Source organism: Trichosurus vulpecula, chromosome 5 (assembly GCF_011100635.1).
Source record: "Trichosurus vulpecula isolate mTriVul1 chromosome 5, mTriVul1.pri, whole genome shotgun sequence".
NCBI lineage: Eukaryota > Metazoa > Chordata > Mammalia > Diprotodontia > Phalangeridae > Trichosurus > Trichosurus vulpecula.
Genome location: NC_050577.1, coordinates 188,429,494 through 188,501,582, shown reverse-complemented (window position 1 = coordinate 188,501,582; position 72,089 = coordinate 188,429,494). Strand labels below are relative to the sequence as shown.

General features: G+C 37.5%; 1 protein-coding gene across 6 annotated transcripts; it reads left to right on the top strand.

Moving 5' to 3' along the window:
- Positions 1-35,093: 35,093 nt before the first annotated feature.
- MGST1 (microsomal glutathione S-transferase 1) lies at positions 35,094-65,129 on the top strand. 6 transcript variants are annotated; one of them, XM_036758811.1, is made up of 5 exons: positions 35,157-35,172; positions 35,677-35,806; positions 40,694-40,862; positions 47,562-47,656; positions 64,524-65,129. In XM_036758811.1, the coding sequence occupies exons 3-5, from the start codon at positions 40,737-40,739 to the stop codon at positions 64,768-64,770; spliced, it is 468 nt and encodes a 155-aa protein (XP_036614706.1). In that variant the 5' UTR covers positions 35,157-35,172; positions 35,677-35,806; positions 40,694-40,736; the 3' UTR covers positions 64,771-65,129. The 6 variants fall into 6 exon arrangements, with proteins under 6 accessions (XP_036614702.1, XP_036614703.1, XP_036614706.1 ...); XM_036758807.1 differs by lacking the exon at positions 35,677-35,806 and having other exon boundaries at positions 35,094-35,172; positions 40,711-40,862; XM_036758808.1 differs by lacking the exon at positions 35,677-35,806 and having other exon boundaries at positions 35,151-35,243; positions 40,711-40,862.
- Positions 65,130-72,089: the final 6,960 nt, after the last annotated feature.

Sequence of the window (72,089 nt, the reverse complement as noted above, 5' to 3'; positions counted from 1 at the left end):
ACTCTAAGCAGGTCAATGAAAAAAAAAAGTTACATATATACTAAATTATTTATAAAAGCTGTTTTACGATTGCAGAGAACTTGTAACAAAGCAGGTGCCCTTTGATTAGGGAATGGCTAAATAAATGGAGCTACATGAAAGCAATGTAATTTTATTGTGCTATAAGAAAGGATGACTATGATGAATATAGTGAAGCATTGAAAGATTTACATGAACTGATGTAAAGATGAGTAGAGCCAAGAAAACAACATATACAATGATTATAAAGTGTAAATAGAACTACCACCATAAATAATAAAAAAAAGAATGTTGCAGAATTACAGAGAAAAAGAAGAGATATGAGAATGCCCTTCCTCCCCCAACTACTTTGCATAGGTAGGAGGGCCCTGGGTGTCAAATACTACATAGATTTTCAGATTTTAAAAATCACTGTAGATGATTGTCTTTTTCTTTCTCTTTTTCTTTTCTTTCTTTAAAAAATATTATATGGGATGACTTTCTGAGAAGGGGGAAGAAGAGAGAGAGGGGGAAGTTTAGGTAATGTGAAACAAAGATTTCAATAAAATGTATTTAATTTTTTAAGTAAATGCAAAGTATACACAGGATAATTCAGGGAAAAGAATTACTGGGGATATCAAGAAAGCCCTCCTGTAGGAAGTGCCACTTGATTTGAGTTTTGAATAAGACTTAACAATTCTTAGAGGCAGTGATATTGAGGGAATACATACCAGATTTAGAGAATGTCTCTACAAAGACATAGAGATGGGAGATGAAATAATATGTGTAAAGGACAGCAAGGAGGCTTGTTTAGATGCATTGTAGAGTACATGAGAAGGCAAAAAGGGTAATAAGAATTGAACAGTAGGCTAGAGATAAATGATGAAGGATTTTGAGAGAGAGAGAGAGACAGAGAGAGAGAGAGAGACAGAGACAGAGAGAGAGAGAGAGAGAGAGAGAGAGAGAGAGAGAGAGAGAGAGAGAGAGAGATTGAGATTTGTATTTGATCCTAAAGGCAATAGAGAACCACTGGAGCTGGCAGAAGCCTACTTTGGAAAAAATATCTGTGTCATTGAATTAAATTAAATTGAACAACTATGAAATGTGTCCTGTGTATTAAAATTGTGCTAGATATATACTGTGTTCTAGTTTTACATGGAGTGGGCTTAATTTTGGTGGCTTCTCAATAATTGTACTCTTCTTAGCTCATGCTCTCATGCTGTTTTTTTTCTGGGAATGTCAGAATTTTCCTCTTTCTGCTTTCTACATAGGTGTCTTCAGTTTCTTTGTCAGAAGTATGTTAATAAGGCATAGAACATAGACTTTATTATACCCATGAAGAATACCAAATGGACTCAGGCTCAAGTATATAAATAATCAAGGAAATTTTGTCCTGTGCTGACTCACTTCCCCATGTACCTTATACAATCATTTCAGATTTATAGAAGTACCTTGAAGCTTAGACCTGCTTCCCGCCCTTAGGCGAGGAAGAAAGAACTTAAAGTTTTAGGGAACTAAGCAATCTCCATGCTCATCCCAGGGATCCCCACCTTCAATAGGGGGCTGGATGTATTGGTCCCAAAGAAGGAAAAAAGAACTTGGAGTTTCTAAGAAAACCAGCAATGCCCTTCTCTGGTACTTTCCACCTTTCTTCAAGACCTTGGTCTGCATGACTCATAGCACCAGTGAAAGACAAGTTATGACCTTACTCCTTTGTATTATATCACTTCTCCTTGGACCCACCTCCCATCATTCTGTAGAGTAGTATAGAGATTGCCTTGTATCCTGCTCCTGTTGCAACTGTATACAGTTCTTGAACCATTCTATGACTAAAGCTGCTATAGCTGCCCTTCCTATTGCTGTTGTCACCACTTCCATTGCTATCACTGCTGCACCTGCTGTTCCTGCTTCTTAGGCAACAGGGTGCTTGGAACTCGGAAAACTTAGGTTAAATTATGCCTTGACATTTACTAATTGCGTGGCTATAGAAAAGTCACCTAACTTCTCTGATGTACCCTGTACCTTCACATTGTCTGTTTGTATCTACTGGTACTTGGAAGGACAATGCATTTTTCAAAGCACAGAGGAGATATGGATCTTCTGCTTGGGCAGCTTGAAAGCTGACAGAGACTGCCAGCTTTGTACGTCTACTCGCTAGTGTTTCTACTTCCTTCCTAATAAAGATTCTACACAACTGCCATGGGCTGGCCACAAATCAGTGTGGATGAGGCGGAAGCTCTGTCTACAAGAGTTGGAAAGGCAACTTATCTATAAAGTATGTTCCAATGTTCTATATGGACTCGCAAATGAGAATGGATAGAAAACACTGTACGCTTTAAAGTGCTATGTAAATGTCAGTTATTATTCTACAAAATTTCGTTGCTCTTTTAGACTAATGTCCATCATGAAATCATATGATAATAGATCTAAAATTGAAAGAAACCTCAGAGGATGTGTAGTCCAACTTTCACTTTACAGTTGAGGAAACTGAGTCTTAGAAAGTGACTTGCCTATGGTCAAAGAGTATCGACTATGAGATAGAAGCAGGATTTGAACTCCTATTTTCTGACTTCAGATTATCCCATAATATTGTCCAGACCAACATATCTTAGGGAGACTCGATATGTTTCCAGCTTTTTTGCAGTCACCCTTGCATCTTTGCCTGTTGACACAAAACAAAACCACTTGGTTAGCTGTCAAAATCTCCACACTTGCCCTTAGTGAAAATTCTCTGTTCTTTACTGCTGAGTTATGGCAGCTGAAATAAGTTCATGCCTAAAATTGAGGTACTAATTTTAGCCAAGCCTTTCTTAGGCAAAAGATGAAAACTGACATATCTTTATATTTGCCTTTCCATCCCCTACGCCCCTGCCCCACCATGACAATGCCAGACCATCAAAATTGCCTTGAGTCTCTAATAAGGTCTAAAGAGGGTGGAAATATTAAAGGATAGATAAAAACCTGATAATTACAGCATAAGGCCTAAGTCTCTATTGTCCTTTAGTTAAAAAACAAACAAGAAGAACAGCCAAAATTATAGTCCCTACAAATGTCACTGGGTGCAAATATACAATTTATATGTTCAGGGCACATAGTATTTACCATCCATTAGTTATATATGTATAGTTATATCCGCATTATTTTGTTATTCAGTCATTTCAATCATGTCTAACTTTTTGTGACCCTCTTTGGGGTTTTCTTGGCAAAGATTTGAAATTGCCATTTCCTTTTCCAGCTAATTTTATAGATGAGGAAATTGAGGCAATTAGGGTTAAGTGACTTGCCCAGAGTGAAACAGATAGTAAATGTCTGAGGCCGGATTTGAATGCAGGAAGAGGAGTCTTTCTGAATTTGGGCACAATACTCCATCCACTACCTGGTACATAAGCTAACCATAGTCAAGCATTAGATATGCATGCTGTAGACTACAGTACTCATATGCAGATATGTAGTACATAGCTCATTGTAATGTTAATGGAATAGAAGATCTTCCTAGCCCATTAATAGGCCTTACATGGAGCCCATTAAGGGAAGCTTAATTAGGGGAGGTTTGTTTCTAGGAAGGCTCACACCTTTTGCTAATTTATAATTAGGCACTGGGTCAGGAGGGTCCTGATGCCCTGTGGCTCTGAGAAGTGTATATATACTCTGAGGTTAGCATTTTGCTTTGGGGTTCACTCATTGGAAGAGTGTTTGTGTGATCTGGCCAGATGAGACTCTAGGTAGGAACACCCCCAGCTTTGAAAGCCCAGATGTTGGTGCTTCTCTGTCTGGTAACTATGTATGTATTGCCTTCTCAGACAGTTAGAAGCCCTGTCTGTTGATTTGTGCTATTTTCTCCTCTTGTAATTTCTGCTTATAATCTCTGTTTGTATTTTCCCTGAAGTTCAGGGTGTTGACTTTTCCCCCTGAACTAGTGAATGTAATTAAAGATTGTTGACCCCTTTAAAGTTGCTTTCCTTTAGAAAAGCAGATCTAGGAACCTGTTCTAGCAGTCATCCTGAGTATGCCAGTGTGGTTACTGTCACACTCATTTCACTCTTTATCACTTCATACAAGTCTTTCATTGTTTCTTACTGCATAATAGTATTTCATGACATTCATATAGCGTAATTTGTTCAGTTAATCTCAAACTAATGGATACTTATCTAGTTTTTAGTTCTTTGCCACTACCAAGAAGAGCTGCTACAAATATATTTGTGTGTGTGCGTGCATGTGTGTAAAATTTCCTCTTTTCTATTGAATATTGGATATATATGTCATATATGTATGCATATATGACATATATATGACATATATGTATATATTACGTATACACATACATATACATATATATATACATATATATCATTGGATTGGATAGTGACATCATCTATAGGATATTGGCCTAGTAGAGGCATTGTCAGGCCAAAGGACATGCACAGGTCAGTGACTTACAGGCCATAGCTCCAAATTGCTTTTCAAATGCCTAGAGTAATTGACAGATTCCTCAGCCACGTATTAATGTGACTCCCCCCACCCCAACCCATCTGTGATAGGTCTAATATCTTATACCATTTCACTCTATTCCCAACATGCAGTAGGCTTCCTCCTTTGACAAAGATTAGCTTTCCTTAAAAAGAAACAAAGCTGTCCCTGGGGCCTGACTGATCTAGGCTTCCCTGACACAAGTTCCTAGTTATTTAAAGGTATGAAATGCCCTAGCTCTTCCAGGCTTCTCAGACTTAGTGGGTGCTTGAGACCACAAGAATAGCTATAACCTGCTGACCTGCTGACCAGACAAATTTCTATAGGGAAGCAATGGAGGCTATGTCTACTACAGCTGAAGATAGTACCACCGTATCCTTGTTGATACCCTTACTTTATTAGTGCAAAGTAAACTTCCTTTTTTCAGCTATTCAGTGGCTTACCAGTGCCTCATCTCATCCTCAAACTGAATCTGTACTAAGAGTGCATTAGAATGGCTAATGTATGGATTTTTCTCCTAACTGTGCTTATTTGTTATAAGAAATTATTTAAATCAATTTGGGGAGGAAGGGTTATTGGTGATAGTGATGCCAAAAAAAAGAGAAAAAAGTACCAATGAAGCATTTAAAAATTGCATAGAATGAGATTCAGAGGGAAACGGTGATGTGCAAGAAAGCTATCAAATTGATATGCTGAATTTATTATATACTGTAAAAAGGAAACAAGCTGAAAATAGCAGAGATGTGTGGTATCAAATGTAATCCTCTTTTTCTGTACATTATAAAGGAACATACATATTTTTGTTAGTGTTTGTCAAGTTGTAAATAACACCAACAACAAATATATATTATATATATTGTACACACACACATATATACATATATGTGTGTTTAAGTGTATATATATATATATATATATATATGTATATATATATATATATATATATATATATGCTTTTGAAGCTATATGGGGTAGAAAAGGCAAAGAAGGAATATGTTTTTTTGCTTGGGGCAGATAGTATAATAACTGACAACAGAAAAAAGATATAGCTGCTAAATTTCAAGGTTTTTCTGCCCTTCTTTTCTGTGCCAAGGAGAATGATCTTTGCAATAGAAAATCAACAAACAATAAAAGTGATCAATGGAGATTTGATATCCACTCTAAATAAGGAGATAGTAAGAGAGTAACTGATTAACCTTGAGTTAAAGTCACCAGGCCCAGATGAACTTTACCCCCTTGTACTGAAAAACACTGGATGCTATGATTACTGAGCCTCTGTCAGTAGTCTTTGAAAGATCTTAGAGAACAGAACTAAAGAAAGGCAGATGTCCTGACTTTCAAAAAATGGAGGAAAATCTACTCTGTAAAATATAGGCCAGTGAGCTTGACTTTATCCCTGCCTGACAAAAATTGAGGATACATTATTAAGCCAGTATGGCTTCATAAAGAACAATCTATGACAATCTATGACCTTATTTATTTAATAGGTTTACTAAATAACTAAGGCTGGGGAGTTCAAGGGAGTGCAATTTTAGGAGAGTTTTATGGAAGAGATCCTTGAGGGGAAAAAGGGGAGGAGGAATCTCTCCTCTTTCTCCCCCCCACCCCAACTATGACATTTAGCAACAACTTATCCATCCATTCAAAAGTGGAACAATTTGTTCAAGCAACCTTGAGTTGAACGAACTGAGATAAGCTTTCCAGACAGAAAGCCAGCCAGTTAGTGGAAGGAATGAGCTTCAAGGAATGAGACCTACTGTAACAGAAAGAGAATCAGCTATGGACTCAAGGGGGAACTGGTCTTGGCAATAGGGAGTCAAACTGTAGAGAGGCGCAGACCCTGGAAACCTAGCTCAGCATTTCACCTAGGAGAGATTCTTTACCCAAAGGAAATTGTATGAAGATTCTATGAAAAGATATAGGATTGCAATGCTCTGCTGTATCAGGAGTTGTGAATTGCTTTTGCCAAATGTGTATCCCATATGTGTACCTTACTACCAGCGTACTCTAAGTTTGTGCCACTGTTTCCATGGAAACTGTGTGTATTTGTGGGTGTGTGCCCCTAAATTAATTAGAGGAATATTTTCTAGCTTTTAAAAAAGTGCTATTTTACTAAATGCTTTTGCTGAAAGCTAATTGTGTCCACTGGGTCATCATTAATGGGAAACATAATTAATTGGGGTTCATGCCCCTATTAATGTAATTATTTATATTAATTTCTTATTATATATTTATATATTATTATATATTATAATTATATATATAATTAATATAATTAATAATATTAATATAATACTATTAAGTAGTAGACACCCACTTGAAAGTAATAGCTACTCCTGGGGCACCCAAATTGCTAGAGCGAGTACAAGTCTGATGGAGTATCCCAGAAAGGGTATTGAAGAAGCAGGTGAAAGTTTAATTGAGGGAGAGGGTGGCATATTGAAAAATGCCTGTGACGTAAAAGATGTTAATATAAAACAAACATTTTAAAAAAGCATTTCATAGAAATAGAAAATTGGAGACCTAGAACAGACTTTGATGGGTATCTAGTCCCTCTCATACCTGAAAAAGTTTCCTGCGCTTAACAAGAGGCAATTGGACTGGAGTCAAACCTTTGGATAGGTTGTGTAGGTCTGATAATTAGGAAGGTTTTCCTTATATTGTATCTAAACCTCTGCAATATCTAACCACTCCCCCTCATTTTGTCATGTAAAGTCAAAATGAATAATTTTCCTATATAACAGTTTCCTCGATGCTTCCAAGTATCTATTCTGTAGGCTAAACACCCTCTCTTGCCTTCAGGTAATCCTCACATAGCATGAATTCAAGGCCCTTCATTATTAACCTTGCTCTGAATACTGTCCAATGTTTCAATGTCCTTCTTGAGATATGGCACCCAGCATTCAGCACACCACTCCTCCAGATGTAGTCTGATGAAGACAGATCTTATTCTTGGAAGCTGTGCCTCTTCTAAGCAAGTGTAAGACTCTGTTAGGTTTGGGGTTTTATTTTGTTTTGTTTTTCACTACCAGTGATAACCTGTAAAATATAACCTAAAGATATTGAGATGAATTGTTGTCTATCCATGCCTCATCCATGTTGTACTTGTAATACTTATTTTTCAATTCAAGTGTAAAATTTTACATTTATCCTGATTAAATTTCATTTTACTTGACTAAGCCTAATGTTTGAGCCTGTCAAGAGCTTTCTGGATATGATCCAGTATGTTAGATATTCTGTTAGCTTCGTGTCATACACAGATTGGATAAGCATGACATTTATGCCTTTTTCTCCAAGTCACTGATACAAATGTTTAACAGCACAGTGGAAGGCACAGGTCCTAGGCTCTCTCACAGAAAACTCTTTCTTACTTGGCATAGAACTATTAATGAATACTCTTTTGCTCTGGCCATCTAACCAATTGTAATTTTTTGTACAAGAATGGTAGAAAATAATTGAATAAATGATTTGCAAAAACTTAGGCAAACTGTATTTATATTATTCCTCTGGTCTACCAATTTAGTAAACCTATTAAATAAATAAGGTCATAGATTGTCATAGATTGTTCTTTATGAAGCCATACTGGCTTAATAATGTATCCTCAATTTTTGTCAGGCAGGGATAAAGTCAAGCTCACTGGCCTATATTTTACAGAGTAGATTTTCCTCCATTTTTTGAAAGTCAGGACATCTGCCTTTCTTTAGTTCTGTTCTCTAAGATCTTTCAAAGACTACTGACAGAGGCTCAGTAATCATAGCATCCAGTGTTTTTCAGTACAAGGGGGTAAAGTTCATCTGGGCCTGGTGACTTTAACTCAAGGTTAATCAGTTACTCTCTTACTATCTCCTTATTTAGAATGGATATCAAATCCCCATTGATCACGTTTATTGTTTGTTGATTTTCTATTGCAAAGATCATTCTCCTTGGCACAGAAAAGAGGGGCAGAAAAACCTTGAAACTTAGCAGCTATATCTTTTTTCTGTTGTCAGTTATTATACTATCTGCCCCAAGCAAAAAAAAAAATTCCTTCTTTGCCTTTTCTACCCCATATAGCTTAAAAAGCATACACACACACACACGCACACACACACACACACACACATATATATATATACACACATATATGTATATATGTGTGTGTGTACTATATATATATATATAATATATATTTGTTGTTGGTGTTATTTGCAACTTGACAAACACTAACAAAAATATGTATGTTCCTTTATAATGTACAGAATAATAGGATTACATTTGATACCACAAATCTCTGCTATTTTCAGCTTGTTTCCTTTTTACAGTATATAATAAATTCAGCATATTAATTTGATAGCTTTCTTGCACATCACAGTTTCCCTCTGAATTTCATTCTATGCAATTTTTTAAATGCTTCATTGGTACTTCTTTTTCTCTTTTTTTTGGCATCACTATCACCAATAACCCTTCCTCCCCAAATTGATTTAAATAATTTCTTATAACAAATAAGCACAGTTAGGAGAAAAATCCATGCATTAGCCATTCTAAAAATGTACATCTCATTTTTCACCTTGATTAGTCAATAAACATTTATTAAGCTTCCTACTATGTGTCAGGTACTATTCTAAGCACTGAGGATACAAAAAGAGGCAAAAAAAGCAGGCTCTGCCCTCAAGGAACTCACAATCTGAGGGAAACAATAAGCACAAAGCACTTATGGAGAGAGAGAGAGACAGATAGAGACAGACAGAGACAGAGAGACAGAAAGAGATTACTGAGTAAAAACAATTGCAAAAACCTTCCTGCTCCCTACTAATACCATCATCAAAATTCTCTGCCTCTGTCTCTGTTTCTCTCTCTGTTTAATGACTGACTTTCTGTATGTATTTCTGTCTGGAATGTATTTCTCTTGCTTCAGTTAAAAAATTTTGAATAAACCAATGGACTTTGTTTTATTGCTGTGACAAAATTACTGTTTTAAATATTTTGTTATCAAAGGACCTTTATTTTCATATTCGTTCTCCTTGGGGTATTTGCCCAGGGGGATAAGGTTATTGGGTCAAAAGTCATAAATGCTTTTGTGACTTTCTCATAATTCCAAGTTGCTTTTCAGAACAATTGGCTGGTTCATAGAATACAGTTTATTGGTTGCCTGTCTTCCCACAGCCCTCCAACATTTACTATTTACATTTTTTAATTATTTTTTCCAATTGGATGGGTACGAGGCAAAACTTAATAGTTGTTTTGATTTTCATTTCTTATTTACTTCATTTTAATAGGGTTATTGATAATTTGCATTTCTTCAAATGGAAATATTGTTCATGTCTTTTGATCACTTATTTTGTAGGGTAGATTTGTCACATATGCACCTGGTGGTCACAGGTGACCCACAACATTCTGGAATTAAGCCCAAACAGATTAAAATTACAAATAGGAAATATTTAACAAAATAAATAAAATCCACAATAATACACAGATAAAGTGGTTTTTTAAGTCCGTATGCACTGTAATATGCAGTTTAGTGACTCTGCTTATATATTAATTTGATAGCTATATACTAGTATGGCTTTTGGAATTACACATTTGTGCGAGTTCTTTATATATGAGAGGCGTTATTGTACAGTGGGTAGAAAGCTGAAATGTAAGTTAGGAATAGTAGAATCCCAAGTTCTACTTCTGACCTACCCTTGGTGTGTAAACTAGGCCAAGTCACTTAATGTCTCAAGCTGCAGGATACTTTTTAGTATTGCATGGAGATGTCAGTGAATTTTGAGAACTTATGTTGTGTCCCCCTAAGTTACTGAAATTATAACTATTGAGCAAAATCTAATTGCTGAGCTGATTCTCACATAAAAAGTACTGATCTAGGTTAACTCAGTGAAGCTTCTACCTAGATCGAACTGATAATGCTGAGAGCTCCCTAAACAACTGACCCAAAGCATGATGTGAGATCCAAAACTATAGATCCTGTTAGAATTTTAAGCTCCAATTATTTTTAATTTCTGTCACTTTAATAAAGTTCTTGTAACTTCTCTGTTTTAGATTTCATGGCTCAGTATTCTCACAATTCCCAAACTCAGATTCTGTGTGGTTAACACTTGGTATTATGAACAGGATCATGGGGAGCCCCAGGCTGCAACTATGCAGTTGGTCAGAGGAGAAAGACAGGAGGAAGGGAGAGGAAAGTGGCTAAAGATACATACGTGTCCACATATATCTTTAATAACATGAAATTGCAGTAAGACTTTTGAAATAACATGTATTCATATATATATATACACACACATACACATATCTATGTATGTATACATATATGTGTGTATAGAGATATGATAGAGATGGATAGACACATATAGATACATAGATAGTTGATACATAGATGATAGACAGATATGTAGATAGATAGACCTATAGATGGCAAATCCTAATCTATCATTCATCTATATCTTCCTATGGTTGTGAAAACAGCTGGATTAGTTTGGCTTGCTGCATGGTCCCAATTAGAAACAGGAATTGGAGTTGGAACACAGAGGTAGAATGCAACAGGAAGCAGTTGGAATTTGAGGATCATTATTTTTTCAATTATATCCAACTCTCTGTTACCCTATTTGGAATTTTCTTGCAAAGATATTGGAGTAGTTTGCTATTTCCTTCTCCGGCTTGTTTTATAGAGGAGGAAACTGAGTCAAAGAGGGTTAAGTGACTTGCCCAGGGTCACACAGCTAGTAGATGTCTGAGGCTGGTCTCTGGAATTCAGGTCTTCCTGACTCCAGGCCTGGTACTCTATGCACTGTGCCACCTAGTTGCCTCAAGAAGTTGGGGTTAGATACTACTTGCTATAATCCACTATTGTGTTAAGAGTATGCGTCAAGGAGAGAATAAAAACAGGCAACTAAAAGAAGGTGTTGATGCTCTTTGATGCTTTGAGAGATCAACCAAATGATTTTAAAAAGGCTTTTTATTAAGTGTTAACCATGTGCTTGGTACTCTGCTAAGTGTGGGAAGTATTAAGAAAGAGAATTAATACAAAGCAAGGCATCAGAAAGTGCCCGTAAAGAATCTATCTGGGGAGACAAGTGTATAACTTCAACATGAAAAGTAGAGTGCAGGAAATACACCTCTTCTTAGTTCTTTTGTTATAGTGCTTAATCCTTGGGCAACAGAAATAGCAACTGTCCTTCCTGCCTCTCCTAAAAAGCAAAGTATTCAAAGTAACTTTACTGGTTATTTGCATTATTTGTCATGTAAAATGAATGGATGTTGTTAAAAGTGTTTCCTTTTATTCATATTCTGTGTCTTTTGCTTATAAAAGGACCTAGTCTATCTCCCTTCTCATTAAGGAGAAGAGAAATCGTCCTTATGTGATAGAATTCCAGATGAGGGAGTAGGGAGAAGGAGCTTATGAACTCAGAGGGATCAAGGGTCACTAAGGAACAAGTGTGTGTGGCAGCCTTGCCCTTCATTCCCTTGGGCATACATTGGTAGCTCCTTGTACAGGGAGCAGTATACCCCAACTGTGATCTCATTTCTCATGGGTGTCTGCCCTCATATATGATTTCTGTTGCTTAGCAGATACACAAGCAATGAGTGGGAGGGAGACTTTCAGGGCAATAAGTCAGTGATTACTCTGGACTTTGACTCTCCCAACACCTTTTATCCAGCTACAAGGATATTGTGATTAGTAACGTTACATATTTGGATCAAATGAAGTGTGCTAAACTGATAATTTGCTAATCTTGCATTCCTGACCCTAGATTTAGCTGAACAAGCCAGTTGATGGGTAACATAGGAACTGTCTGATATATAGATGGGTTAACCAGTGGTCAAACACGAGTTACTTCTGTCAACTAGGACCAAGTAACAGGCTAATCCTCACACTCTAATTCTGTAGAGTTCCTTTAAGAAAGGTTTTTCTTTCTTTTTTCCAGTAAAGGAACTTCTATCAGCTTATCTGATTGTATTCTTTGAACAGTATTCTCTTTCTCACTTTACTGCGAGGGAAGGGGAGAGAAAGGAAGGCAGGATATGGCTTCTCCCTACTGTTTCCAAGATTTATTCCATTGGAAACTACAAGGGGACTAAAATATTGATATACAATGAGTCAGACATGAACTTTTTGAACATAGATTTGAAATTGTGATTGAGACATTTTTAACTGCTTTATATGCTCAGTTTCCTACTGGAAATCCTCTGGATATAGTCCTCTAGGAATCCTCAAAATGAGTATGGAAATTTTTCTGGAACTCTTATACAAATATACACAGAGACAGTAAGAAAAATCTCTTACCTCTTCCACTCTGTCAGTCCACCTTTCTTTTCCCTTACTTGATCACCTCTTTTTATCCTACCTACTTCCCTAGAAAATAAAGAATATTTATTGATTTACAATATTAGTATATGATTAATGATCAGAAAATTTGTAAGATCTTCCACTGATACAATCCTCATTTACCTAGACTCAGACCACTATGAGTGGTTTGGGAAATTTTCTAGTGATTTTTATGTTTAATTTCACAGATACTCCAATTTGTTAAGAGTTAGCGTGGTTTTTGTTAAAGTAGAAAAGACCTTGAGAAGTCTGCCTGTGATACGTCTATAGGACAGGTTTTATGAGAGAAAAACGGCCTTCATGAATTTTTGGAGCTGGATACAACCATACCAGCTCACTGAGAGGGAAAAGAAAAGGAAACATCAGCTTCTACAGAAGTATACAGGGGGACTTCTGGTAACCAAGATTGAAGAATAAGCAGTAAATCGCCATAACTCTCCCATCTTCATCTCCAAACAACCATAAAATAGCACCCCAAAACAAATCCTGGAACAAGAGAACCAGCAAAAAGACAGGGCAAAACAACTTTTTAGTCCAAGAAACTTGGAAGATTGGCAAAAAAAGTTCTGTTTCACTTGTGTGAAAGGGAGCACAATCCAGGACAGGAAGCATCTTAGCAAGCTCCACCTCAGCAAACCAGCAGGAGATCCTAAGCCCCAGTGTGCTGGAGCAGGCAAATGCCAACACCACAACCCCTCACATGCCTCAGCATACCCAGGGCACTGGGCAGACTCCAGCTCAGAGAACCACCACTTACTTCAGCATAGCCCTGGGCAAACAGGCAGCCTCAAGCAGCCAGATCTCCATGTGCTTCAATGTAGCCCCAGGAAAACACAAAAACACCCCATCCACCTCAGCATGCACCAAACACCAGCACTAGGAACCCACCAAATCACTGAGAAAGCTGCCAGATCCCTATGGCCTCGAGTAACTCCAATCATGAACCACCTTACCCTCTCAGTGCAGCACCAGACATGAGGGTCCCCTGTAGGCCTCAGGGCAACATCAGTGAAGCACCAGGCAAACAGCCAGGGTCTGCAGCGCCTGGCACAAGAAGCTTTAGACAGGGCCTCTTCCACCCCAGGAGAAGAGCTCAAATTTAAATGAAAAGAAAAAAGCCAAAGAAAATATGAGCAAACAACAACAACAAAGAATCTTATCACAGAAAGTTATTATGGTGACAGGGAAGATTAACACAAATTTAGAAGAGGACAGCAAAATCAAAACACCTATGGGCAAAACATGAAAGAAAAATGGGAAATGATCTCAAACCCAGAAAGAACTCAAGGAAGAGCTAAAAGAGAGGTAGAAGAAAAATTTGGGAAAACTGAGAGTGATACAAGAGAGTGATGAAAAAAGAGTTAACAGTTTGGTATAATGGCAAGCAGGGTGGGACTTTTTGCTGTTTTTTGTTTTGGAGTGCATCTCAGCACTAAGGCAATTGAGTGCCTTTGACTGAGTCTTGCCTTTGTTTCAATCAAGAGGCTTTGATTGGATTGGGAGTCTTTGATAATCTGCTTAAGTCTCGGGAAGTCTCAGGAAGGGTTTGAGTCTCGTGGTTGTGACGTCCTCTGACCCTGAAGGTGTGTGTGTGTGTGTGTGTGTGTGTGTGTGTGTGTGTGTGTGTATGTATACTCTGATGTTAGCATTTTGCTTGGGGCTCACGCATTGGAAGAGCATTCCTGTGATTTCACCAAATGAGACTCTGGGTAGCCATTAAGGAGCCCCAAGCTTTGAAATGTTGGTGCCTCTCCTTCTGGTAATGTATTGCTATGGTCAGACAGAAGCCTGACTGTTGATTTGTGTTTATTTACTCTGTTTATATAATTTCAGCTTGTAATTTCTGCTTTGTGTTTTCTCTGAAGTTCAGGGTGCTGACTTTTTCCCCTGAACTAAGTGAATGATATATGTATGTTTAATTAAAGTGAGATTGTAAACCTCTTAAAGTTGCTTTCCTTTGAAAAGCAGAACAAAGAATCTGTGCTAGCAGCTGTCCTGTGTGCTGGCATTGTTAGTCTTATTGTTGGCCTTACACAGCCACAGTAGCTGCAAGTAACGTTGTTACACTTGGAAAAAGAAAACAACTTCTTAAAAAGTAGAATTGGCCAAATGGAAAAAGAGATAAAAAATCCACTGAATAAAACAACTCCTTGGTGAAATGGAAAAGGAAATACAAAGGTTAAGTGAGGAAAACAACTTAAAAGTTAGAATAGGGCAAGTGGAAGCTATTGACTACATGAGACATCAAGAATCAAGCAAACATTGTACATGGACAGCCTATATCAGATTGCTTGCCACCTTGTGGAGGGGACAGGGGATGGAGGGAGGAAGATAAAAGATTTAAACTCAAAATCCTATAAAAGTGAATGTTGAAAACTATCTTTACATGTAATTGGAAAAAATAAAATACTATAATAAAAATAAATTTAAAAAGCATAAACTCTACAGAGAAGGAACCAATCAAACAAATTCAAAAGTATGAAAAAATAGAAGAAAATATAAAATACCTCATGGGAAAAACAACTGACCTGAAAAATAGATCCAGGAGAGACAATGGTCAGAATCATTGGACTACTTGAAAGTCATAACAAAAAGGAGGACCTAGACAGCATCTTTCAAGAAATTATCAAGGAAAACTTCCCTGATATCCTGGAACGAGAAGGCAAAATAGGCATTAAAAGAATTCATCAATCACTCAGGAAAGAGATCCCAAAATAAAAACTCCAAGGAACATTATAGCCAAATTTCAGAATTATCAGAGGTCAAGGAAAAAATACTGCAAGTGGCCAGAAAGAAACAATTCAAATATCAGGGAGCCACAATCAGGATTACACAGGACTTAGCACCTGCAACATTAAAGTATCAGAGTTCCTGGAACATGATATTCTGAAAGGCAAAAGAGCTAGAACTACAACCAAGAATCACCCACCTGGTGAAATTAAGCATAATACTTCAAAGGAAAAAGTGATCATTCAATGAAGTAGAAGGATTTCAAGCTTTCATAAGGAGAAGAACGGAATTGAACAAATAATTTGATATCCAAAAGTGATCATTCAATGAAGTAGAAGGATTTCAAGCTTTCATAAGGAGAAGAATGGAACTGAACAAATATTTTGATATCCAATATCAAGACCCAAGAGAAGCCTAAAAAGGCAAAAAAGGAAAAGAAAACACAGGGGATTCAATGGAGTTGACCTGTTTACATCCCTCCATGGGAAGATGATACTTGTAATTCTTTTTTTTCTTTTTTTAAAATTATTTTTTTTATTTTTACTTTACAACACTCCGTTCTACATAATTTTGAGTTCCACATTTTCTTCCCTCCCTCCCCACCTCCCTCCCCAAGATGGCATGGAGTCCCATATAACTTCCATGTATAACTTCGCATTGAATTAATTTACACACTAGTCAAGTTATGGAGAATTATGACCAATGAAATGAATCATGAGAAAGAAAAAACAGGACCAAAAAAAACCCAACCCAAAAACAAAAACAAAAGACAGAAAAAGAAAAAAAAGGGGGGGGGGGAAGGCTAGCATGAAGTGTGCCTCAATCTGCATTCATACTTCATAGTTCTTTATCTGGATGTAGATAGCACTCTCCATTGTGAGTCCTTTGGAGTTGTCTTTGTACCTTGTGTTGCTGAGACAAGCAGAGTCTGTCAGGGTTAGTCCTCACAGAATCCATATATCTATGGTTGTGTACAATGTTCTCCTGCCTCTGCTCCACTCACTCAGCATTATGTCATGTAGGTTTTTCCAGGTTGTTATGAAGTTCGTATCATCCTCATTTCTTATAGCACAATAGAGCACTCCTGTAAGAATCCGTATGCCATATCACTTGGTGCATATATGTTAAACAATGATATTGCTTCATTGTTTATGGTGCCTTTTAGCAGGATCTCTTTTAATTAAATCTATCTTTACTTTTGCTTTGTCTGAGATTAGGATTGCTACACCTGCTTTTATTACTTTAACTGAATTGCAATATATTTTACTCCAGCCTTTTACCTTTACCCTGTATGTATCCCCCTGTTTCAAATGTGTTTCTTGTAAACAACATATTGTAGGATTATGGTTTTTAATCCATCCTGCTATCTGCTTCTGTTTTATGGGAGAGTTCTTCCCATTCACGTTCACGGTTATGATTTCTGTGTCTTTTTCTCCATCTTATTTCTCCCTGTTTATGCTTTTATTTCTCTCTTTCCCCTTCCCCTCCTCAGTTTACCCTCCCTCTTTATTCCCCTCCCTTATATTACCATTTCCCACTTGCTACTTCTCCCCTCCCTTCTGACCACCCCCCTCCCTTTTTTCCCCCTTTCCCCTCCTATTTTCTGTAGGACAAATTAGATTTCTATACTTATCAGGGTATGTTATTCCCTTCTTGAACCAGATCAGATGACAGTAAAGCTCAAATATTGCTCTTCTCCCTCCCTTCTTTCCCTCTACTGAATTGTGTTTTTGTGCCTCTTCATTTGGTGTAATTTACCCTTTTCTACTACCTCCTTACCTCTTCTCTCATAACCCTCCCTTTACATCTCTTAATTATGTTTTTATCCTTATATCAGTTATTTTATACAGGCATTCACAATCTATGTGTATCCCTTTCAATTGTCATAATAGCTGTGCTATTCTCAAGGTGGACATATATATGTATATATATATATATATATATATATATATATATATATATATATATATATATATATATACATATATAGGATGATATAATCCTATATAAAGATGTAAATAATTTGCCCTTATTGATTAATAAGGTTTGTAGGGGGTTTTCCCCCGTTTATCTTTTCATATCTCTCTTGAGTTTTGTATTTAGAGATCAAATTTTCCATTTTCATCAGGAAGGTCTGGAATTCCCTTATTTCATTGAATATCCATCTCCTTGCTTGAAAAATTATGCTTAGTTTTGCTGGGTAGTTGATCCTTGGTTGTAGTCCCAGCTTATTTGCCCTTTGGAATATCATATTCCAGTTTCTCCTGTCTTTTAATGTAGAAGCTGAGAGATCCTGCAGGATCCTGACTGTAGTTCCACAATATTTGAATTGTTTCTTTTTGGCTGCTTGCAGTATTTTCTCCTTGACTTTGTAATTCTGAAATTTGGCTATAATATTTCTTGGTGTTTTCAGTTTGCGATCTCTTTCAGGGGGTGATTGGTGAATCTCTGGCACTTCCCCTGGGGGAGCAAGAGTACGTCTGGGCTCCTGGTGTTGACCCCTGCTGGCTCTGCCCTTCTGGGACTAAGGAACTTCTACTATTTGCCCACTGAAGCCCCACTTCTATCTCCTCTGTTCCAGCATTCTTTTTTTCTGAGGAATTCTCTGTGTTTGTGTGTGTGGGGGGAGGGATTAGAGTCATTTACCTGGCCATTATGTCTCCCAGAAGTTCAAGAAGCCGCATTTCATACATTTGGGCTGCAAGCGTCAGGAGTTGATGTCTCACGGCTGGTGGTATTGCACTGCTTCTCGTCACTTGCACAGACTGCCATCCTGTGTTGGGAGGCCTTGGGATCTCCGCCGGTTTCAGGTGCCCAGCTTTCTCCCAGCCTGTCTCCCACATGGGTTTCCCGGCCAGCCGCTTCTTCTTTGGTGCTGTCTGGAGCAGTTCCGCATGCCGAGCGCTCTCCAAGCCTACAGATTCATTCCTTCGGCCTTTCAGACTCTCCTGGCTTGGAAATTTGCCCCACTCAGACTGCTTGTGTTTTCTAACTCTCTCAAATCTGCTCAAATTCACTTTTTTATAGGAATCTGACAGAGCTTGTGAGAGAGCTCCAGTAAGATGCTGTTTTCATGTGGCCATCTTGGCTCCACCCCCGATACTTGTAATTCTTAAAAATTGTACCACTAATAGTACAGCTTGAAGGAATATACATAGACAGAGGGTATAGGTATAAGGTGAATTTGAGTGAATGATATAAAAAATAATTAAGAGATGAGAAAGAGGAGTATGTTGGGTACAGAAGGAAGGGAAAGGCAGAATAGGGTAAATTATTTCTCAAGAAGCTGTACAAAAAACTTATTACAGTGGAGGGAAAGATGAGAGAGTGGGTGATGGGCATCACTTGAACCTTACTCTCATCAATATTGGCTCAAAGAGGGAATAATATACAAAATCAATTGAATATAAAAATCTATCTTACCTGAAAGGAAAGTAGGAGGGGAGGCAGTTAAGTAAAGATGGTGGATGGGAGGAGAGGGACTGACAGAAGAAAGGGCAGACCAGAAAACGCAGTAGATAGAAGCAAAACACAGTCAAGGAAGGAAGAAGTGAAAGAAGAGAGAAGGCAAACAGGAGGAAAAATAGGATAGGGAAATACATAGTTAGTAATCATAACCATGAATGTGAATGAGATAAACTCTTCCATAAAACAGAAGTGGATAGCAGAGTGGATCAAAACACGAATCCTACAATGTTGTTTACAAGAAACATACTTGAATCAGAGAGACACACACAGAGTAAAGGTAAGGGGCTTGAACAGAATCTATTATGCTTTAGTTAAAGTAAAAAAAAAAGCTGGACTAGCAATCCTGATCTCAGACCAAACAAAAGCAAAAATAAACCTAATTAAAAGAGATAAGGAAGGAAACTACATCTTGCTAAAAGGTGCCATAGACAATGAAGTAATATCAGTACTAAACATATTCACCAAGTGGTACAGGGTCCATATTTTTAAAGGAGAAGTTAAGTGAGTTAGTGGAAGAAAGAGATTATACAAGGCACAATAGTAAATGACCATACTGTCTGATAAACTCAAAGACCCCAGCCTTGGGATAATAACTCACTATTTGACAAAAACTGCTGGGAAAACTGGAAAACAGTAGGGCACAAACTAGGTATAGACCAACACCTCACACCATATACCAAGATAAGATTAAAATGGGTACATGATTTACATATAAAGGGTGACACCATGATCAAATTAGAAGAGCAAAGAATAGTCTACCTGTTGGATCTATGGAGAAGGGAAGAACTCATGACCAGACAAAATATAGAGAGCATTACAAAATGTAAAATAGGTAATTTTGATTATATTAATTTTAAAAAGCTTTTGCACAAACAAAACCCATTCAACCAAGATTAGAAGGAAAGCAGAAATCTTGGAAAATCTTTACAGCAAATGTCTCTGACAAAAGACTCATTTCTCAAATACATACAGAACTGAGTCAAATTTGTAAGAATGCAAGCCATTTCCCAGTTGATAAATGATCAAAGTATGTGAAAAGGAAGTTTTCAGATGAAGAAATCAAGGCTATCTATAGGTCCATGAAGAAGTACTGTAAATCATTCTATTAGAGAAATTCAAATTAAAACAACTCTGAGGTACCAACTCACACCTATCAGATTGCCTAATATGATGAGAAAGGAAAACAAGATGATGTGGGAAAACTGGGACACTAATGCACTCTTGGTGGAAGTGTGAATTGATCCAACCTTTCTAGGGAACAATTTGGAACTGTGCCCAAAGGGCAACCAAACTGTGTATAGCTTTTGATCTAGCAATATTACTACTAGGTCTACATTCAAAAGAGATAATAAGAAAGGGAAAAGGAACAGCCCTTTTCATGTTGGCAAAATATTGGAAACTGAGGGGATGCCCATCAATTGGGGAATGGCTGATCAAGCTTTGGTATATGAATGTAATGGAACACTATTGTGCCATTACAAATGATGAACAGGCACATTTCAGAAAAAGCTGGAAAGATTTTTATGAACTCATGCAAAGTGAAGTGAGCAGAACCAGGGAAACATTTTAGACAGTATCAGCAACATTGTGTGATGATCGACTATGAATGACTCAATTCTTCTCAACAACACAATGATCCAAGACAAGTACAAAGGACTCACAATGGAAAATGCTATCCACGTCCAGATAAAAACTGACGGACTCTGAGTGCAGATTGAAGCATACTTTTTTCAATTACTTTATTCTCTTTTGTGTTTTTTTTTCCTTTTGACCTGTTTCTTCTTTCATCACTGTAACTAATATGAAAATATGTTTTACATGATAACCCATGCATATCCTCTATCAAACTGCCTACCATTTTAGGAAGAAGGGTGGGAACGGAAAGGTGGAGGGGAGGGAGGGAGAAAAATTTGGAACTTAAAATCTTGTGAAAATGAATGCTAAAAATTGTCTTGATATGTAATTGTGAAAATACTATTTTTTTAAAAAGAAGCATATGTGGTAATAAGAAAGTTTCAATGAATTTTTAAGCTGAGAAATATGTACAATATTAATTAGGACACCAGCTCTTAGTTTGTAAAGTTTAAAATTGATGTTATATTATAAAAAGTTAAAGGGATTTATATGTATATATATATATATACACACACACATATATATACACACACATATATATACACACACATACATATATACATACATATATATGTTATATATACATATATACACACATATGTATACATACAGGTATATCTATGCATGTGTATATTTATTTCTCTTCATACAGCAGTCCTAAGTTATCCTGCACTCACCTATATCCTCTCACCCTTTCTGTTCTAAAAAAGGTGACAGAAATTCTATACCTGTTTATTATGAACATGACTTGAAAGCAAATTAGCACACAAGTACTATTGTTAGTTATGCATTACGGATTATGGGCTACTGGTTTGCAATTAATTATTTTATTATTATTATTGAATATTTGAAAAATAACTGGATAATCTTCGATCACTTACTGTACCTTGTAGATTTTTCTCCTCACACTATGATACAAATTGTAAGCCAATTGGTAAACTCTCAAGTTCTTTATTTGCCCCATATGCCAGCCATATTAATATTGAGGAATAAATAATTGAATAAAATAATGAAATCACAGGCTACTAAATATTTGTTTCTGTCAAATGTTGATTTCCTATATGAAAACTTTCATTTTTAGGCTTAGAATCTCTATTCCGTGCCAATGAGGAAAGAGACATTAAAGATTCCTGGAAAAAAAAACTCACCAGATACCCCAGTCTGCATTCTTTTTGCTGCTAAACATAAGGAGGACATTCAATTTTGAAAACATATATCACAGTTTAAGACTTTTGCCCTTGGGAGATTGATAATGTAGTCCCTGAAACTTCAGAGGCATTAGACCATCTTTAAAAATGCCTTACAGTAATGCCTTTCAGTAAGCCTCACATGTGTTCAAGTTCCAGAGCTATGTCTTGAAGGAAGATAAGAGTCTATGAAGTGAAAGAGAAGAGGGAATACTTTCCAGGCATGGGGGATGTTCAGTGAAAATACAGAGATGAGATGTCAAATATCTCTTACAGGCAGAACTAAAAGAAGGCCAGTTGGATAATATGAGGGCAGCTGGGTGGTGCAGTGGATAGAGTGCTGGGCCTGAAGTTAGGAAGACCTGAGTTCAAATCAGGCCTCAGATAATTACTAGCTGTGTGACCCTTGCCAAGTCACTTACTCCTGTTTGTTTCTGTTTCCTCATCTGTAAAATGAGTTGGAGGAGGAAATGGCAAACCCTGCTAGTATCTTTGCCATTATAACCCCAAATGGGGTCATGAAAAGTTGGATAAGATTGAAATGACTGAAAATCAAAAACAGATAGTTTGGGTTCAGGTTGTAAAGGGCTTTAAAATTCAAAACAAGAGGGTATTTTTATCTTCAAGGTAACAGCAAGCTACTGGAATTGATTGAGTTGAGGAGTGACAAGGTCAGATTGGCACTTAAGGGAAATCACTTTGGCCAGCAGTGTGGAAGATAAATTGGAGTGGGAGAGACTTGAGGCAGGAAGACCAAATAGGAGGCCATTACTATAATTTTTGTAGAAGGCAATGTTCTTCTTAATTAAGATGGTAACCGTGTGAATAGAGAGGAGTCAATGCAAGAGATACTGTGGTGGTAAAAATGACAAGAATTTCAGTATAATGTCAAGATTATTAATTTGAGACATTGAGAAGATAATGGTATCTGGCAGAAATAGGGAAGGCATTAGGCAATGAAAGAAAGAAAGGAGGAAGGAAGGAAGGAAAGGAAGGAAGGAAGAAAGGAAGAAGAAAAAGAGAAAAGGGTGTGAGGCTGAACATTGGGCAACATCAACAGTGTTGATATGAGTGATGACCCCCAAAGGAGACGAAGAATGACTAGTCAGATAAGTAGAGGAAAACCAACAAAGAATAGTATCCTAAAATCTCAGGGAGAAAAAAAGAATCTATGAGGATATGGTGATCAACAGTTTCAAAAATAGTCAGTTGAGAAAGATGGGTGGAAAAAAATATACCACCATCCAATCTTGGCAACTAAATTATTAGTAACTTTGGAGGGTGTGGTTTCAGTTGAGTAGTGTAGTCAGAAGGCAGATTGCAAGGGGCTGAGAAGTCAGTGAAAGGCAGGGAAGTGGAGTTGGTTAATGCAAACTACTTTTCCTAAGATTTTGGTTAATAAAAGGAGGACAAATAAAATGAAAGTTGAGGGGGTAATTGGATCTAGTGAAAGTTTTTAAGGATGGAGAGGCTTGGACATATTTGAAGCCAGTGGAGACAGAACCAGTAGACAAAAAGAAAGGAATTTGGGAGAGGAGAATATGTGGGATACATAAGGAAAAAGGAAAATGATTGGAAAAGCTTCTGTAGAGTAATATGGCAAAAGAATTTGGGGGGAATAAAAGGCCCTTGCTCAAGCGAGTGTCCCATTCGAAGTTGGATAACATTAATTTATAATGTACTGTATCGGCACAGTTATGTGACTTCCTTCAATAGCATGTAAGATCAGAGGAGGCAGACCGTGGAAGTAATCCAACACTACAGTTTGTCAAAGGATAAGCGTTGCTAGGACAAGGGTACAAAAAAGTTTGAGATTAGAGAACAGCATAGATTTGGACTATATAACAATATGGTCAAGAATAGAGATGGAGGGATGGTGAATGAGGCCATTTGAGTTAATGAGATCATTGAGGGAAATAGCAAGAAAAAAAGACCCAAGATAAAGCCACTGGGATAAAACTATACATAGGACAGACTCTGATATGTGTGTAGTAAGTTGGCAAAGGAGACTGTGAAAGAATAGCCAAGCAGATAAAATCAGGAGGTGGCGGTTTCTTTTTTTTTTATTTACATTTCTTTTATTATAAATTTATTTATTTAACATATTTAGTTTTCAGCATTGATTTTTCACAAGAATTTGAATTACAAATTTTCTCCCCATTTCTACCCTCCCCCCACTCCAAGATGGCATATATTCTGGTTGCCCTGTTCCCCAGTCAGCCCTCCCTTCTGTCATCCCACTCTCCTCCCATCCTCTTTTCCCTTCCTTTCTTGTAGGGCAAGATAAATTTCTATGCCCCATTGCCTGTGTATCTTATTTTCTAGTTGCATGCAAAAACTTTTTTTTGTTTGTTTTTGAACATCTGTTTTTTAAAAACTTTGAGTTCCAAATTCTCTCCCCTCTTCCCTTCCCACCCATCCTCCCTAAGAAGTCAAGCAATTCAACATAGGCCACATGTGTATCATTATGTATAACCCTTCCACAATACTCATGTTGTATAAGACTAACTATATTTTGCTCCTTCCCAACCCATTCCCCTTTATTGAATTTTCTCCCTTGACCCTGTCCCCTTTAGAAAGTGTTTGTTTTTGATTACCTCCACCCCCATCTGTCCTCCCCTCCATCATCTCCCCCTTCTTTTAATCTTCTTCCCTCTTCTTTCCTGTGGGGTAAGATACCCAATTGAGTATGTATGGTATTCCCTCCTCAGGCCAAATCTGATGAGAGCAAGATTCACTCATTCCCCCCTCACCTGCAGTCTCCCCTCCTCCCACAGAACTGCTTCCTCTTGCCACCTTTATGCGAGATAATCCACCCCATTCTATCTCTCCCTATCTCCCTTTCTCAATATATTCTCTCTCATCCCTTAATTTGATTTTATTTCTTTCATATATCTTCCTTTCATCTTCAACTCACCCTGTGTCCTCTCGTCCTCTCTCTCTCTCTCTCTCTCTCTCTCTCTCTCTCTCTCTATATATATATATATATATATATACACACACATACATATATACATACATACACATTCACTTATATATATACATAAACATATATATGTGTATATATATATATATATATATATGTATATATATGCATATTCCCTTCAGCTACCCTAATACTGAGGTCTCATGAATCATACACGTCATCTTTCCATGTAGGAATGTAAACAAAACAGTTCAACTTTAGTGAGTCCCTTGCAATTTCTTTTTCTTGTTCTTTTTCTTGATTACCTTTTCATGCTTCTCTTGATTCTTGTGTTTGAAAGTCAAATTTTCTATTCAGCTCTGGTCTTTTCACTGAGAAAGCTTGAAAGTCCTCTATTTTATTGAAAATCCATATTTTGTCTTGGAGCATGATACTCAGTTTTGCTGGGTAGGTGATTCTAGGTTTTAATCCTAGCTCCCTTGACCTCCGGAATATCGTATTCCAAGCCCTTTGATCTCTTAATGTAGAAGCTGCCAGATCTTGGATTATTCTGATTGTGTTTCCACAATACTCAAATTGTTTCTTTCTGGCTGCTTACAGTATTTTCTCCTTGATCTGGGAGGTCTGGAATTTGGTGACAATATTCCTAGGAGATTTCTTTTTGGGATCTATTTGAGGAAGTGATAGATGGATTTTTTCAATTTCTAGAATATCAGGGCAGTTCTCCTTGATAAGTTCTTGAAAGATGATACCTAGGCTCTGTTTTTTGATCATGGCTTTCAGGTAGTCCAACAATTTTTAAATTATCTCTCCTGGATCTATTTTCCTGGTCAATGGTTTTTCCAATGAGATATTTCACATTGTCTTCCATTTTTTCATTCCTTTGGTTCTGTTTTATAATATCTTGATTTCTCATAAAGTCACTAGCTTCCACTTTCTCCAATCTAATTTTTAAGGTAATATTTTCTTCAGTGGTCTTTTGGACCTCCTTTTCCATTTGGCTAATTCTGCCTTTCAAGGCATTCTTCTCCTCATTGGCTTTTTGGAGCCCTTTTGCCACTTGAGTTAGTCTATTTTTTAGGGTGGTGTTTTCTTCAGTGTATTTTTCAGTATTTTTGGGGTCTCCTTTAGCAAGTCATTGACTTGTTTTTCATGGTTTTCTCACATCCTTCTCATTTCTCTTCCCAATTTTTCCTCTACTTCTCTAACTTGCTTTTCCAAATCCTTTTTGAGCTCTTCCATGGCCTGGGACCAGTTCATGTTTTTCTTGGAGGCTTTTGGTGTAGGCTCTTGCACTTTGTTGACTTCTTTAGGCTGTATGTTTTGGTCTTCTTTGTCACCAAAGAAAGAATCCGAAGTCTGAGAGTGAATCTGGGTGAGTTTTCGCTGCCTGGCCATATTCCCAGCCAACTAACTTGACCTTTGAGTTTTTCAGCGGGGTGTGACTGCTTGTAGACTAAAGAGTTCTATCTTCCACGTTTGGGGGGGATGTGCCAGCTCTGCCATACAAGCACTCCTCCTTCCCCAAGAACCCCCAACCCGGACTGGGCTTAGATCTTCAGCAGGCTATGCGCTCCTGCTCTGATCTGCCACTCAATTCCTCCCACCAGGTGAGGCTGGGGCCTGGAAGCAACTGCAGCTGTAGCTGCCCCACCTCCGCTGCCCCAGGGGTGGTGGCCGAACCTTGAACTCCTTCCACTCCCGCAGCTTTTCCCACTAACCTTCTCTGCGGTCTTTGGTGTTTGTGGGTTGAGAAGTCTGGTAACTGCCGCAGCTCACTGATTCAGGGCGCTAGGGCCCAGTCTGCCCAGCTCCTGGTCTGGTTGGTCTGCACCGGTCATGCTGGGCTCTGCTCCGCTCCCAGCTCCCAGCTCCCAGCTCCCAGCTCCCAGCTCCCAGCTCCCAGCTCTGTGTATGATAGACCTCACCCAGAGAGACCATCCAGGCTCTCCTGGGCTGGAGCCCTGCTTCCCTCTGCTGTTTTGTGGGTTCTGCAGTTCTAGAATTGGTTCAGAGCCATTTTTTATAGGTTTTTGGAGGGACTCGGCGGGGAGCTCACGCTAGTCCCTGCTTTCCAGCTGCCATCTTGTCTCCGCCCCCAGAAATCAGGAGGTAGCTGTTTCACAAAAACCCAGGGAGTAGATAGTTTCTAGGAGGAGGGAGTGGTCAATATTTCTTTGCTGCGTAGAACTCATGCTGGATAGGAAGTGAGAAAAGGCCTTTGAATGTGGCAATTTAGAGATTTGGGGTCACCTAGGAAAATTCATTTTGGATTGAGTTATTGGATCAGAAGCCAGACTGCAAGGGTTTGTTGGAGTGATTGATTTGTTACCTGTCTTTTAAAAATACAATCAATTTGATTTTCAATGATATTATTTGATGTTGTTGCCCATGTTCTCCTCTTTCCTCCTCTTTTCTTGAAGAATCTAATCAGAATACACAGGCAAAAGGTGTCTGTGTAACCTACAATTCTTTTGTCTCATTTCTTCCTCCCGCACCACATTTTCCATTACGAATTTTGCAGCCATCCCTAGGGCCACCACTACAATGAAGCCATTGAATATTAAAGTATATGTTGATTAAATTTAATTGACTCTGTAGAGTTCTTCACAGAATTTATCTATCTCATCACTATTTGCAACAGTTGTGGGTACCTAAGCTGCAATTATTTTTGTGGTGGTTTCTTTTGCTAATACTTATCATAAGTGCTTATATGCAAGATGAATAAATGTCCCCAATTAAACCAACTGTGTCAACTCTTTTATTTGCCTTTTTGAGAACTTATATTTAGTGATTAGGTATAATTGTAACTTTATTATATCTTTTGGTTTCATGTATTGCAAAAATGTTAAATTGATATGATTGATGGTAGCATGCCCATTAGTTGGCCTAGGTAAGGATCTCAAATTAGAGCACCAACAGTTAAGTTGAATAAAATGACTTTTAGTACCTTTACCTCCTTTACAAGCCACTCATCATCATTACTGCAGAGGTGGAAAGGAAGGAAGGACTAGCACAGGTATGAGAATAGTTTTCTATTATTCTTTTTTCATTTAATAGAGGCAGCTGGTGGTATAATGGGGCAGACTGCTGGGCCTGGTGTCAGGAAGACCTGAGTTCAAATCCAGCCTCAGACACTTACTAGCCAGGTGATCCCAGGCAAGTCATTTGACTTTTTCCTCAGTTTCCTCAACTGTAAAATGAGGATCATAATAGCATCTATCTCCCAGGATTGTTGTGAGGATCAATCGAGATGATGTTTGTAAAAAGCACTTGGTAGACAGCAGGCATTATTTAAATGTTTATTCTCTTCTCATCCCTTTTTATGAGGGAATGGACAAAGAATTTATCATCCAGGGATCAGCCCACTGACGATGAGCCTCTTCGTGACACATGACATGAGAGGGTGGCTATTAAAACGTGAGACGTGTTTTAGATTTGAGACATGCTTTATTTCTAGGACCATGTTTGATTTCCTCATTCTTCCATATTACTTCTTAATCTTGGACTTTATGTTAGTGCTGGGTTCTAAGCACTTCTCCAGGGAACATCTGGCCTGAGCCTTTGTCCTCTTAAATCCTTCTCCTGTTTTCATACTGCAGGTTAGGACCTGAAAGCTTTCAGGACTCCCCGCCCTCTTCTTCTGAGCTTTGCAAGTTGCTGAAACAGGTTTGGCCTGTCAGCTTATCCCTGGCTGAGAGTTTTAGCAGACTGCTACCAGACTTAGGTATGATTAGGTTGCTGAGAAGTAGAGGTAGAGGCCAAGAGTGCCTGAACTGCACGCTCTCCTTTGGTCTGGAACTCCTGTCCTGGTTATTCTAGCACAAGCTTCCACTGTGTCCTGGAGGCTAGAACTGAATTCTTGCTCTCTTTCTGAGACCTGAGTCACAGGTTGTTTCTGACTCTGTTCCTTGCTCAGTACACATCTAGGGCCTTCTAGTGACCTTTCTTCTCTTCTACCCCTATTACAGATCTGCTCTTCAGTCTGCCCTGAAATTGGGTAGTTAGTGGGAGACAGAACTTCCAAATGGTATCCATTCTTTCCTCCTGTGCTAGGTCAGGGATCTCCTGGAATCTCTTCTTGCCCTGGTACCTGGTACGTGGGGAACACTGGCACAGGAACACAGGCCAGATCCCATTGGTAAACCACTCTGTCTGACTACCTAAGCTTTCTTTGTCTGAAAAATGACTCACAGTAATCGTAACCTTTTTCTTGGATTTCCCGATTAGAATTTGGTCTGGCACATCTTTAAGATCTTTGTGGAGGTGGTTTGTTGGGAGAGCTAGGCTTTACTTCTTGCTGCTACTCTGCCATCTTGACTCAAATGAGATCATATTTTTAAAACATTTAGCACAGTGACTGGAATAGGGTAGGTACTACATAAATGTGTATTCCTTTTCCTTTCCCCTTTGTGTATTTGAAATCTTTACAACATGATTTGCTTTCATAGCCTTTAAGAACCTCAGTTACTTTCATGCCAAGATAAAGCAGTATAGGAAAACTTTGTGGAGAAGCTGAATGACTCTTTTTGAAATGTTTTTATTTCTTAACCTATTTTTATTTATTTCATTAAGTATTTTTGGACATGTAAAAAAATTAACATTCTTTTTTAAAAATTTGGGTTTCAAATTTTCTCCCTCTGTCCTGCCCCTCCCCATTCCTTGAGAAGGCAAGTAATATGACATCAATTATACGTATGAAGTCATGTAAAATATATTTCCATATTAGCTGCATTGCAAAAGAGCCAAATTAATCTTTGTAATTAATTGTAACTAGGCATAAGTATTACCTCATAAGATGGACAAGTGAACCATAGTAATCTAAATTGAGAATTACCCTTAAGTTCTTATTAAATATGTAACTTTTCTTGTTGTTCTGTCATTCAGTCATGTCTTACTCTTCCTGACCCAATGGACCATAGCAGGTCAGTATAGTCCATGGGGTTTTCTTGGTAAAGATACCGGAGTGGTTTGCCATTTCTTTCTCTAATGGATTAAGGCAACCAGAGATTAATTAACTTGGCCAGGGTCTGAGGCCTAAATTGAACTTTGGGCCCAAACTGAACTCTTGACTTCCTGACGAAGCACTCTATCCACTGAGCCACCTAGCTGCCTCTAAGCACGTAGTGCTCAGATGTAAATCTCTGTGTACCAATGTCTTAAACAAGTTCTTGTGTTAATATTTTCCTTTTTCCCTGTAAGCCTCAGAGTATTCTCATTCAGTAGGTGAATGACTTGTGGATTTTCAGCTAGAAGTTGATGACATCTTCCTTTTCATTCGTTCCATCAGTAAGTCAAATTACCAAGCATTTATTAAGTGCCTGCTACATGCCAGTCCCTGTGTTAAGCACTGCCAAGTGTTTAGTAATAAGTATTTATTCAGGATCTATAATGTTACTAGCACTTCACATGTCCTAGAAAAGAATCCCTGGTGTACTAGGCAATAGAGAGAATGTTTCTCCTTTGGTGGAATCATTGCCTATTCTTCAGTGAGCTGATATCATACCAAGCATAGTTATCCCTTAAAATCCCTGGCTAGATACTCATGGACTTCTTGAAAGGCCAGAATCACCAAGCCACTATAAAATCTTAAGCATTTATTTAATGTGTTATCTCAGTTGAATTCACCACTTCTGTGGGCAAATTTGAGAGGAAGATGCTAATACTCATCACATAAGAAAATTGAAAATGGACAGCTTTAATAATAATAACTAATATTTTTATAATGCTTACTAAGTGCCAGGCACTGTGCTAAGAACTTTGCAATGATTTCTTTTTTCATTTGATCTTTACTACAATCCTGTGATGTAGGTGCTATTATATCCTCATTTTACATATGAGGAAACCAAGGCAAATATAGGTTAAATGGCTGGCCCAAGGTCACACAGCTATTAAGTATCTGAGGTCAAATTTGAATTCAGGTCTTTCTCTCTCTGGGTCTGGCACTCTATCCATTTTGTCACCTAGGATAATCCTCAGAACAAATGGTATACATCATTTGTTAATACGTCAGTTACATCATTTGCTCTTTTTGTATTAGACTATTTTTTAAAAGCAGTTATGAAACTGTACAAATGCAAGTTAACATAATTCCTTATTTGCTGCTAGAAATATTACACTTCTTTTGGGTCCAAGAAAATCACTAGCTATTCACTGTAGAAACTTTGAGAATGTTCCAACACATCTGTTTAAAAAGTCACCTTTTCCTTAGTTTTGATTTAGAAACCTTAGATCTCAGCATTATGTTGCATTTCGCACAGAGCTATTGACTTAAGCCAAAGGACCGTGAACAATAATTATTTTGCATGACTGAGTCCTGGCATACCATTGTCAGATAGGCACTTAACAGGAGAACTACTTTCAAAATTTAGAACAGAACTGTCAAACAAGTGAATGCTTATACCAAATACCTTTCTCAAGCTATAGTTCTGAGCACAAGTTCTAAGATGTGCAATAATGGAATGAATCATTTTGTTCTTAAAAAAGCTTCTGATTTGACAGTCTGAAAAACTAAAGTATTTCTTTCTGGAATAGATATATCAGTAGTAGTAATAATGCAATTCCTCAAATAAAGCTGAGGAATGTCGCAGGTGTCGGGGAAGGAGAACCAGGTATTAGTTGTTTTAAATATCTGTTAGAAGGGTGGTTTTTATGTTGGACAAAGAGTATCTTACTCAAAATTAAAACAGGACTGACTTGATTCAGCTCAGTTGGACATCTGTTCAACCATCCAAGAAAACTTCTTAGTAATTGCCAATTTAAGCTCAATTAAACTCTTCATCCTAGAAATACCATATGTCTAGATCAGAGGTCTCCCATCATTTCCCCAAACCTAGGAACACCATTCTGATTATTATTGAGGCAAACAGGTACAGGATTTAATAAAAATAAATAGACAGAGATAGATAGGATTTTGATTTTTTTAATACATCCTTCTCAGAGCTAGATCGGGTGGGTTTCCACTGACAAGTATTCAGGTGCAGACCAGTAGTAGTGGAATTAATGCTATTATTCTTTATGTTCAAATAGCGATGTACCTATCGCCTCATTTGATGCATGGAGAACACTTATCAGTCCCAACAATCCCAATAAATATCCATCAAAATCTAATCTCCAATTCATATAATAAACCTTCAAATATTTGAAAATAGTGATTGAGTCTTCTCAGTTCCCTCTCAGAACCCTCCCCCAAATTTGCCTGTGGTCAGAACTGGTAATAGAACTCAGGTCTCCTGACTTCCAGCCCAGATTTTTTTCTATGATATCACACAAAACATATTGACTTCTTATTGAATAAGAAGTGAGACCCAAATGGGGTCACAAATAATCAGACAAGACTGAAAAATGACTGAACAACAGACAAATGGAAGCAAGATGCCAAAGCACATCTGAGGGTATAAAGATGGTCATATCTCACTGACCCTGTGATAGCTAGTAATGGGGTTTGTCTCCATTAAAACCGTATTTGCTCGTCACCCATTACAGGCCCGAATTCTCCCAGTGTACTACTACATCCTGTTGCTGAATACCTCTCTATTTTCCCTTGGATCACCTAGCTGGTAAAGTAGATATCCCTCAGAGGGCAGGCTTCAGACTCTGGGGAAGTGAATGGTGAGCAAGTTTTGAATGAGGAAGAGTAAGTTGCACAGGACGAGCAGGCAAGAATAGGCAGATCTTATTAAATTATCCTTAACCCCAAACCTACCGCTCTTCTGAACTTCCCCAAGTTTGTCCAGGGAACCACAATCCTTCTGGTCACTAAGGTTTACTGCCCTTGTATTACCCTATGTGCACACCATCTGTGACATCCATTCCCTTTTCACTCACACAGCCATCATGCTATTTCAGCACATAACCATCTTTCACCCACACTATTACAGTGGCCTCCTAAATGATCTTCTTACATCCAGTCTCTTCCCACTCCAGTCCATTCTCCATACAGTTAGTCAACAAGCATTTGTTCAACACTCACTATGTGCTAAACATTGTATTAAATACAAGGAATATAAATATAAGGAGAAAGAAAGTGGCGGGTTGACCTCAAGGGGCTTACATTCTAAGGGAGAAGACAACACATAAAAGGAAGCTGATATAACCTGGAAAAGAATGAAAGATGACTGGTCTGGGCACCCTCCTTAAATGGAGGTTTTGGAAGGAGCTATCCAATCAGTGGGAGAGGTTACTTGCAATGTGTGAATTTCAGGGTTGGAATGAGCTTCAAAATGAAGATCTGGGAGATGGTAGAGGAAGTCTGGAGTGTAGTCAGGAGAAAGATGAGACTCACTGCCAAGTTCACTCTCCACTTCCCTCTCAATTAACTTCACTGGTTCCCTATTACCTCTACAATTAAATATAAACTCTTTGGCCAATCATTTAAAGTCCTTCACAATCTGGGTCCTTTTTACTTTTCCAACCTTAAATATTACTGCCCTTCTAGGCAAATTGACTTTATTGTTATTCCTCACACACATTAAAATACCTTCACACACATACACACACAAATAGCCAAAATGAAAAGAAAATTAAAACATAGTGCCATACATCAAACAGAGCTACACAAAGAAATAGGAATGTATTGGTATTAAAATGTTTTTTGCTGAACTGAAATCAAAAGACGATTCATTTTGGCTTGTTGTTTTTGTATCACAAATATCTACACAGAGATATAACTCTTGCTGAGAAACCGTTATGTTCACTGACTGTGAACTTGTTACTTGTTTGTTGTATTGTGTATCTTTCAATAGAAATCTTAAAAAATTTCACCTGCTTGGCTAGCTACATTGATTAAATAAACTAAATAATTAGTTACTACAGAGCAACTGGAGTTGACAAGTCTGTCTTATCCCCTATCTTTTTATCCCCCAGGACAAACATAGAGTTTTTTTTAATGAGGCATATTCAATCAATCACATAGTTTTCAAGATTTAAAATGTTTTTGTATCATCTATTAAGAAATTTAAAAGCATTGTTATTTTCATCTTTATCTCATCTTTTAAAAATTCTAATTTTGTGTATACTTATGTCTATAATACAGTTCATTATATAATTTGTAGTTTTATATACATATATGTACATATATGTATATATGCATACACACACACACACACACACACACATATATATATATATAGGGTATGTTTACTCAAAAAATTTTGCTGATAGGATTGCACAATCAAAATGTCAGTGGCCACTGGTCTAGATAATGACATGGTTACATATATTTCAAACTTATTGAATAACTGGACCCCCAAAATATTTCTTACTATTTCCATTTCAACCTGGAAGGTTTTTGTGATGTGTTCAGGGATCTGTGCTTGTTTCTGTGTGATTTAACATTTTTATCAATGATTTGGAGAAAATCATAGATGACAGGCTTATCAGATTTTCAGATGATGCATAGGTGGGAAGGATAGTTTAAGATCTTGACAGTCTAGAATATTGGGCCAAAATGATTAAAATGAAATTCAGTAGAGATAAATGTAAAGTCTTACCTTGGGGTTCAACAAATTGATTTTACCAGTACCAGATGGGAGAAATGTGGCTAGACAACAGTTTGTATGGAAAAAAAAAATTGAGTTTTTATTTAGGAGACTACAAGCTCAAAATGAGTTAACAGTGTGTTATGGCAACCAAAGAAAAAAAAACAGAAATCAAAACAAAAGCAAAAACAAAAACCTAATGTTCTCTTGGACTACCCTGCATAGCATAGTTTCCAGGTGTAAAGAGTTTATAATCTTTCTCTTCTGTGCCCTGGTCAGACCATATCTGGAATAATCATGTTTATTTCTCTGCAACAACTTTTAGGCAGGACACTGGAGAGTTGGAATGTCCAGAAGGCAAGTCAGACAATGTCTTTTAAAGATATAATTAGGAGCAATTTGGGGAATTTGCAAGAGGGAAATTCAGGTATTATAAAAAGGAAAAATCTTCCCAACACTCAGAGTTAACCAGAAAGTTAACTATAAGGATTACCCCTCTCTTGAAGACCTTGAAATAAAGGCTGGATTTGTCAGTTATATTGTATAGGGGATCTTATTCAATATATGAGACCTTCTTCCAACTCTGAGATTATGTGATTAAGTGATTCTTTGATGTTTTAGCACTACACCAGGCTGAGTTAAGGCCAGCATTCTCTTTCCTTGTTCCTTTCCCCCAAGCACTGTTAAAATGCTATAGCTAGAAAAAAATGATATAGATTTACTCTACTTCATTTAGGGAATTCCAAGAAGAGAGAATCCGGGGAAGGGAAAGGGAGTTCCCTAAAAACCAAATAATAGACCCAGAAAGGAGGGCTCAATAGTGAGACCTGGAATATGTCCAAGGAGGAAAAAAAGGTCCTGAATGGAGGAAAGTTATCATGAGGCAAAAATCTCTAAGGGGAGGAGTCAACCAACGGCTAGAGTATTGTGAAATTGTGAAGGCACCAGCATAAAGTCAGTGAAACTTGGTGGAGAAAGGTTGGTTATTTTGTTTCTTCAGTGTTTTAAAATTCCTTATCGGGTGTAGGAACCAGAGATAATATTTGAAGGTGTGTTTGCGTGATGGGAATATTGGTGGTGGTAGGAGCAGGTATAAGACTGAAAGGGAAAAGGGCTTGAAAGTTCCTGTTTCATGTTTGTCTTTGTTTCTTTGTAGGGGACGGGGGTGGGGTAGGGGCGGGGAGGAAGGGCTATAATTCTGCCTAGATCATGTTTCTATTAGTGGCTAAACTTTGTGGGTTTTTTGGAACAAACCTGTGTTCTCTGGGACATGGGTTTCCTCCACCCCTCACTTAAAGTTTTTCAGCTTTTCAAAGCCCATAAAGAAAGATAGACTTCTTAACAATTTCAATATTTACATGCCAATGTGGTGAATCAGACCCTGATTTTCTAACTAAAAAGACATCCAGCTGAAAAAAAATTGCTTATCATGGCCATAGAAAACCACAGCCAAAAGTTTTGTTTTGCTGTGTGATGGATCAGGCATTTTCACCTTTGGGATAAATGACTGGAAGTTCTTCAGCAGCTACTGTGACCCTGAAGTTAGGAGGTATCCTTTGTATTCCAAGGATCTGAAATCAGCTTTGGTCTTGCTTGCTCTCTGTGATAAGCGGTAAGTGATTTCTGCAGCCTGTGTAAGTGAAAAGATTGTAGCAAGACCCATGCTCACGGCCTTTGCACATCGGGAAATCCAGGACGGCTTAATGGAGGGGCTAGGTGGACTCACTAGTCTTAACTTTATTGGTGGGAGTGGGAAACTAGGCAAGAGAATATAATGCAGAAGCCTAAACTCTTGTAGAACTCACAAGCTTGAGCTGCTAAGTGTTCTATCCTGTAATATCCAGATAATTAATGGGGGCAAGGGGTGGGGAGTGTGTATACACTTGACTCAGCTTCTCTGAAGGAGTCCTGGGGCAATGTTACATATAAAAAGGGTTTTTTTTCCCCTTTTATCCACTTTCTTCCAAGCTTTTGAAGAGATGACTGCAGTAGGTGAGGTTGTATCTAAGTATTTGCCAGCATGTTATCGAATGTAGTTTCAAGACCCCCAGTTGACATTATGTAAATCATTAATATTTAAATTACTATCTCCTCACCTTTATTCCCCACCCTCCTTGTGGTAGAGACCACTTCTTCAAAATCCTGAGGCTTGTTCTAGAGCTCTTGGCTGTTTTGGAAGAGCTGCTGGTTAAGGCTAAGTGCTTCTGTGACCTTGAAGATAAGAGGGGAGAACAGGAGATATCTTTAATCTGACTTTATAAATGGCAATTTGGACAAGATGAAAATGCTGCACTGTGGTAGAGAAGTGAAATTTATCTAAGGTTCTTACTTAGATGAGGTGAGCAGTGTGGCAGAGTGACTAGAGAGCCAGTCACAGAATTAGCGGGGCTTGGTGAAAATGCACTGTTGCAAACTGTACACTGTTGTTTTTATTCAACCATGTCCAACTGTTTATGGTCCTTCTTGGCAGAAACACTGGTTTGCCATTTCCTTCTCCAGCTCATTTTATAGGTGAGGAAGTGAGGCAGATAGGGTTAAGTGACATGTTCAGGGTCATACAGCTAGGAAGTGTCGAAGGCCAGATTTGAATTCATGAAGATGAGTCTTCCTCACGCTTGGCAGGGTACTCTATCCACTGTGCCACCTAGCTGCCCCAAGAATATATGTTTCAGAGAAGATACCAACCTACTTGAGTATAGGGAGCTAGCTCCCTTACCAGGGAATTTCTTCTACCTATGAAATCACATTTCTAATCTCCCCATTCTTTACATGGATAGGAATAGAGACTAAACCTGTGGTAAAGGACCTTTATCTTTTTTTAAGGGGAGTAGGGAATAGCACTCGCTCTGGAATCTGTTGATTTAGGTTTAAATCCTAACTCTAATGCTTACTACTGCGTGAGTTTGTGACAGTTACTTAGACTCAGTGGAAAATAAAGAAGTTGGATTAGATTGCTTTCAAGGTCTCTTCTAGATCAGCAGCTACGAATATCCTGGCTGTCATGCAGCAAATCTCAACCTATTGGTCCCCCAAGAAACTCTAAGATTGTAAATTATAGAACAATTCTTTATCTGGAGTAATAACATATATATCTAAGAGTATCCTTCTAAAGAGCTCCCTCTACCCATGAACGCACAGGTCCAGATCCCCTAAAAGGTAGGAAGTGGGTATCACCATTGCCCTCTCAAAATTAACACTTTTGCTTTTTAAATTAATACTGGTCTTTTTTATGCCAAGCCCTCCAGGAACAAATGACAGGTTATTTTCCTTCTGGCCACTCTAGATCTGAATCTCCTCTCCTCCAGAGAAGGCTACCTCTGGGAAGATTATGTGGTTAGATATTCCTTTTCCAGGTGTTCTGTGAGAAACGTACAGACTGGATAAAATGTAAGGAACCTCTGGGGACTCTAGATATTATGCATTTATAAGGAAATCAACAATGAATGGCCTCAGTAGTCAGGGTTTATGTCCGTTCTTCTATTTAATGTATAGTCAACTCATTAAACACTCTGAGATTTTTTCTTTTTTGTCCATTTTTTTCATTTTACAGTTGAGGAAACTGAGGCCCATCAGGGTAAAGAGACTTCTACACAGTCACACAGGCAGCAAGAGGTGAAGCTAAGATAACCCATTGTCTCCTTCTCTAATATTCTTTATACCCCAATTTAGTGAATGGAAGTCATCATTTAAACGTTGTTGATGATGGTTTAGGGTGTTTAGGGGTTTATGATCTTATAAACTGACATGTGTCCTAAATCATTAATATGTAAGCTAGCAACATAAATTCTTATCCTTATGCATTAGAGTAGTCTCTCAGTAATGTGCTAGTGTGAAAAAAAGGTGCTTTGTGGGAAAATGCTGAGTCATGGCCCTTTCGGATATGCTCCTGTATTTCATAAAAGATTATGTAATTACAGAAGTAGAAAAATAGCTTCTCTTCTACAGAATGATATTTAGATTCTTTAAGTAAGAGATTACAAATCTACTGCAATAGATACTATTGGGGAAACAGGAATGAGCAGTATCTGAGAGAATCTTGAACGTAGAAACTTCTAGAAAGACAAATCTCTGTCAAAAATGTTTAGTTGGTACCCAGTGTATGCTGAGCACTGCCCCAGAGATGTTGAGGATATACAAAAAGAAAGTCAATGCCTATTCCAACCCATTTGGATAGCCAAGACCAGGGGGTGGGGAATCTGTGAAGTTTGGATCGAGTCAGAGGGCCACACTTGAGGATTTAGAGGGCCACATGTGGCGTTGAGGTCACAGGTTCCCCACCCCTGGCCAAGACTAACCCCTTTACAAGACTGGATGAAAAATGTGTTTGCTGCTGTCCTCGTAACACTTTCTTGCCCATCCAAAGCCTGTCTACCTTCAAAGTTCAGCACAGATTGTACCTCCTCTAGGAAGCCTTCTCTCACCACCCCATTTGGAAATGTCTCTCCCCTTCTGAATGCCAGCTATACCTTAAGACAGATACTATAGACCACCTTAGAGTGAAGTGATTTTTTTCATGTATTAACATCATCACTCCTCAACTAGTCTCTGTACTTCTTGAGAGTAGTAGACATGCTTTATATCTTGTATCTCTGACAATGCCTAGCACAGTGCCATTTACAGCTGTGTTCAATAAATGAAGTATTTACTTTTGATAATCACTAGCAATAATGAACATAATTCACCAGTAGGAGACCATCGATCCTTGAATCCTGTATTTTTTATTCTGGATGTAATAGTGATTAAAGCATTAGGCTAGAAGTCAGGAGACCTGGTCGCTTCACAAGATAGCAGAATTTGAGTGTTGGAAGGTGATTTTAAGGTTATTTAATCCAACTCATACCTGGAAACAGATCCCCTGTACAGCACTGTTGACAAGTGATCATCCAGTCTATACATGATTCCCTCCATTGAAGATCTGACTATCTTCTGGGGCAGCCCATTTGATTTTTTCATAATTCATTTTGGCCCCACCACTAGGAAGCTTTGTGAAACTAGGCACATTACATAACATCCTGGAGCTACCTTTTCCTTTTTTATAGGATATGTGATGATACCTTATTAAGTTATTATGATGATCAAATTAGACAATGTATACAAAAGTGCTTTGAAAATTTTAAAGCATTCTTTAGTAATAAAAATCTAATTAATATTATTGGTCTTAAAATACATGAAAAAATTTATGATCACATTGATATGTATGTTCTTGCCAGTCATGAAGTTCAACACCCATCTACACATGCCTTTCCCGTGACTTTCTTTTATGCCATCTTATAAATTCAACAGAAGTCCTATATGATCTACTGGAGTCCTTCTTCACTTTTTCTTTACAACATTTTGTATACCAGTGGAACATACAGGCTGTCCATTGGTTATCTTTGCTTTCACCACATGACCATACAATCTTCTATTCCTTTACAAACACTACTTCTGCTCAGTGAGGAAAAATCTCTGGATTTTTAAATTAATGATGGTGCAATACCTTAATGAGTCTGTGAAACACATCAATGTGGGTATTCCTTCCATCTCATCAACACCTCATTCTGTGTAATTTTAGTCCACATTGTCCTACAGATCATCACCAAGGGATCTACCCAATGTGCTAGAAAGTTGATATTTGGTCTCTTTACATTTTGTGGTGCTATTTGCAGTACCCAATCTGTCCATCTATATATTCCTCAACCTTCCTGAATAACTGGTCCCCATAATATTTTTTATTCTTTTTCATTTCCTTCATGACAACCCTTCTTTATGCATAGGTCATAATTGGAAATATGTGGCAAGTAGCCTACTCATGATCGCCATGCATCCCTCTACTGCCCTTTAGGTTACTTACAACCCAAATAGAGGCAAGGCAGTCTCATCTCTGCCAGCTCAGAACTCTAACCACTGCACAAGCTAAGTGGCTTCCTTTTACCTCAAGACCAAAGATAAACTCCTCTGTTTGGCATGCAAAGCTCTTGACAACTTGGTTCCTCCATATTTCCCAGCTGCCTTTCACATGATTTCCCTCTACAATCTATGATCTAGGTATCCTGGTCTGCTTGTTCTTTACACATAATACTCCATCTCCTGCTTCTGTACCTTCTCACTCACTAAATACACCCAATTCCTGGTAGAGATTCTCTCTTCCTCTTCACCTCCACCTGCTAGAATTTCTGGTTTCCTCCAAAACTTATTTCAAGCACCACATATTGGCAAGGTATTTTAAGGAGCCCCTAGCAACTAGTGCCTTCCTCTCTAAGGTTAATTGATTTTTAATTTGTCTAATAGTGTAATACGTTTAATAATGTCTAATAGTGCAGAACCAACATTTTGAAATTAAAAAAAATCACATTCTTGTTTCTTTTTGAAGCCAAGACATATGGACTTTATCCAAGTAATCCGGGATAGAGTTGTTGTTTATTTTGATTTTCTTTTAAGCTACATTATTTCTGCTGCCACTCAAGAGAATCAAGTATCTAATGAATACTATTTTTGGTTTTTGTCATTTTTAAAATAGCTAAGATCTTTTTTTAGGACTTCAGTTGAACTGAAGTAACAAAATGGCTGAATTTCCCCGGGTGACGAACAATGAGGCTTTGATGGCTTTTACCACCTATGGAACCATTGTCGTTGTGAAAATGATGATGATGAGTGTTTTAACATCATACTTCAGATTAACAAGAAAGGTAAGAAATAAGAAAAGTAATGTGGCAGAACCAAGTGAAATGCACATTAAAATATGAAGATATCAAAAGTGATTTTTTTCCCTTTTCGTACTTTCAAATCCTGAGTTTCTTGAAATAATGATCTTCAGTTACTTTTCTTAGCCCAGGAGTTCTTTGCTTAATGTCACAAATGGAATATATTCCCACTCTAATTATGAGACAGTCTTTTTTGTACAGCTGGATCTGATATAGTTATAGTACTAGTGCTCTGTTCCTGAAACTTGTAAATTTTATTAGAAAAGCTTCCTCCACCTACCCCTTCAACCACCTTCATTGTAGCTTTCACCTTTTGTCATGCTGCACAGAACTCTCAGTCCTGGAAATATCCAATTTAACAAGCAAGAATCTTGTGATTCAAGAGCCAAGTTTCACAAATTAGAGATTGTGGGGGGAAAGATAGTTGTTTTCAGTCAGCTATTGGTGTCATTGGCATGAACATGAATTTGAGAGGTAGGCTAGAGATCATCCAATCTAACCCTCTCATTGCATAGATAGAGACACAGACCCATCAAGGTTATAAGTGGTTGCTCCAAATCACATAGGCAGTATGGTAGTTGCTTTGGTCTACTGGTTCCTCTACCTCTGGTGCTTGACCCTGTATGCTGCAAGTGGCTCACTAAAGCCTCATTACAGTATTAAATGTCAGCACCAGAATTTGACTCCAGGTCTTCTGGCCCATGTTATAATAGAGAAGCTATTGAATTTTGAGTCAGAGGATCTCAGTATAAATCCTGAATCCTTGGCTTACTCTATGAGAAATAACTAGATGACCTCTGAAGTGTCTTTTAGCTCTAAATCTACAGTATGATAATATGATGCTAAATATAGTGCTTTTTCCATTATACTGGTCAGATCATCCTGTGACCTGAGCAAATTGTTTGACTTCTAGACCAGCCTAGAGTCTTGTGGGAATTTTTTAATGGAACTATTATTATTATGTAGCATAAACAATACACATGCGACATTTTCTATTATCTTATAAAGAAGTAGAAAATAAATGCTTTTTTGTTTATAGGATCCTTTATTGGAGACACCTCTTGGGAAATGGTGAAATAGGAAAAGTTTGTTTTGGGTGCTATCTTCCTTATCATTTCCTTTCCTTGCTCCTGGGTCCTCTACCCTCATGGTGCAATTAACTTAAATCCTATAACTCTAGGGCTCTTCTCTCAGTCAGGTGTTGTGTCCACTAACTTAGACGTGATACATAGGAATACATAAACATATACATACATATTATGTGCATTTATATACGTATATATGTATGTGTATATTTGTGTATATATATATATATGTAGGAGTATAGTATAGAAAGAGTTAAGTAGAAGTAGCTAAAAAGAAGAGAACAAAGGAACAGTACTTGAATGAAGGAAGAGAAGGAGAAAGACTTGAAGATGAGGAATGAAAGAAAGAGAAACTAGAAGAACAGGAGAATGAAAATAGTGAGACAATGGAAAGGAATTGGCTATGACTACCAAGGTACTACTGCAGCAAAAAGGAGCTAGCAAAGGGAAGGAAATTGTTCAGGAAAATTGGTCAGTCAGCCAATAGTCATCTGTTAAGCACCTATTATGTGCCAGGTACTAAGCTAAGCACTGGGAAAACAAAGCTAGAAAGACAGTCTTTACCCTTAAGGACTCTTCATTCTGGTGGAAGACAACACAGAAAGGAAGCTGAAAATGTGTGGGACTTGGGGGTAGAAAAAAGGTACCTGGCCTAAGCATAGAAGAGGAAGTCTAGAATATAGCCTAGAGAGAAATTAGAGATGGCTGGCCTGGGTGCCCTGCTCATATGGAGTTTCGAAGAGGAACTGTGTGTGTGTGACTATGTCTATGCCTGTCCCTCTGTACATAGACATAAACATAGACATAGACATAGATATAGACATAGACATATACTCTTCTTGCGAATTCCCCATATTTATGAAAACGTGGGTTTGGCCCATGTTCACACACAGCACAATACATACATACAAGCATACACCTATACATTGATACACACATTGATACACACAAGAACTACTAGAAAGGGCAACAAGGGATTGAGGATATTGGTTTCAGAATGTGTGCAAAATAGGGGAAAATTTTTCACTGGATAAATTGTGTACATCTAAGGCATATCTCTGTCTTAGCCAAGTAATTGCAATTTATTCTCAGTACAAGCTGCTATTCCTCTCAGAAGAAAAGGTAAAAACGGCTCAAAGAATGATTTTATACTCTTGAAATAACTTGGAACAACCCCAGGCTGTCAAGGAGAATTACATGTTGCACGCATGTACACAAAGAAGGGTTTGAGTGTGATAAGAAATGATATGAAGAAGCTGAAGGTAATCCTGACATGATTCAATGAGTTGGAGGGTGGAAGAATGTACCTTGGAAAAGAAAGGGAAGAAAAAGCAACTGAACAGCTTGGAGCTAAGTTACAGCTCTAGAGCTCTTACTGAAGAAGAAGGAGCAGAGTGCTTTGAGGATGAAGCACCTACTTGTCCTCCAGGGAAAGATGATAGATGTGCAGCCACAGTTGTTCTTGGATAAGGATTAGGGTCAGAAGAACAAACAAGATCAAATGTTGATGGGTGAGTGTAAGGTATTTACAATTGGGTTCAAGAATCAACCTAGTAAGTGAAGGACGATGACAGAGTGGTCAGATGTGATTGTCTGAAAAAAAAGTCTGTGAGCTTTCATAGATTCTGAGCTCAATATGAGCTAACAGTATAATGTGGCAGGCAAGAAAGCAAATACAATTTAAGACTCCATTGAGAAAGACGTGCTATCCAGGAAGAGGGAGGTGATCATCCCACTATCATCTGTCCACACACATCTAGCTCACTTCAGTCTCTGTATTTAGCTCCAGACCCCATATTTTAGGAAAAACATTGCAAGTCAAAACTCATCAGGGAGGAAGATCAGGGAGAAGGGCCCCAAGATCATGCTGTGTGAACGTTGAAGAAATTGGGAAGTTTAGCACACATATGAGAAGAATGGGTTAGCAGAGAGGCGGGCAGGGATTGCTACCTGTCTTCAAGTATTTGAAGAGCTACCATGTGAGAGATGGATTAGTTTTGTTCTGCTTAGTCCTGGAGGGCAGAACTACGAGCAATAAATAGAATGTATGGAGAAGCCTATTTGTCAAGTAAATCCGTGGATGAGATAATTTTTCATGTGTAGGTTAAACTAGATGAACTAGGCTGATAGTCCCTTCCAATTCTGAGGTTCTATCATTTTGTGAACATGTCAAAATTGAATTTATCTTGTCCCCCTCACTCAGCTCCCAACTGTATTCAACCTCCAAATTTCTCTTTTGAGTCTTGTGAGGGTACCACTATCTTCTCAGTCATGAATTTCCACAACTTTAGAGTCATCCTTGATGCTTCCTTGTCCCTCACATGATATAATCTAATTAACTGACAAGTTTTCTTAATTGCATTCTTAAAGGGTCACCACTAAATACCTCTCAGCAAGACTATTGAAATAAACCTTGGATTCATCTACCTGCCTCCAGTATCTCCCCTCTTCAGTTCATTCTTCATACAGCTGCCTTATTAAGGCACAACAGCTGACCACGTCACTCCTTTGTTGACAGATTTTCTGGGATTCTCTCTAGCAGTCTCTAGGATAAAATATAAGTGTAATAGTGTAACACTCAGTGCAAAAGAGATTTGAAGTGGGTAGAAAATAGTTTGTACCAAAAAAAGATCTATGAGTTCAGTATGAGTCAATAGACCATTATAGAAGCCAAGAAAGGCAACTGAGTCTTAAGTTTATAGGAATATACACCTGAGGGGGCGGAGCCAAGATGGTGGCTGGAAAGTAGGGACTAGCGTGAGCTCCCTGCCGAGTCCCTCCAAAAACCTATAAAAATGGCTCTGAACCAATTCTAGAATGGCAGAACCCACAAAAGAGCAGAGGGAAGCAGGGCTCCAGCCCAGAACAGCCTGGATGGTCTCTGGGTGAGGTCTATCCCACATAGAGCTGGGAGCTGGGAGCTGGGAGCGGAGCAGAGCAGAGCCCAGCCTGAGCAGCGTGGACCAACCAGACCAGGAGCCGGGCAGAATGCGCCCTACCACCCTGAATCAGTGAGCTGCGGCAGTTACCAGACTTCTCAACCCACAAACACCAAAGACAGCGGAGAAGTTAGTGGGAAAAGCTGCGGGAGTGGAAGGAGTTCACAGTTCAGCTACCAGCCCTGGGGGCAGTGGAGGTGGGGCAGCTACAGCTGCAGTTGCTTCCAGGCCCCAGGCCCACCTGGTGGGAGGAATTAAGTGGCGGATCAGAGCAGGAGTGGACAGCCTGCTGAAGATCTAAGCCCAGTCCGGGTTGGGGGTTCTTGGGGAAGGAGCAGTGCTGGTGTGGCAGAGCTGGCACATCCCTCCCAAACGTGGAACATAGAACTCTGTAGTCTACAAGCAGTCATACCCCACTGAAAAACTCAAGGGTCAAGTTAGTTGGCTGGGAATATGGCCAGGCAGCGAAAACGCACCCAGATTCAGTCTCAGACTTTGCATTCTTTCTTTGGTGACAAAGAAGACCAAAACATACAGCCTAAAGAAGTCAACAAAGTGCCAGAGCCTACACCAAAAGCCTCCAAGAAAAACATGAACTGGTCCCAGGCCATGGAAGAGCTCAAAAAGGATTTGGAAAAGCAAGTTAGAGAAGTAGAGGAAAAATTGGGAAGAGAAATGAGAAGGATGCGAGAAAACCATGAAAAACAAGTCAATGACTTGCTAAAGGAGACCCCAAAAATACTGAAAAATACACTGAAGAAAACAACATCTTAAAAATAGAGTAACTCAAATGGCAAAAGAGCTCCAAAAAGCCAATGAGGAGAAGAATGCCTTGAAAGGCAGAATTAGCCAAATGGAAAAGGAGGTCCAAAAGACCACTGAAGAAAATACTACTTTAAAAATTAGATTGGAGCAAGTGGAAGCTAGTGACTTTATGAGAAATCAAGATATTATAAAACAGAACCAAAGGAATGAAAAAATGGAAGACAATGTGAAATATCTCATTGGGAAAACCACTGACCTGGAAAATAGATCCAGGAGAGATAATTTAAAAATTTTTGGAATATAGACCTAGGATTTAGGATAGAAAGAATTTCAGAAGCCATCTCAATCAAACAAGAATCAATAAATATTAATGCCTACTATGTGACAGGCACTGTGCTAAGCAAAAGATGGAAAAGAGGCAAAAGTCATTCCCTACCCTCAAGGTTCTTACAATCTAATGGGGGAGACAACTTGGAAACAGATATATACAAGGTAAGCAATATATAGGATAAATAGGAAATAATTAACAGAGAGAAGGTACTAGAATACAGTCCAAACATTTTATAAATCAGGAAACTGGTGTTGCATAACCTAACTCTAACCTAACTTTCTAGCCTTATTTTCCTTTATTCCCTATTATCAACTCTACATCTGAGCCATGTTCTAGCTGTTCCCTGAACTTGGCATTTCATCCCCTGTCTCCATGCAGTTACATAGGCTCTCACCTCTGTCTGGAAAATGCTGCCTTCTCATTTCCACCTTTCATAATCATTCTCTTCCTTCAACATTCAGTTGAATACATTCCATGTCTTCCATAAAGCCTTCTCTCATCCCATTAGTTTTTCATATCTTTCCTTCTCAAATTTTCCTACTGCCCTTTCATGTCTCCATTGCTACTACCCCCACCCTTCAACCGCCCCCCCCCCCACACTCCTTCCCTTAACTATGAATATACTGCATCTCTTAGAACAGGGCTATCCAAAACATGGACTGTGTGCCCCCATGCAGCTTGTGTCCACCACAAGCACAGAAATCAATACAAATGCTTTAGTTAAAGCATTTATGTCAATTTCCACCCCCATAGTAAACAGGCAGGCCACATAAAATCGCACTGCATGCCGTATATGGCCCACGGGCTGCACTTTGGACAGCCCTGTCATAGAATGTAAATTCCTTGGGGGTTGGGACTGTTTTTCTACCCTCCTCTAACCCCAAGGGATTCCCAGTGCCTAGCACAATGTCTCTCACATAGTAGATAATTAGTAAATATCTATCAAAATTTTTGTTTACTCTCAAATCTCAAGGAATAGGAAAAAAATCACTTCATGAAGCAACTCTGTACATCCAGGGAGAAGCACATGTATAATTGCTCTGTGGCCCAGTTGATATAGAGCAGTGGGCCCAGAGTTAAGAAGACCTGAGTTCAAATCCAGCCTCAGATACTTACTAGCTGGGTGACCCTGGGCAAATCATTTAACCCTGTTTGCCTCAGTTTCCTCATTTGTAAAATGAGCTGGAGAAGGAAATGGTCATGAAGAATTGGACATGACTGAAATGACAGAACAACAATAAAATTTCATTCATATGTGAATTTGATCAATTTTCACTGAATTGCTCAACCAGAAGTTTTGCCTCATGCATGTAATAAATTATTCTTTGTAAGCTGTGAGATCTGTAAAACAGACACCATCCTTAACTTTCTGCTTCCTTTTAGACATTTTTGTTTCTTTGTTTTTGTTCTTTAAATCTTTTCCTATAAATTTCTATTCGTGGCACCAACCTTTTTCATCTTATGCAATGGATGCTTTATTTTGCATAGTGAATAAAATTCCCATTTTAATTAAATATTTCTCCATGTTTGACATTGTATGTGTTTATGTGTGTATTTGGAATAGGCTTTTGACAACCCAGAAGATGTTCCAGGCTCCAGAACAGAGGAGAATATTAAGAAATTTGTTCGGAGAGATGACAGAGTTGATCGTGTACTCAGGTAAGTTAATATTGCTTGAAAGCTGTTACTATAGTAAAAATACTGGGATAATAATTGGAATCCCACAAGGCTTTGCAGCCTAAAGGCTGTGTATCACCTACTCTAAGGTTGTTAATTCAAACTAGGAAATCACAGTCTTAGAAAACCGAAAGTCTCCTCATTTTTAGAAATTTGATGAATCTGTTATCTCAATGCACAGTCGATCCATCGATCCCAACCCACTAATGCTGTTTAATTTTGTGCCACTCTTGTCTTTGAACTTCTGTAAAATCTAGTTCTCTTCATAGTATATGGCTATCAATGGAATACAGCCTCTCTATCAACCACTATTACTCACTGTTGCCATATGATCACCCTACTTTCTTACCCAGTAATTTTTGTTCAGTTGTTTCAGTCATGTCCAGCTCTTTGTGACCCCATTTGTAGTTTTCTTGGCAAAGATACTGGAGTGGTTTGCCGTTTCCTTCTCCAACTCATTTAACAGATGACGAAACTGAGGGAAACAGGGTTAAATGACTTGCCCAAGGGCACACAGCTAGTGTCTGAGGTGCATTTGAGCTTAGGTCTTCCTAACTCCAGTCCTGTTACTTTATCTACTTTGCTACCGAGCTGTAATCCAGTAATGTATAGGCTTATAGAACATAGATGTAGAGATTGAAGAGACAACAGAGGCCATATAGTAGAACCTTCTGATCTTACGGGTGAGGAAAGTGAGACCCTAGGAGGTTAATGGAATTGTCCAAGGTCATACAGGTAGCAAGCACCTCTCTGATAACGTCCTTTACACCATTTCTCTTATAGAATTCTTGGTTGGTAATGTGTTGTAGCCTACTCATGCCCACCATGTACCTTTCCATAATCTCCATTCTATACTACAATGACATTTAGTATATATTTCAACAAAATTTGCAGAGGCTCTCTCTTAAAGGTTATAAGGCTCTAGTTTTTATAGGGAAAATATGAAAGGCAATGGGAAAGAAGTCAGATTCAGAAAAATACAGTCAGCTTCTCCAAACTTCTTCCTTTTTATTTTCTAGAGGTGAAAATACTACTTGTTGCAAGGAGATGGAGAATAGAGTTGTTATTTTTTCCCCGCAGTTTACAAACTGCAAGGGAATCTATTTAGAAATTTTTTCTTGGGAATTAAAAATGTCTAATTTTACCACATTCAGTGGTTTTGTATTTGAGTAAATGAGGTGCACTCTTCTTCTGCCTCTCCTCTGGTTATTTAATTCATTACAAGCTTAGAACACTGACAACAATTACTTATGTGGCTTTGGAAAGGTGCTGTAGTCATTCAAAATATAATTAATATACTTATTTTTAAAACATATTAAATATTACTTAAAGGGCTCCAATCTTAACATTTAAATGCATGTAAAATGTAACTTTTACAACCAGATTGCAGTGTTAAGGATGCATCCTAACTTCTTATTCTTTGGGGCAGGGCTTCTTAAACTTTTTCCGCTCATGACCCCTTCAGCACTTCTTAAACTGTGGGTTTAAGAAGCGCTGCAGTTTAGGGAACATCAAAGTCTATTTTTTTCTATTCTTCCCCCTGTCCCACCCTTCATTTCCTCTAATTCATACCCATTTATGAAAGTGACTGAGATACATTCAGAATTTAATGTGGTTGTTTAATTTACATATTTAGGCTTTGTTTTATATGTATTAATATAATAAAACACAAGGTGTATGCCCTTCTGCTCGCCACCATATACTTGTCTCTGCTGGACATGTTGGTTGGTTTTCATTCTTCTTTGTCAAAGAGGATCAAAATGGCGTCATGATGCTAGAGTCAAGTTATAGTGTGTCCAGCTATGGCTGCTAGACCAATATGAGCTCAGAATGTTCTAACCACAGGCTGGGCACAAATAGTTCATGTGAACATTTGGGGTGGATTCTTTAAATTTGTGCATCTTGCATTTCTTTTGAATTCTGCTTTGCTCATAGAGCACCTTCTCTGATGTGGGCACACCATACTGAATGGTCCTGTGCCAGAGTCTCCCATGTCACACAATCAGTTCCAAAATTCTTAAGAGAGACCTTGAGGGTATCCTTGTATTGCTTCTTCTCACCACCATGTGAATGCTTACCCTGTGTGAGCTCTCCATAAAATAGTCTTTGTCCATAAAATAAACTTTGTCTCTGCTGGACATGTAGTCTGTGGCTGGAAGTAAAGGGTGTCTGTCTCTCCACTACTTCCAAACATGGTTATTTGTGGGGATTTTCTCTGCTTCCAGGTAATGACTTCAACTGGGACTCTAGTGTTCTCTCTTCCTCTTAAGTAGAATGGGCTTTGCCATCTGGGTTTACTCTAAAGCTCCACAGCTTTCATAGCTTTTAGGTCAGCAGCCCTTCCACTCATTCATGAACCAAAAGAATCTCCTCCTAAGAGGGGTAACAAAATTCAAAGCCCTTTCCAGCTTTCCTCCTTCAGATCAGGTTTGTCTTATTTTTTCCACAGTCTTGGCTAGAAAGCTTTGCAGAACATATAACAGTTCTCAATGCTGTCTATCTAGCACCCTTGACCTTGATTTTTTTCATTTGGGGAAAAATTCTTGGTCACCAGTTTTGTATTTCCTCTTGGGAGGCCTCACTCTAGCTTAGGGAAAGCATTCTCATGGCTTCCCTATTTGTCTTGAATGGCTAGACTGCATTTAATCAAAGTCTGGTTCCCTGATGAAACTTCTAGTTCTCTTAGGGTCCCATGGTCCTTCAGTCTCACAATTCCAAAGCTAATTCTACCTGTCTATGGATATCAGTAGGTAAGTAGAGAAAATGAAGTCATAGAAGAAAAGCTAAATCCAGGGGGAAATGTTGTAAGTTTTCCCCAACAAAGTCACTTTCCTGCTTTTATTATGTATATATGACCAGCAGCTGTTTAAGCCTTTTCAATTCCCTGACCATACGATGAGCTGACATCTATCTTGCTGTCACTTCTCCTCCTTGTCCCCAATTCCTTCCTCTGGAACCAAGTAGAACAGGTTATTCCCCTTCCCTATACTATTCAAATATTTGATGATGACTAACATCTTTGTTTGGAAGAGTTTCAATTTCCCTCACTGGCCTTCTATGGATGTGTTATATCTTGCCAATTTCCCTTCTAAAATGTGGCACCCAGAAATGTATCTAGTATTGCATGTGGTATGCCTACAGCAGAGGGTTATAGCAAAACTATTGCCTCCCTTTCAACACCATGTTTCTATCAATTTTGCTTAAGACTATATTAACTCTTTTGGTTGCCACATCCCAGTGCTGACCCATATTGAATCTGCAGTTCATTAGAACCCCCTAGGTCACAGCATCTCAGATTTGAATGGGACCCAACCATCTAGTATAGCCCATAATAACTGAACAAGAATCCATTTTATTGCATAGCTGACAAAATATCATATATTTTTGCCCAAAGACCTCTAGAGAAGTTGAATCATTTCAACCATTAAATCTATGATTATGTGCATTTCTGCCTCTTAGCCAGGTATTACCTACTACCATGATTTGTCTTTTCTTTCTTGGACCAATAAGAGATGTTCCCTCTCTTGGTTAACATCTGTAAATCTCTTTTTATTCCTGACATGGACCTTGAAAATCTGCTTTATTTTCAGAAGGTCCACTCCTGTCTTCTATGTTTTATTGTTTTAAATTTTTGTGCATTTTGGGTGCAAAACATTTTTTAAACCTGAATTGAACATCTGCAACAGCAAAATACCTCTACCCCTCTTCTTATCACCTTTCCTCTCCTGAAGATTAATTTATGCACAAAATAAGGGGAAAAATTGTTCTCCTATACCACAGGTTTGTCTAACTGCCTAGCAGATCTGCTGCTTTCTTTCTCTCTAAGCTGAAGTAATTGACACTCATGATGTTATAATAGTTTTCTTATAAATATTTTTTTTACCATTGTCATTCTCCTTCCATGGGAATTTGAAGCCCATTATGTGTCTTTCTGATAAAAGAGACAGGATTCCAGCTGATCACCTAGTTGAGTGAATATTCAACACACACACACACACACACACACAGTTGAGACAGTTGGTTTCCATGTTAGTCAAGGAGGTAATAAGTGAAGAGCCTTCCGGTTGTATACATAATGCCCTCTGATGGTGAGAAATCTGCTTTTGGTATTGTAGAAATAAAGAGGGTCTGAGTCTAACACTAGATTTAGACAAGAAACATTTTTTAGTACCCTGTGAACAGTGTAGCTAGGGAAGAGTAACTTGGAATAAATGTTAATGATGCTATATCTGTGTAAGCCACCAGGTGGCCCCCATAGCTTGAGCTGTTCCCCCTCCCTTTGAACTGAACATCCATCCATTCATTCACTCAAGGACTATTCATTGAGTGCCAACAATGTCTCTTGGCATACAAACTAAATGCATTTACTACAGTGAAAGCAAAAGTAAGGCATTAGTAGTATCAGATTCTTAAGTCGCTGTCCCCAGCCCCCCTTTTACATTTGGATTCAACTGTCCTGTTCCATTTTCACCACCTTGACACTGATTTTACCATGGGAACATAGCTGGCCAAAGGTAATTTGAAGAGCAGCATTTGAGGGGCGAAAGGTCGAAAGGCAGTGGACCTTTTATTATAGTCACCTCATAGTGTCTTGATGCTCCTGTTTCTGCTACCCTAAACCAGGCAACACCTGCTATTTGATACTTAAGCACCTGGACCCCAAGAAATTTGGAAACCCAAGAGAGGGTCAGTGACAAGGTATTGTGTTTTGTCTTTTACAAATCCTGCCGGAAAGATGGGCATGGTAGGAGGTAATCACTCTTTATAGTTCCTTCCCTTCTTCCACCATCTTTCCTTCTGAAATTGTGTCTCTTTGATATCTAAAATCTAGAAAAATCTATGGAAAGGCAGATAAGTACATAATACCTAAAGGCTGATTTGAAGGGGTGGTATACACATACACACAACTCCTCTGCTCCCCTCCCCCAAACACATACAAACATGAGATAGCAGGATGTTAGAATAGACGGGCCATTTGAACTTCTATTGTTACAAAGCCTTGATTAGCTATTTCCTTTTGGAAAACCATTTTGGAAAGCATTTATGTAGTACTCTATTTCAAATTTAAACCCCCCTAATTATGGAATTCACTTATTCATTCAACTAGTATTTATTGGATACCAACCAAGTCAAATGATTGTGTTAGTACTGAAGGGCATATATAAGAAACATAAAGCACAATCCTTACTATCTAGGAATTTAAAATCTAGTTAGAGGGAAAAGACACAGAGGAGACAGTTAAGCAATAATATCAGGCATTACATGGTGAAGTGCCAAGGGGAGTGTTTGAGTTGTAGGAGCATTCAGAAAAGTGGTGGAGTTCAAGCTCAGTATGAGTCAAAAATGTCATGTGTCACTTAGAAAACTTAATATGAAGTTGAATCAAAAAAAGTATAGGGTCCAAAGTGAAGGAGATAAAAGGTCCATTCTTCTCTGCTCTGTTTTGAACACATTATTTTATTCAGTTTATGATGGATATCACATTTTAGGAAGAACATTAACAGGATTAATGCCAGGCAAGGGTAACCTTCTCTGAAAGGGTAACCAGGATAATGAGGGGACTAGAAATGATACTATACGATGACAAGTTGAAAGGACTTGAAACATTTAGCCTATATAAGAGAGGACAAAGGTGGATATAGTAACTGTATGCAAATATCTGAAGGGTTGTTTGATGGAAGATTTAATAAATTTATTTTCCTGTGACTCAGAGGACAGGATTAGAAGCAACAGATTGAAAAGATAAGAATGAAAGTTTCAGATTAAAAAAAAGAAAATAAACCACTTTTAACAAGTCATGAGTTCTTTGATTTTAGACATCTTAAGCAGAAGTCTAGATGATCATCTGTCAAGGATATTGTGGAGCATATTTATACTTCAGGTTTGAGTTGTGCTGGATTTGGTTTCCTTCTAACTTTAAGAGTCTATGGTTCTATGATGTATTTCAAAGTCCATAGTCAAGACTTCTGTTTAAGATGGTGGTATAGATAGGCTGTAGAGAAATCTACCTCTCTCACATATACTCCAGCAATGACCTGGGCACAAAGATAAGGCAGCCAGATAAAATAACAGAGAGATCCAGAGAAAAACAACAGAAAGCGAAAGACAGGGTCAGGCCAGACACTTCAGTACCATCAAAGGGAAACAATTCAAGTTGCAGCCTCCCCGAGCACCGTGTTCCAGGGGGGTTGTAAAGCCCAGAGTGTTTGAATAGGGAAGCAGTGGAAATCAGCAGCACTCCAACATGAGATATTTCAGGAGGGCCCAATGACTTCAACACTCTGAACCTGGGCAATTCATAGGTCTTGAAGCCTGATTGTCTGAGCACAGACTTACCACAGGAGTTAGAAACCAACACCAAGAACCCAGGAAATTGAAATTAGGACCAAACAGAGCCTGACCTCCTCACCTTCCCTTCTTCCAAGTGTGTGGAAAATTGCAGAGTGTAGCACCAAATCCCAGATCAGGAAATGAAACTGGAAATATGAGTTCAGAAGACAGTAAATACCAGCAAGATATAGAATATGGTTCAAAGATGTCTGAGGTAAACCAAAGAACAGGGAATCATAAATCTAGAGCTGGCAGGGATGTCAGAGGTAGCCTAGTCCAACTCTATAATTTCACATGCAAGGATTTGAGGTCTGGGGAAACTGTGACTTGCAGAAAGTCCCACATGGAGAAAGTGTCCGTGCCAGTGTTTGAATACAATGTATGGAAGTTTCAGATAGATTTAAGACTGTAATGCTAGTCAGGGTGGTACTTTTTTTTTGTTTACTGTTTTCTCTTTTGGAATGCTAAGGCAATCAAGTGGCTTTAATGAGTCTTACCTTTGTTTGAATCAGGCAGGTAAAGTGGGACCTTTTGTTTTCTTTTTTGGAGTGCTTCTCAGCACTAAGGTAATCAAGTACCTTTGAGTCTTGCTTTTCAAATGTAATAGCAAGCAAAGTGGGACTTTTTGCTGCTTTTTGTTTGAGTGCTTCTCAGCACTGAGGTAATCAAGTGCCTTTGATGAGTCTTGCCTTTGTTTCAATTAGGAGTCTTTGCTAGAATCAAGAGTCTTTGATGACCTGCTTAAGAAATAAGAAAGCCCCAGGCCCCACACCCTTTTGCTAAGTAAGTACTAAGCCCCAGGGCCCTGAGGAGGTTATATATGATCTGAGGTTGGTGTTTTGTTTTGGGGCTCTCACTCACTGGAAGAGTGTCCTATGATTTAAGCAGACTAGAATCTGGGTAGCTGTCGTGGAGCCCCCCGGCCTTGAAAATCTGTTGGTGCTTCTCTCTCTGGTAATTATGTATGTATTGCTGTAGACAGACAATTAGAAGCCTGTCTGCTGATTTGTGTTATTTTTCTCTGTTTATACAGTTTCTGTTTGTGTTTTCTCTGCAGTTCAGGGTGCTGACTTTTTCCCCTGAATTAAGTGAATGATATATGTATGTTTAATTAAAGTGAGATTGTTAACCCCTTAAAGTTGCTTTCCTTAGAAAAGCAGATCAAAGAACCCTGGCTAGCAGTCCTCCTGTGTCCTGGTGTTATTGGCCTTACACAGCCACAGTATCTTCAAGCAGTATTGTTGTTACAAAGACTTGTGTACTGAAGAGCTTTTTTAACAAGTAGGAATAGGCTACGTGATGGGGTAGTAGATTCCAGTTCACTTGATGTCTTCATTTGGAGGCTAGAGGCTCTAACGTTGTAGAGCAGGAACGTCAAACTCAAATAGAAACAGATCCTGACAGGTTGTATATTGACTTAGAAAACCAGAAATTAACATTATCTATGTTGTAGTTTTATTCCTTTTGCTAAATATTTTCCAGTTACATTTTAATATGGTTTGGGTCACAAATTTGCCGCCTGTATTATAGAGAGGACTCCTATTTAGGAATGAGTTAGATTAGATTATGTCTCAGAATTTTTTCCAACTTTGAGATTGTGTGAAAACAATCCTTGGGTTGCACATTCAAGAGCAAAATGGAAGGGCTTAGCCTTTTAGATATTTTGGCCAAATAAAAGGAAAGACAAATAGCATTCTAGGTAAATGGAACAATGTAAACCCAAGACTTGGAGTCAACTTCCACAGTCTGTTGTATGGTTACCTACTTCATCAGCTCACATGGACTTAATTATCATTTTTTATGCAGATGCCTCTCAGATTTATATATTCCCCAGCTCTCACCTGACCTTCATTCCTGTATCACCAACTACATTTTGGGCATTTCAAATTTGATGTCCCATGGACATCTCAAACTCAACTTTTCCCAAATAGAACTCATTATCTTTCCCTAAAAGCCAATCCCTCTTCTAAAGTCTCTTTTTTCTGCTAAAGGTGATACCATCCTCCAGTCTCCCAGGTTGGCAACCTTGGCATTATGCTTAATTCTTTACTCTCTCATCTTTTATATCTGTATATCTCTCCCTCTCCCCCATTTCTGTCTCCATAATAGTTTTTGCATCTCATCCTGTCTCTTTTCTTAAATGACCACTCCAGGTCAGGCCTTCATCAGTTAACACCTGGACCTAGAACTGCTGGTTTATCATAATAGCCTCCTAATTTGTCTCTCTGCATCAAGTCTCCCTCCTCTGTAATCTGCTACAGACCTGCCAAAGTGATGATATTATAGTTCATGTTTAATGTCACTTTGCTCCAATCCCCTCAAGAAAATCTAATGGCTCCCTCTATCTATCCTCTAGGATAAAATATAAACTCCTATGTTGAGAATTTAGAGCTCTTTACAATATAGACCTAATCTATTTTTCCAACCTCATATATTATGCCCCTTCCTACATTCCATGGCCCAATTAAACTGGCCTTTTTTTCTTTTAGCTATTCCTTATGTGCAACATTTCATCTCCTGTCTCCACGGCTTTTCGCTGATTATCCCCTATTCTAGGAATACACTCCCTCCTCACCTCTTAGATTTCTTTTGTCTGTTTCAAGACTCAACTCAAGCACAACATCTACATGAAGTCTTTCATGACCTCCTAGTCCCTAATTCATAGTGCTCACCCTTCCAAAAAGTACCTTGTATTTATTTTGTATATGATCTATACATACTTATTTATGTACGTATCATGTCCCAAGATAGGATATAAAGTCTGTGAGAGCAGGGACTATTTTGTTTTTGTCTTTGTATTTCTAGTACCTGGAATGGTTATCTGGCAGAGTTCAATGTTCATTTGTATATGGACATCAGAGGCTATCAATTTTATTTTTGTAATTTTTGTCATAATATTATACAGAGGCTTGTCAGAATTACATGGATAGTTTTCTCCTCCCTTTTCAGTTTATACTTCTCTTTGTTATTTTCACAGTACTTCAGGATAATATGTTCCTAGTAATCATAAATCTGTACCTTGAGATCATTATTCTTATATTTTAAGCCATGATCATCCAGATCACATCTCCAGATGCTATCTTCTTACCCAGCTGTTCCTTTCATAAATCTGCCATTCTTTTCCACACATTCAATTGAAGTAGTGATGAAAACAAGCCCCCCTCCCCTGGCCTTAAGATCTTTAGTTCTTTACTGAGAATTTTATAATTCTTAGTAATTCATTCTAGTTTCATATGTCTGACATGAATCATGACAAGTGGTCAGTAGTTGTGGGATTGGATTTTTCTCAGGAGGCTTTCTGGCATGTCACAGATACATGACCTAAGAATACAACAGATTTCTCTGTTGTTTATGTCTAGTCTATACTCCCTAGCAAGGAATAATCAATAACCACTTTTTTTTCTTCTTCTGACTATTATTACATGAATTCTTACTTTATGACACTTATGGAAGACATTATCACTTCTTGGAACAAAATAAACTACTTCCTCCAAGTATTATCTAGCTTTCTCTTTTTATAGGCACAGCCCTATGCTTATAATGTACCTGAAATAGTCACTCTTTCTTTTTTTATAGTTAAGATTTTTTTTTTTATTTTTAGTTTTCAACACTCAGTTCCACATAATTTTGAGTTCCAGATTTTCTTTCCCCCTCTTCCTCCCTCCCTCCCCAAGACGGCATGGAATCTGATGTGTCTTTTACATATAACTTCACATTGAACTTATTTACACAATAGTCAAGTTGTAAAGAAGAATTATGACCAATGGAATGAATCATGAGAAAGAAGAAACAAAACCAAAAAAAAGGAAAAACAGGGGAAAAAATGGAGAGCATATAGTGTGCCTCAATCTGCATTCAGACTCCATAGTTCTTTCTTTGGATGTAGATAGTCCATCATGAGTCCTTTGGTGTTGTCTTTGAACTTTGTGTTGCTGAGAAGAGCTAAGTCTATCAGGGTTAGTAATCACAGAATCCATATTTCTGTGGTTGTGTATAATGTTCTCCTGGTTCTGCTCCGCTCACTCAGCATTATATCATGTAGGTTTTTCCAGGTTATTATGAAGTCCGTAATTTCCCCATTTCTTATAGCACAATAGTATTCCATTACCTTCAAATACCACAACTTGTTCAGCCATTCCCCAATTGATGGGCATCCCCTTGATTTCCAGTTCTTTGCTTCTTTCTTTTACCATTTCTTCTGTTACATTTTTTCTCATTGTTTAAATCTCTTATCACTGATGATATTTTTCCTCTTTTTTAAACCCTTCCTCTTTTACTTCCTCTCTAATGAGTTTTTCTATTCTTTAAAATAGAAATTTATTCTCTCTTATAGTCTTGAAAGTGGAAATTATTCTTCCTAGTGCTTTTTCCTCTAGAATTAAGAACAAGTTGACCATTATCTAACATTACCTCACATAGATGTTACATGATATCGGTAGAAACACAAATATTATAAACTCTATAGATAGAGTCAAAATCCTCCTTCCTTCCATAGTAGCTAAAAGTCTACAATATATTTTTATTTATTTCATTAAATATTTCCCAATTACATGAAAAAATTAAGCATTCATTTTTTTAATTGAGTTACAAATTCTGTCCCTCCCTCTTGCCCCTGTTGAGAAGGAAAGCAGTTCGGTATCAATTGTACATGTGATATTATATAAAATATATCTCCATATTAGCCACATTTCATAAGAAAACACAAACAAAAAGAAACAAATTTTTTTTAAAGTTTAAAAACTATGCTTCAATCCACATTAAGAGTTCATCAGTTTTCTCTCTGGAGATGCATAGTATTTTTCATCATGGGTCCTTTGGACTTGTCTTAGATCATTATCTTGATCAGAGTAGCTGAATCTTTCACAGTTGATCATCCTTAAAATATTGCTGCTACTGTGTACAATGTTCTCCTCATTCTACTCACTTCATTTTTCATGAGTTCATATAAGTCTTTCCAGGTTTTTGTGAAACCATCCTGCTTATTTTTTATATCACAATAGGATTCCATCACAATCATATACCACAACTTGTTCAGTCATTTTGCAATTGATGGTCATCCCTTTGATTTCCAGTTTTTTCCACCACGAAAGACCTGCTGTAATTTTTTTGTGCAAATAGGTCCTTTTCCATTTTCTTTAATATCTTTGGGATACAGACCTAGTAGTGGTATTTCTGGATCAAAGGGTATACGCAATTTTATAGTCCTTTGGGAATAGTTCCAAATTGTTCTCTATTATAGTTAGAGTAGTTCACAACTCCACCAACAGTATGTTAGTGTCCCAATTTTTTCAAAATCCTTCCAGCATTGTGATTTTTTGTTTTTTTGCTATGTTAGCCAAGCTGAGGTGGTATCTTAGAAGTGTTTTAATTTGCAGTTCTCTAATCATTAGTGATTTAGAACATTTTTATGTGACTATTGCTAGCTTTGTTTTCTTCTGAAAACTGCCTGTTCATGTCCTTTGACCATTTATCAATTGGGGAATAACTCATAGTAGTATAAATTTGACTCAGTTCCCCACATATTTGAGAAATGAGGCTTTTGATAGAGAAACTTGCTGTATTTCTTGCCAGTTTCTGGTTTCCCTTCTAGTTTTGGCTACATTAATTTTGTTTGTGCAATTTCTTTAAAATTTCATGTAATCAAAAATTTTTTTTCATTTTACTTGCCATGATCTTCTCTATCTCTTGTTTGGTCATAAACTCTTCTCTTCTCTATAGACCTGACAGGTACATTTTCCCATGGTCCCCCAATTTACTTATGTCTAAATCATTTATCCATTTTAACCCATCTTGGTACACTGTATGAGATGCTGTTGTTTGCCCAGTTTCTGCCAAACTATTTTCCAGTTTTCCTGGGATATATTTTTTGTCAAGTGGTAAATCCCCTAAAACCTTGGCTCTTTGAATTTATCAAACATTAGATTACTATGCTCATTTGCTACTCTGTATTGTGTACCAAATCTATTCTACCAATCTACCACTCTATTTCTTAGCCAGTACCAAATTGTTTCAATGATTAATGCTGTGTAATATAGTTTGAAATCTAGGAATTGCTAGGCTGCCTTCATCCACATTTTTTTTCATTGATTCCATGGATATTCTTGATCTTTTGTTCTTCCAGATGAATTATTAAAATTTTTTAGCTTATCCAATTCACTGAGAGTATCAATTTTATTGGCATGTAATTGGGCAAAATAATTATTAATAATTTTTTAAATTAATCTTTCTTGATGATGCATTCATCTTTTCATTTTTGATAATGACAATTTGATTTTCTTTTTTCTTTTTTTAAAAATAAAGTTACAAATAGTTTATCTATTGGTTTTTTCATGTGACCAGCTTTTACTTTTATTTATCAATTTTTTAACTTTTAATTTTCCTAATTTCTTCTTTGATTTTCAGGATTTCCATTTTGGTATTTAATTGATCTTTTAAATTTTTTTCTTTTTCCAGTTTTTTTTAGTTGCATATCCAAATTATTGATCTACTATTTCTTTTTTAATGTACATATCTGGAGACACAAATTTTCCCCTAAATACTGTTTTGGCGACATCTCACAAATTTTAGTATATCTTGATATTTTTATTCTTTTTAGTTAAATGATTCATTATTTCTATGATTTGTACTTTGAAGCACTTAGTAGATTATATTATTTAGTTTATAATTAATTTTTAATCTGTGCTTCTACAACCCTTTACTGAATTAATTTTTACTGCATTATGGTCTCAAAAGGGCAGATTTGATATTTCTGCTTTTTTGCATTGGGTTTTAAAGTTTTTATGCCCTAATAAATAGTCATTTTTTGTGAAGGTGCCATATACAGCTAAGAAAAAGGTATACTCCTTTTTATTCCCACTCAGTTTTCTCCAGAGGTCTATCATATCTAACTTTTCTAAGATTCTATTCATATACTTAACTTCTTTTTCTTATGTATTGCATGGTTAGATTTATCTAGTTCTGAGAAGACAAAGTTGAGGACCTTGACTAGTATAGTTTTATTCTCTGTTTCCTCCTATGATTCATTTAACTTTTCCTTTAAGAATTTGGATGTTATGCCATTTGGTGAATATGTGTTTAGTATTGACATTAATTCATTTTCCATGGTGTCTTTTAGTAAGATGTAGTTTTCTGGCTCTTCCCTTTTAATTAGGTCAATTTTTTCTTTTTCTTTGTGGGGGTCATTTTGCTAGCACTGCCTTTTATAATGTCAGCTGAAGCACAGCTCCACCACCACCCTTTTTAATTATATATGTTTCTTTTAAATATATTGTTAGATTCTAGTTTCCAATCCCTTCTGTTACCCACTTCTGTTTTATTACTGAGTTCATCCTATTCACATTTATAGGTCTGATTACTAACTGCATGCCACTTTATCCTATTTTCTTCTGTTTATCCTTCTGTCTCTCTTTTTATCCTGTTCCTCCTCTAAAGTCTGTTTTGGTTTTACCACTGCCTTTTTCAAAAAATGCACCCTTCCTTTAATCACCTCACCTTTCCTTCCTACTTCCCTCTCTTCCTATGGTAAGAGAGATTTCTATACTCAGTTGAGTGTGTGTGTGTGTGTGTGTGTGTGTGTGTGTGTGTGTGTGTGTGTGTGTGTATACACCTCTTTGAACCAGTTTAGTTGTAAACAAGGTTCTAGTGTTGTATCACTTCACCATCATTTTCCTCCTCCACTATAAAAGCTCTTCCTAGTGCACGTCTTGTATGGGATATAATTTCCCCCATTTTTCCTCTTCCTTCCCCCTTCTTCCAGGGGATCCTTCTTTCTTCCCCATCCAGTTTTTTTAACATCATCCCAACATAATCCATGCACTGCCACAGCTCTGTCTAAGTAGAATCCTTCTAACTTCCCTAATAATGATAAACTTTTTAGAAGTTAATAAATCATCTTCCCATAGAGAAATGTAAACAGTTTAACCTTATTGAGTCCCTTAAAATGTCTCTTTCAACTTTACTTTTTATGTTTCTCTTGAGTCTTGTATCTGAAAGTCAAATTTTCTATTGAGCTCCAGTTTTTTAATCAGGAATGCTTGAAAGTCCTCCCTATCCATTTTTTCCCTTGAAGGATTATATTCAGTTTTGCTTGGTAGATTATGATTGGCGATAATCCTCACTCTTTTGCCTTCAAGAATATCCTACTTCAAACACTCCATTCTTTTAACATGGTAGCTGATAATTCTTGTGTAATTTTGGATATGGCTCCACAGTATCTGAATGTGTTTTTTTCTGGCTATTTCTCTGGCTTTTCTGACTTGTGTTTGAAGTATTTTCTCTTTTACCTGGGATCTCTGGAATTTGGCTAAGAAATTCCTGGGAATTTTTGTTTCAGAATTCCTTTCAGATGATGATCTGTGGATGTTTTCAATTTCTTTTTTAACTTCATATTCTAGAATATTTGGGGCAGTTTTACTTGATAATTTCTTGAAATATGATGTGTAGGCTCTTTCTTTTATCATGGCTTTCAGGTAGTACAGTAATTCTTAAATTATCTCCTCTTTAAATTATGCCTCTTTTACCAAGCTGTTAATTGGCTTCTCATGATTGTCTTCCTTTTCTCTCATTTCTTTATCTAATTTTTCTTCTAATACTCTTATTCAATTTAATTTTTTTAGCTCTTCCAGGAATTCTTGTTGGTTTTATATCTAATTCACATTTTTCTTTGAGGTTTTTTTTGTACTATTTTGATTTAATTATCTTCTTCTGAGTTTGTATCTTGCTTTTCCCCCTCACCATAGTAGATTTTTATGATCAGGTTATTCTTTTGTTCTTTTCTCATTTTCCATCCTATTTCTTGATTTTGAACTTTATGTTAAAATTGGTCTCAGTTCTTGGTGGAGGGATGGGGAGGAAGACTGTCCCAAGCATCTTCCTTCTAAGGTCAATCTGAACAATTGTAATTTCTCTTCTGTGAAACAACTTAACAAATATATTCATCGACTCATAGACATTTCCAAGTGGAGAATTAAGGGACAATTTTCTCCTGATACCTAAGTTAAGGAAACTATTGTACATAGGATTAAATTAATTGCCCAAGTTTATTTAGGCAATTTGAATTCATGTCTTCTTCCTTCAGATTAAGTGTTCTTCCTACTATTCTATGCTATTTGCATTTACAGACACTCCCCTCCTAAATCATATTTCACCAATAATATGGAATTGTTTGAATCTCTTCAACACCATCCATGAATGCTCTAGGACTTGTTAATGTTTTCCCCCAAAAAATATAGTACTTGGAACAGTGGGACTATCTATCACCTTCTGCCTACTGACAATCTATCTGTTAATGAAGATAATTTTATCGTTTTAGTGTTATATTACAGTTTGTAGTTTTATAGCTAGAAGGTACACCAGGGACCATCTAGGCCAACTTTCTTGTTTTACAGATAAGGAAATTGAGATTCAAGGAGCTTAAATGACTTGTTCAAAGTAATCAAGATAGTAAGCTTCAGAGATGATACTTGAACCCAGGTTTTCTGAATCCAAAGTTTGTTCTATTTTCACTGTACAAAATGCTAACTCTTCAAATACTATATGGTGTCAGAGGGAAAAGGATTGAAAGGTTTTTAGCTTGATAACTCCAGAAGTCATCCTTAACTCTTTTGTGATGCAAATGCTGCAGTTAGACCTAGCCAGTTAGTTTGAGAAGGCCTTATATGTTTTAATTTGTTTTTTGTTTTCAATTCTTTTTTCCCCCTGTTGCTCCTAAGGGTCTTTCTTTCTAAACTTATCTGAGTTATAGACTGACATTCCTCTTACTTCATATCATATCCTTGGATCAATAGGGTCCCTTTGAAGTCATCCCCGGAATTTCAAAAGGCAAAACCACAAAACAGTAGCTACCTATTCCTTGTGACCTCTTCCCTAGTCTGTATATAAATAGTATTAGGGAGATAAAGATATTCATTGGGGAGATAAAGGGAAAACAATTGCAAATGTGGGTTTGCAATTGTTTTGCCTTTATCTCCCCAACAAATATCTGGTCTCTCCATATGTTTTATTACTTATAGTTTCTTACTATGGCACAATTTTATTTACCAGATACCTGTAAACTTCTGGTTAGAGATTATGAATCACCCCATGACCATTTAATAAACTTATGGTGACATTGTTTCTCGTTGATAGAAACATCTGAAAATGCATCACTGAGGGCAGAATTTAGGAGAAGATAATGAATAATTTTTTTTCTTACTTTAAAGAGAAAAAATTATAGATAGTATTTTATATTGTTATTTTGTGGCTCCTCAAGATTATTAAATTTCTAAGAAGTTATTAATGTATTATTTATATATGTTGTGACAAAAAAGAAAACCAAAATTAATGAGTATTATGTGTCATATGAATAAGAATTCAATGAAATGTGAAAAGAATAAAGCATACATTATTTGAAATCTATAGATCCTATAACTAGCAATATAAACTGCTTTGGATCAAGAATGATGAGTTGTTCTTTTCTACTTTCTATCTTTTCCCTACCCAGATTATGATTTTTTAAGGCTTTACTCTTTTCTCTCCACAGAGCCCACCGGAATGACCTTGAAAATATTGTCCCATTCTTTGCTATTGGCCTCCTGTATTCCTTGAGTAATCCAGACATTACCACAGCCATATGGCACTTCAGAATCTTTGTTGCAGCTAGAATCTACCACTCAATTGCATATGTGACACCTTTTCCACAGCCAAACCGTGGGATGAGTTGGTTTATTGGTTATTTAACTACTTTTTCAATGGCATACCAATTGTTGAAGAATAAATTATACTTGTAGCAGACAGCATCGTAACAGTCAAGCTTTAGGTTAGCCTTTTGCTAAGAATTTTATTTCTTCTTAATCTTAAATGAATCATTTTTCTTTTGGAGTTAAAGGCGATGGTGGAGGAGAGAATTATTTTGAATGCCACCATTAATGGCATCTTTTGATTCTAGATTAGCATTTTTGTTGGAAGTTATCCATAATGATCCTTCATTTTCTACTCTTTTGCCTTATCAGATTAATGAGTTTAAAGCGTTGCATATGTTACATGACTTTTAACTTTTCAAACTTTTACATATACAATGTAATCATTTTGGTTTGAGTTAGATTGCTATTAAAGTTGATGTATGCCGATAATGGACTAAAACAATGGATTAACTTGTTTTTTCTTTTTAATACTGTGGTGGCAAAAAATCAAGTAGGATAAAACCTTAACAGAAACCCAAACTCCCAGGTATATCATAACTAAAATCTAGAGCTTCCACATCAAACAAACAATGATTTAAAGAACCAAAAAAGTACTAAGGAACCACAGTAAAGATTATATAAGACATAGCAAAAGGTAATATAAATGAGAGAAGACACTTAAATACAACATTTCTTCCCCTCCCCCAAAAGGCTTACAACCCAGAATAACCTATTTTGCAATATTAAATATAATCATACGGGGGAGGGGGTTCAAGGCAGAAATAGACCTTTAATTAAATAGAAGCCGTCCTAATGAAAAGGCCATTAACTAAGGAGAATCTTTGAAATGCATACATGGGAGTCAAGAGAAACACAGGAAGATAAATACATTTGTTCAATTGGAAGGCATTAAATGATGATGAACTGTTTAGATTCTAATAAGGGGGAAAAAGTGTTCTCTCAGAATTATAATGCCTTTAAGAATCTTTAAGTTAAGTAAGAAAATCGGAAGTCCCCTGTGAATGGTGTTTTTGTTCTTTGATAAACTTAAGAAGGAAATGCAAGGAATAAAGAAATATACTGAAGAAGAAAAGAAGAAGGAATGAAGAATATAAATATGCAGGAAGGGGGGGGGGATGCATCCTATCAAACTCACTTCCATACATATAAGACAAGGAAGGTCAAATACTCATAAACACTAACTCATTCACACACAAACACACGCACTTTCACCCTCACATAAAAGAGCATGGTGTAGAAATACAATTAGGAAATATGAAGAGACAGGGAGAAGGAAGAAGAGGGGTTAAGAGGAAGGATAAGATAGAAGAGGGAGTAGCTATAAGCAAAAGAATTTATAACACTTCTGAGTGGATATGAAGGAGTAAGAGGAAAAGAAAGAAAGGAAGGAAGGAGGGGCAAAAATCTATGACTGGGGGTGGATAATACGAAGAGAAGAAGGGAAGGAGAGAGAAATACATTGGTCCATTAGAATCCTCAGATTAAGCAAGTTCCTTTTTGGCCTCTTTGTAAAAAAGAGGGAGGGAAATAAAGAAAAAGTACAAGAGGGAAATGCACAACCATCAGTCATAACCATAGGTATAAATGTGATTAAACTAATCACAAAATATACGAGATAGCAGAATGGATTAGAAAGAATTTAATAGTATGTCGTTTACAAGAAACACAACAAAACATGAAAGTTCACCCAGAGTAAAAAGTCAAGAGGAAAATCAATAATGTTTCTTATAAATTCAAATCATTAATGGTCATGGTTTTAGATAAGAAAGTAAAAAGAGACTTACTGTAAAGAGATACATAGGAAACCTGAATTACGCTTCAGATAATGAGTCGATATTAATATTTTATAGGTATAAATACATACATATTATGTGTATGTATGTGTGTGTACAGAATGCCATAGCATCTAAATACTTAAAGGAAAAGTTAATCAAATTGAATGGAGAAATAGTAAAACTGTACTATTGTGTGGATATAGATGTATTCCTCTGAGGTGGAAATAAATCATATAAAGAGATAAACAAGAAAAGCCTCAGACCTGAGTAAAATTTTAGAAAAGTTGGGCATGATACAACTCTAGTAATTACTGAATGGAACAGAAAAATGTTTCCATATTCTTCACTTATCTCTGGCACCTTTACAAAAACTTGTCTGCAATGGAGCATTAAAAAGTCACCCAAAATTTCAGAAAAGCTTCTTGAAATGTTCTGCATATCCTTTGCTGACTACAATGCAGCAAAATTTAATAATTTACCTTAGAATAAATGATTCAATTGGATAAGAGACTAAATGATTTAATCCTAAGTAGGTAAAATAAATTAAACAATATAATTTTTATCAAAGAAAACAACAAGAACAAAATATAAACAATTTATGGGATGCAACTAAAGTAATTTTTAAGAAAAATAGGGGGCGGACCCAAGATGGTGCTGTGAAAGAAAGGAACTACAGGACCTTTGTCACAAATTCTGTCAGATACGTCTAAAAAAGTGAATCTAAGAAGATTTGAGAGAGTTAGAAGCCACTAGTGGACTGAGAGGGGTAGGAGCGCTGGGCACATGGAACGGCACCAGACCAAACCAACTGGGAACAGCAGAGAAATCCAGCCAGTGTGCCGGTCTGGGAGGTCACTGAGCAAGTGAAACACCATAGCAGAAACAGCCCCAGGGCAGAAATACTAGCTATGGCCCTGATTGAGCCTCAGGCCTCTCAGCCCAGGATAGGAGTCTGTTGGAGCACAGAGCCTGTCGCTGCAGGAGCAGCTAACCCAGATGTTTCCAACCCACAGTCCAAAGGTTTGAAACTCGCCTTCTTGAACTTCCAGGAGCCATGATGTGCAAGTAAAACAGTTTTTATCCCTCCCTTGAATAAACTGAGAGAATACTACCCCAGGAGAAACAGAGGAGCCAGAAACAGGGCTTCAGTAGTGAGAGAAGTTGGGGAGAGGGCCCTTCCCGTGGTGGTGGAAGGAGACTACTGTAGGAAGAGAGGTGTCCCAGCAGCCCTCACCTCAGCAGAACAACAAGAGTAACTGAGCCCCAGGAGATGGAGCTAACAAACCTCAACCTTTAGAACCCAGATGGGGCTTTGCATAGCCAGGGGAAGTGGCAGATACCAGCACAGACAAAAGCTGAGACCACCCACTCTGTAAGTCAGTCCTGGGGAAGAGGAGACCCACCAGCAGCTAGAGCACCCCTCAACCACACCTCACAAAACTAGAGGCCATAGAACATAAAGCCAGTGAGCAGAACAAGAGAATCCAACACAAGAAACTTGGGACAGAGCCCCCTGAGCCTCAGAAACAGAGATCCACTTTAGAAGGCAGGAGGAAAAAAAAACACCATGAAAAAACATGCTAAGAAGCCAAAGATGATTGATTCGTATTATGGAGACAGGGAAGACCAAAATACTAATTCAGGAGAGGACAGCATAGACACTACACTCACATCTCAAACCTCAAAAGGGAAAGTAAACTGATCTCCAAACCAAAAAGCATTCCTGGAAGAACTCAAGGAGGTCTTTAAAAACCCAATTAGGGAAGTAAAAGAAAAAAATGGAAAAAATAGAAAAAAAATTCAATGAGGAAAACAAATCTTTAGAAGGTAAAATTGAGGAATTGGTTAAGGAAAATCAGAGCATAAATGGAGAAAAAATCTCTTTGAAAAGTAAAATCAACCAAATGGAAAAGTAAATAGAGAATATAAAGGAAGAAAACAAAACATTAAAAATTAGAATTGGGCAAGTAGAAGCTAATGGCTCTATGAGACATCAAGAATCAGTCAAACAAAATCTAAAGAATAAAAAAATAGAAGAAAACGTGAAATATCTGACTGGAAAAACAACTGACCTGGAAAATAGATCCAGGAGAGATAATCTAAGAATTATTGGTCTACCTGAAAGCTATAATGAAAAAAAAGAGCCTGGTCAGTATCTTCCATGAAATCCTTAAGGAAAATTGCCTGGAGGTCCTAGAACCAGAGGGTAAAATTATCATCGAAACAATCCATTGATCACCCCCTGAAAAAGATCCCAAATTGAATACTCCAAGAAATATTTTAACCAAATTCCAGAACTACCAGGTCAAGGAGAAAATACTACAGGCAGCTAGAAAGAAACAATTCAAATATCATGCAACTAGTCAGGATCATGCAGGATCTTTCAGTTTCTACCTTAAATGACAACAGAAGTTGGAATATGATATTCCTAAAGACAAAGGAGCTTGGACCACACCAAGGATCAACTACCCAGCAAAACTGAGCATAATTTTCCAGGCAAGGAGATGGATATTCAATGAAATAACAGAATTCCAGACCTTCCTGATGAAAAGGTCAGAGCTCAATGGAAAATTTGATCTCTAAATACAAAACTCAAGAGAGACAAAAAAAGATAAATGGGGGAAAAACTCCCTAGTTAATTAATAAGGCTAATTAGTTATATCCTGATATAGGATTATTTTGTTTTATATATGTTTTATATATATGTCAGTCTTGAGAATTGTATACTTATTAGGAAAATTGAAAGGGATATTCAGAGACTGTATCAGTATAAAATAACCAATAAGATAAAAAATATAAATAAGAGATATAAAAGGATGGTTCTGGGAGAAGAGGTAAGGAGGTAGTAGAAAAGGGCAAATTACATCACATGAAGAGGCACAGAAACATATTGTAGTAGAGGGAAAGAAGGGAGGAAGAAGAGCAGTATTTGAACTTTACTCTCATGGGATTTGGTTCAAGAAGGATACCCTGATAAGTATAGAAACCTAACTTGTCCTAGAGGCAGTAGGAGGGGAAAGGGGAAAAATGGGAGCAGGGTGGTCAGAAGGGAGGTAAGAAGTAACAAGGGGAAAATAGTAAGATAAGGGAGGGGAATCAGGAGGGAGGGTAAACTGAGGAAGGTGGCGGTCAGAAGCAAAACTGTTGAGTGGAAAGGGAAAGAGGAAAATAAAAACATAAATGGGGGGAAATAGGAAGGAGAAAAAGACACAGGTAGTGATCATAACTGTGAATGTGAATGGGGTGAACTCTCCCATAAAATGGAAGTGGATAGCAGAATGGATTAAAAACCATAATGCTACAATGTGCTGTTTACAAGAAACACATGTGAAACAGGGGTATACACACAGGGTGAAGGTAAAAGGCTGGAGTAGAAAGTATTGTGAGTCAGCTAAAGTGAAAAAAGCAGGTATAGCAATCCTAATTTCAGACAAAACAAAAGCAAAGATAGATCTAATTGAAAGAGATAAGGAAGGAAACTACATCCTGCTAAAAAGCACCATAAACAATGAAGCAATATCATTGTTTTTTTTTCAATTTTTAAAAATTAATTAATTAATTTGTTTTTAGTTTACCACACACTGTTCTACATAATTTTGAGTTCCAGATTTTCTCCCCTCTCTCCTCCCTCCCTTCCCAAGATGGCCTAGAATCTCATATAACTACCATGTATAACTTCGCATTGAATTAATTTATACACTAGTCAAGTTGTGAAGAAGAATTATGACCAATGGAATGAATCATGAGAAAGAAGAAACAGAACCAAAAAAAAAAAACAAAAACAAAAACAAAAGAGAAGCAAAATAGGCGAGCATGTAGTGCGCCTCAATCTGTATTCAAACTTCACAGTTCTTTCTCTGGATGAAGATAGCATTCTCCATCGTGAGTCCCCTGGAGTTGTCCTTGCACCTTACGTTGCTGAGAAGAGCGAAGTATGTCAGGGTTGGTCCTCATGGAGTCCATATATCTGTGGTTGTGTGCAATGTTCTCCTGGCTCTGCTCCGCTCACTCAGCATTAAGTCGTGTAGGTTTTTCCAGGTTGTTATGAAGTCCATATCATCCCCATTTCTTATGGCACAATAGTATTCCATTACCTTCATATACCACAACTTGTTCAGCCATTTCCCAATTGATGGGCATCCCTTTGATTTCCAATTCTTGGCTACCACCAAAAGAGCCACTATAAATATCCTTGTACGTATGGGTCCTTTTCCTGCTTGTGTGATTTCTTTGGGATACAACCCTAGAAGTGGTAATGCTGGGTCAAAGGGTATGAACATTTTTATAGCCCTTTGGGCATAGTTCCAAATTGCTCTCCAGAATGGCTACACACTAAGTGGTATGGCATTCAAATTCCTAGAGGAGAGGTTAAGGGAGTTACAGGAAGAAATAGACAGAAAAACTATAATAATGGGAGACCTCAACCTCCACCTCTCTGAACTTGATAAATCTAACCTCAAAATGAATAAGAAAGAAGTTAAGGAGGTGAACAGAATTTTAAAAAGGCAGATATGATAGAACTCTGGAGAAAACTGAATGGGGATAAAAAGGAATACACTTTTTTCTCAGCGGTACATGGCACATACTCAAAACTTGATCATGTACTAGGGCATAAAAACCTCACAATCCAGTGCAGAAAGGCAGAAGTAGTCAAAGCATCCTTTTCAGATCATGATGCAATGAAAATTATTTGTAATAAAGAACCATGGAAAAATAAGCTAAAATTAATTGGAAACTAAATAATATAATTCTAAAGAATGAGTGGGCCAAAGAACAAATCATAGAAACAATAACTTCATTCAAGAGAGTGACAATAATGAGACAACATACAAAACTTAAGGGATGCAGCAAAAGCAGTTCTTAGGGGAAGTTTTATATCTCCAATTGCTTGCATGAATAAAATAGAGAAAAAGAAGATCAATGAGCTGGGCATGCAACTGAAAAAGCTAGAAAAAGAACGAATTGAAAATTCCTAATTAAATACAAAATTAGAAATACTGAAAATCAAAGGAGAGATTAATAAAACTGAGATCAAGAAAATTATTTAATAAATAAAAACAAGAGCTGGTTTTATGAAAAAACCAATAAAACTGATAAAACTTTGGTGAATTTGATTGAAAAAAGAAAGAAGAAAATCAAATCACCAGTATCAAAAATGAAAAGGGTGAATTCACTTCCAATGAAGAGGAAATTAAAATAAATTGCCCAGGTTAACAGAAGAGGAAATAAAATACTTTAATAACCCCATTTCAGAAAAAGAAATTGAGCAAGCCATAAAGGAACTCCCTAAGAAAAAATCTCCAGGGCCAGATGGTTTTACATGTGAATTTTATTGAACATTAAAAGAACAATTAGTTCCTATACTTTATAGACTATTTGGGAAAATAGGTGAAGAAGGAGTCCTACCAAATTCTTTTTAGGACACATATATGGTACTAATACCTAAACCAGGAAGAGTCAAAGAAGAGAAGAAAAAGAAAATTATAGACCAATTTCCCTAATGAATATGGATGCAAATTTTTAAATAAAATATTAGCAAAAATATTGCAGCAACTTATCATGAGAATAATACACTATGACCAGGCAGGATTCATTGCAGGAATGCAAGGCTGGTTCAATATTAGAAAAACT

What these genes read in the sequence shown, in the direction of transcription:
- MGST1 (XM_036758807.1), top strand. Translation starts at nt 40,737, where the DNA reads ATGGCTGAATTTCCCCGGGTGACGAACAATGAGGCTTTGATGGCTTTT. An exon ending in ACTTCAGATTAACAAGAAAG is followed by an intron (nt 40,863 to 47,561) that starts GTAAGAAATAAG and finishes TATTTGGAATAG; the next exon opens with GCTTTTGACAACCCAGAAGA. An exon ending in AGAGTTGATCGTGTACTCAG is followed by an intron (nt 47,657 to 64,523) that starts GTAAGTTAATAT and finishes TTCTCTCCACAG; the next exon opens with AGCCCACCGGAATGACCTTG.